Raw genomic sequence first — 72,089 nt, 5'->3', positions numbered from 1 at the left:
TATTTGTCCATTAAATAGCATGTAAATTATCAGATAAGGCACTAGTTTGTTGTCAGTTTTCTATGAATAAATTTTGGTGTGCACAAAGTACTCACTAGAGAAAATATTACTAGTTTCTATTAGCTTTGTTCTTTCATAATTACTCAAGGTTCCAACAACATTCTTCTATGATCTTTGTTCGTTATCAATTATACTTAAGTTTTTCATATTAAAATAAGTTAAAATCATATCATAAAGCATAGTTGCAGGAAATAGTTTGCCATTCCTGTAAACAACTAGATTCAATAATTTAAATTCACTATAAAGAAATCTCTTTATGCTTTGGAGATTTGGGTATAACCACCTAAGGTCTAGTGGAGCCTAAAGTGTAGAGGAATTTTGTCTTTGACCATTCCTATTTGTTGGCCAAGGCTGATTGGATTAGTTAGGGATTTGGCAAGTCTCTTTGATTTCCAATCTGTGGTTTTGGGAACCAGCAGTGACAATACAAGAAAGGCTTTGGAATAGATTATTGATAGCTATCAAAGCCTTAAGATATGGAGATTTTGTCAAATGCATCTCATAATTGTGGGACCGATTTCATGATCTTAGCCAACATCCTCCCTGTCTGTGCCAAATACAAGTTTTGCAACAAGTTGATGGTGTCCATCAAAGCATGACCATGGTGAGATTTTTATCAAATGTCATAGTTGTAGTTCCCTTATAAACATATATGGAAAGGATGAAAGCATCGATAGGTCCATGAGGTATTTAACAAAGCACATTAAAGAAATACAATCTCACAATGCAATGATTGTAAAGTTCGTACAAGATGCAACACATAGTGTTGAAAAGTCTTTAATAACTTTTAAGAAAATACAATTAGCCAACCTAAAGATCAATTGCCACCTTTGTAAATGCCTTGCATTGTTGTTTTAAGAAGAGAACAGTGAAACAAAAAAGTGGACATTCATCAATGAACAAAGGTATCATTTTCGTAAATCATGGTGAACATGTATGCAAAGTATTGAGTCAAAGAAAAGAAACACGAACTATTTGTCAGAATGCCTGCAAGAGATGGGGTTCCATGAGATGTTTGGATTTTTGTTATTATAAATGTGGAGGACACGGACAATGGGTTTGGCATAAATAATTTATTTCATAAAATACCTCAAAGGAATGTGATTAGTTAAAATTTCATAATATGAGAAAAGCATTTTAAGTTGCTTGATAAAGAACTTCAAGGAATGTAATTGAACAAAGTGCAAACAGGTTTGATGTGAAAAGGCAGATTGAAGATAGCAAACATTTGATTATTAGCACCATGATGAGGATAGGAAGAACTTTGTTGAAATGGACCAATATTATCATACCACAAATTTTGTGGAATGCCATTGTTGCATGAGAAATATTTTTGGTTGAGATAGGTTTGGTTCAAGGTCAAAAAATTTATTGAGCTATCATTTGGTTTCTATTAAATACATGGAAAAATATGGATTAGAGAATGCACTGCAAAAATATCATTTGAAATAGATCTAGAGGAATCCAACGAATTCAAATGATAAGAATTAGGTGAAGGAACTCCTTATAGAAAGAATGCTTGACATATAAAATTGGAGGAAACATCCTTAAAGGAAAGTTGCTATTGAAGGGTACCTTTGGTGACAATGATTCATGTATCAATGTATGATATTTTCATACTACTTGATCTTTTCATGCTTATGGAGACCCATGGAGTTTACTTTTCTTTTCAAATGGATATATATGTTTTGTGATCTCAAATGGCTAAATAGTAAGATGATGACAAGTAAAAATGAAGTAGATGAAGATGCAAAAGTACATCAACATAACTCATGACTTGGGTTTTCATCGAAGTTACAAATTTGAAGTTGTATTATTATAAAAGTGACTTGTAATTAAAAGTTAGCTTTTGGGATTAATTTTTGTAAAATTTAAGTAAATCCTAACTTATCTCCAAAAAGGTAGTTACTAGGAGTGGTTAACTTGGGTAGTTATCCTAACTGGCAAACCTAAGTGGTTATTCTAAGTAGTGAGAAAAAGTAGCTATGGATTGTTACCCTATAAATACAAGGCTTTTCCATTTTGAAGGGGACATTTTACAAAGGGGAAACTCTACTGAAATTCTAGGAGAAACTTGTAATGACATTTTGATTTGCACTATGTATGGAAAGGAATTTGGACTTGTATATTTCCAAAAGGATAATGAAGAATACATCTTAGTTTGTGTGTTCTAAATGTATTCATGTGTTATCATTGCTGATTTCTCGTATGTCAAATTGGTAGTCTTTTTATGCATATGTGATTTGTACAATTGATATGATGATACACAAGGAACCTTTGGTATCTTAGTTTGAATGTGTTGAAGTATCTTATCTCTGCATATGTTGATTTGTCATTCTTCTTTATCATTATTTCATGGCTAAGTATATTATGTTATAAACTCCCCTTGTAATTTGTTGCAAATGTTGAGAAATCTTAGTTGTTGTTCATATGTCTATTGTTGGTGTTTCTATCTTTTATTTCTTTTTAGTTTTATGTATTCTCCTTTACGCACTTTCAAGTTAAAAGTACACAAAAGTCCCAAAATACCCCCATCATACGAGGTAGATGCCCCTCTCAAATGCAAAGGAAGATTGTAGTTTGATTGGAATCTCTCCAACTATTGGAATGGTTGTCTCTTCTCTTTGGGAAAAAAAGGGTCAATTTTGAAGGAGAATTCATAGTGACAAATCAGTTTACCAACACTACTATGCTGATGAGGAAGGTGTAACTGATGATTCTGATGATGAACCATCAAAAGATTCAGCTAGTGGATCCGACAATGGAAAGGATTGGGTATTCTTAGCTATCAAGGAAGATGCTTTGGAACCTGTCATTCAAAATGAATAGAAGGCCCTTTCTACAAAAGTTGAAGATAAGGATGAATGGGTGATAGAAAGTGGATGTTCACATCATATGATTGGAGATAGAAGGAAGTTTATATCTTTGCAAGAATTTGATGGTGGTCTGGTCAGATTTGGAGATGACAAAGTATGCATGATCAGAGGAAGAGGAACTATATCATTGGATGGTAAGCATAACAATGATAATGTTTATTATGTAGAAGGATTAAGGCATAATCTTTTGAGTGTAGGATAGTTGGTGGATAAGGGATTTCAATTACAGTTCATGGATGGAATTTGCAAAATCATTAATAGATCTGGATTGGATATTGCAACTGGTAGTCAGACTAGAGATAACATCTTTCATTTTAACTCAAGTGATAAGAAATGTTTGACTGCACATATTGATGAGAGTTGGATATGGCATAAGAGGTTGTGTCATGAATTTTGATTGCATTGTAAAGATCAGTTCAACTGATAGGGAGGATCTCACAAGGAGTTGCAATTTGGTTTGTAGATTAGAAAAAGGAATCATTGTGGGCTTCCATGTTGTTTTATTCCCTTCTCTCCTCTTGAATCAATTCCAAGCTCTAAACTCCTTTGGAAAACTCTCTACCACCTAGATTTCTCCAGTTACTCCAGATCAAGGCTAAAACTCACTAGAGTAAGTTCAACCATTAATATGTCAAGTTATCTATCCTTCACTTTCAAGGGACTAGGATGAGTTTGAGATGGTTTAACAACTCCTACCATGTTCTTTTGTAGTTTGTTTCCCTTCATTTCTTCATCGCTTTCATAAGTTCCTATTTTCAAGGCCTAGTAGCCCTATGAGCTCCTTTTAGCCCTACCTTCATGATTTTTGCTCATTTGCTCAAAAAAATTCCAAAGGACCTCCTAAAATATTTTGTGATCTAGATTACCCATTTGGATATTATTTAAGATTTGGGATGTTAGATGGTCCGATACGTCCGTATAGGTATGGCCCCCAAAATGGCACTTTTTAAGGGTTTAAGGTTTATGAGCTTTCTCCAATAGGGTTTATTGATCTCCAAACTCTTTCACACCTCCATACTCACACTAAGACTCTTCTAGACAACCATCTTCTATGAAAATCACTTGGCTCAATCACATTTGATCATCCCTACAAGCAATAATGAAAATAGTAGGCATGTTCCCTAAACGGGCTATGGCAGAGCTCGCCTAGGACACAATAGTAAATTGCTCCAATGAAACTTCCAAGACACAAAGATGAGTATTTATACTATACGTAGACTCCATTTCTTTAATCCCAAGGGTCATAGATAAAACACAATGGGAATTCAAGTTGGAGCCATTTCTAGGGTCTTAAACCCTTTGCTCAGGCCGAGATAGTGCAATAAAGAAAGATTTCAACCACACCACTAAACCTGCAGAATGAAAGAGAAAGTATTTATAAAGCACCACAACAATGAATCCTAAACCACCATGAAAGAATAGTACTGAAATCAGTATATCTAGTACGGACTGCTATAAACAATTTAACATGTTTTTATGCAAAATCTAGTAATTGCCTCAAATTGTTATTCAAAATTTACTCTTTTGATCTTCCAACCCTTATACAATTATTTTAAAAGTCTTACATATTCCTACTCTCTCACAACCAACCACCCATCAGTTCTTTAACCACCAATTTGAGCATTTTTCAAAAATTGCTCATATTGTTGCAAAAAGTTGTCAAGCAAACATGACAACTTTTGCTCCACAATGCATTTTTGAAAATTGTTAATATGTGCACACTCTAAACCCCCTAGGATGGTCCCTAACATCAAACCAACATTTCCAAAAGCCTTATGAGGCCTTGCAAGGATTTTTACCCAATTTTGCTAAATGATGCCATTTTAGACTTACAAAGGTACATTGGCCAAAACTAAGAAAATAAGTTAGCACTAGAGTCAATAAAACTAGAAATAACCTTAAAACACACTTTTGGACCTACCAATAGTCCTTTATTCACTCATTGATCCAATTAAGGATCATTCACTCAAAAATTATGAAAATTTATCAAGAAATCTAGGTGCTCCAACACCATACTCCCCCAATGAGAAAGAAGTCAAGTGACTCCTTTAGGAAAAAAAGAGAGGACAATTACAAACTTTGGAAAGTCGGCTTCAGATACCCAAGTGGCCTCAGATTCTGGAAGATGCTTCCATTTAACCAAATGCTCCATATAGGCAGTATGCCTAGTCTTCTTGAGGATTCTTGAATCCAACACCTTCTCAGCTTGTAGCATGGTTGGAGGTGGAAAAGGAAGTTTTGAAAGTGATTGAGAGACATGTGAGACTCTACTTCATTCCTCTGGAAGTGTGCCTTTGTACTGCACCAAGTCTGCAACATTAAAAATAGGAGACAAAGCTATGTCCCAGGGTAGATCAATTTTGTAAGCATTTGGCCCATACTTAGCCAAGACCTTACAAGGTACAATCCTCCTCATTTGAAGCTTTCTAGGGACACCTTTTTTAAGCCTTTCTTTTTTCAAGTGAACCATTACCAAGTCACCAACAACAAATTATACATTCTTCCTCTTTTCATCCACTTTGTCCTTGATTCTTTGAGAGTTTTCTTGTAAAGCCTGCCTAACTTGCTCATGAATCTCCTTCATAGAATGAGCCATGTCAACAACATGTCCAATCCTTTTCTCCATACTTTCAATTTCTCTAAGCTCCAACACACCTCTTGGATGAATCCCATAAACTACTTCAAAAGGACTCTTACCGGTTGATCTATTCACACTATCATTATAAGCAAATTCAACTATATGGATGTTCTGATCCCAAGCTTGTCCATACTCCTTTGTCAAACATCTGAGAAGGTTCCCAAGTGTCCTATTTACCACCTCTATTTGGCCATCCATTTGGGGATGGTATTCTGAGATAAAAGACAAGTTAGTACCCAATCTCTGCCATAAAGTTTTCCAAAAATGACCAATGAATTTGGTATCTTTATCTTACACTATACTGATTGGCAAACCATGAATCCTAATGATTTCCATGAAAAAAAAATGAGAAATATAGATAGCATCATGAGTCACCTTACATGGAATTAAATGGGCCATTTAACTAAATCTATCTACCACAACATAGATACTATCAAATCCAATTTTGGTCTTGGGTAAACCAATAATAAAATCCATACTTACACACTCCCATGGCCCGTTTGGGATAGGTAATAGATGATAGAGTACAACATTAGAAGAGGTTCCTTTTTCCCTTTGACAAACAACACATTGTTCAACATACATTCTGATATCCCTTTGCATCTTTGGACAATAATAGAATATTTGAACAAGTTCCAAAGTCTTATTCAACCCAAAATGACAACTTAAGCAACCATGGTGCTTTTCTTGCATCAAGTTCTCTCTCATGGACCCTCTTGGCACAAAAAGTTGTCCTCATTTAAATAAAAGACCATATTGAAAAGTAAAATCTTCATATTCACTATGAAAATGATTCCTAAAATCTTGGCAAACCTTGTAGATGGCACCAAAATCTTTATCATCTTGATATAGCCCTTTGAAACTATCCACTCCAATGCTTTTGAGCTGCACTTCTTTAACTATTAGAAACCTTCTGCTTAATGCATCACTAACCTTATTACATTGAGCTTTATTATGTTTAATGGTAAAAGTATAAGATTGAAAATACTCTACCCATTTTATATGCCTATGATTCAACTTTTCTTGGGAGTTGAGGAAACTAAGAGTTTGGTTATCAATATAAACCACAAATTCTTTAGGTAATAAGTAATGCCTCCATTTCCTAAGTGATTGAACAAGTGCATATAACTCCAAATCATAGGAAGAATACCTTTTCTTGTCTTCGTTGAGCTTTTCACTGAAAAATGCTACCGGTCTATTGTCTTGACAGAGGACTGCTCCAATCGCTATGTTGCTTGCATCACATTCTATGGTGAAGAGTTTGTCAAAGCTTGGAAGAACAAGGATAGGTTGATTATCCACCTTTGTCTTCAAGATTTCAAATCCTTTTTGTTCCTCTTTTTTCCATTGAAACTTAGTTTTTACATCTCCTTTGATTGTATCAAGCATAGGCGCACATATCTCACTGAAGCCTCTGATGAACTTCCTGTAAAACTGTGCCAAACCATGAAAACTCCTCACTTCACTTGTTTTTTTAGGTGTAGGCTTACTGATTATTGCTTCCACCTTTGAAGTATCCATCTTCAAATCACCACTTGATATTACAAACCCAATATATACCAACTCCTGTTTCATGAACTCACATTTCTCCAAATTGATAGTTAGTTGCTCATCACATAATTGCTTCAATACAATCTCTATATGCCTAATAAGATGTTCTTCTTTAAAATTTCTAAAAATCAAGATGTCATCTAGATAAACAACAAAAAATTTACCAATTTAATCTTTGAGAACCTCATTCATGAGTCTCATGAATGTGCTAGGGGCATTTGTGAGTCCAAATGACATAACAAGCCATTCGTAAAGACCTTCTATGGTTTTGAATGTTGTCTTCCACTCATCTCCATCCTTGATTCTGATTTGGTGGTAGCCACTCTTGAGGTCTATCTTGGTAAAATACTTCGCACCCCCTAAACAATCCATCAAATCTTCAATTCTTGGTATAGGAAACCTATACCTGATTGTAATACGATTGATGGGTCTTGAGTCAGTACAAAGCCTCCAAGTACTTGCCTTTTTAGGTACCAAAATGGTGGGAACTACACATGGGCTGATGCTCTTCCTTATCAGACCATTATCGAAAAGTTCTTGGATTTCCTTAGCCACTTCTTTATTGTACTCCAATGTTATTTTGTAGGCTTCTTTATTAGGAAATGAGGCTCCGGGTATGAAATCAATTTGATGACTTATGGCTCATGGAGGAGGTAAGTAGCAGGTGTTCCATCACTTATGATCTCCTTGAACTGATTGAGTATTTGCTATACTTCAATAGGGATACAAACATTCTTGTCCATCTTTTCCTCTCTTTGTTTCACAACAAGTGCAAAACCCACTCCTTCACCTTCTTTGAGAGTGTTTATGAACTCCTTCTCACCAACTAGTAGCACATTTGAACCTTTAGATCTGCTCTCTTCTTCATCTCCTATGGACTGAATTTTATAGGTAACTTCATCTTTTTGAAAGGTATAGCAATTCTTTTCTCCATGGTGTATTGCTTTTCTATCAAATTGCCAAGGCCTACCGAGGAGTAGGTGGCATGCATCCATTGGCAAGACATCAAACAAAATATTGTCTTTGTAGCCTCCTATGGCGAACTCTACCCAAGTTTGCTCATTCACCAAAACATGTTGTCCCTTGTTGAGCCAAGTAACCCTATAAGGATCACCATGTGGGATTATTTGCAGTTTGAGTTTGCTTACTGCTTCTTCTGACACTATGTTATTAGTGGACCCTGAATCCACCACCACTCTACACACCTTGCCCATGATCTTGTACTTTATCCTAAACAAGGATCTTCTTTGATTAGGTTCCTCCTTTACTAGTTCTTTGATCAAAACTCTTCTTATCGTGAGATTCTCTCAAACCTCAGAATCTTAGCTTACTTCTGATGTCCTCACATTTGCTACAACTTCTTGAATATAACTTACTCTCCTTTCACCTCCTTAGGATGAAGAAGACTTCTCAAGGCATCTATAGGCTGGGTGTCCAAGTTGATGACAATTGTAGCACTTCATTATGGAGAAATAGGACCCTCTTCCTAATCCATTAGACCTTCCTCTACTAGAGTTGCTAGATCCCCTTCCTCTATAGCTACTCTTGCTATTGGAATCCCCACTTTTCTCTACCAACTTGGATTCCCCTTGGAATATTTGGTCTACACCTCTTCCACCATAGCTACCTCTATGACCTCTGACATCTCTTCCCCTACCTCTTCCTCTATTGCTTTGCTCTTGTTTCTTTTTACTCTTCTCTTCCACCTTGAGTGCCAATTGATAGCACTTTTGGACAATACTAGGACATAACAAGCTTAACCCTTCTTGGATATTCCACCGCAAACCATTCAAGTACCTGGCAACCTTAATGCTTTCATCTTCTACCACCTTGGATCTCAAACACAACTTGTGAAATTCTTCAGTGTAGCTCCTCACATCTAGTTCTCTTTGTCTCAAATTTTGTCTCCTCTTGTGTAATTGAATTTCATAGTTTTCAGGTATATAGGCTTCTCTCACCTTGGCTAACATTCCTTTCCAAGTGGCAATTGGGTTCTTCCCCTCCTTTTGTCTCTCCTCTTGGATGAACTTCTACCAAGTCAAGGATGCTCCTCTCAATCTATATTTGGCTACCTTTACCTTTTGTGCTTCACTAATTCCATCACAATCAAAGTGATTCTCTAACCCTTCAATCCACTCCATAACCAATTTTGGTTCCATTTTTCCACAAAAAAATGGCACTCCTTCTAGGGACTTACCTCCTAAGGCTTTGATGTCTCTAAGGAAAGGTTCTTCTAGAAAAATAGGATCTAATTTAGGGGTGCCATCCTCCTCTACCACTTCTTTACCCTTTTCTTCATTGACTTTGATAGTCACCTTCTCGGTTTTATCTTCTACTTCACCTAGTTTGTTTTCCAATCATTGCAATTTTTCCCCGAGGAGTCTATTCTCTTCCTCTTGGTCTTCTACCCTTTTTGATAACTCTGCATTAGTCACCATCCTGAGACTATTTTCACCCATTGACTCAGTCTCTGACATCAACTAGTTCCTTCCCAAATCTTAACTTGCTCTGATACCACTTTGATAGGGAGGATCTCACAAAAGAGTTGAAATTTGGTTTGTAGATTAGAAAAAAGAAGTATTGTGGGCTTCCATGTTGATTTATGCCCTGCTCTACTCTTGAATCAATTCCAACCTCTAAACTCCTTTGGAAAATTCTCTACCAACTAGATTCCTCCAGATACTCCAGATCAAGGCTAGAACTCACTAGAGTAAGTTCAACCATTAAGATGTCAAATTCTCTATCCTTCACTTGCAGGGGAGTAGGAGGAGTTTGAGATGGTTTAAAAACTCCTACCATGTTGTTTTGTAGTTTGTCTCCATTCATTTCTTCATCTCTTTCATAAGTTCCTATTTTCAAGGCCTAGTAGCCGTATGAGCCCCTTTTAGCCCTACCTTCATGGGTTTTTCTCATTTTCTCAAAAAAATTCCAAAGGACCTCCTAAAATATTTTGTAATCTGGATACCCATTTGGATATTATTTAATATTCAAGAGGTTAGATGGTCTGATATGTCCTTACATGTACGACCCACAAAATGACACTTTTCAAGGGTTTAAGGTTTATGAGCTTTCTCCAATAGGGTTTACTAGATCTCCACACTCTTTCACACCTCCATACTCACACTAAGACTCTTCTATACAACCATATTCCATTCCAATCACTTGGCTCAATCACATTTGATCATCCCTGCAAGCAATAATGAAAATAGTAGTCATATTCCCTAGCCGTGCTATGGCAGAGCGTGCCTAGGACACGATAGTAAATTGCTCCAATGCAACTTCTAGGACATAAAGATGAGTATTTACACTATACACATACTCCATTTCTTGAATCCCAAGGGCCATAGAGAAAACACAATGGGAATTCAAGTTGGAGCCAATTCTAGGGTCTTAAACCCTTTGCTCAAGCCGATTGCATTGCAATCAAGAAAGATTCCAACCACACCACTAAACATGCACAATGAAAGAGAAAAATTACTTCTAAATCACCACAACAATTAATCCTAAACCACCATGAAAGAACAATACCAAAATCAATCCATCTAGTACGAACTGCTATAAGCAATTTAACAAGTTTTTATTCAAAATATGGAAATTGCCTCAAATTGTTATTCAAAATTTACTCTTTTAATCTTCAAACCATTTTACAATGATTTTAAAATCCTGATATATTCCTACTCACTCACAACCAACCACCCATCGGTTGTCTAACCACCAATTTGAGCATTTTTAAAAAATTGCTCATATTGTTGCAAAAAGTTGTCAAGCAAACATGACAACTTTTGCTCCACAATACATTTTTGAAACTTGTGCATATCTACACACTCTAAACCCCCTAGGATGGTTCCCTAACATCAAACCAACATTTCCAAAATCTTTATGAGGCCTTGCAAGGAGTTTTACTGAATTTTGATGCCATTTTAGGCTTACAAAGGCACATTGGCCAAAACTGAGAAAATAAGTTAACACTAGAGACAATCAAACTAGAAATAACCTTAAAACACACTTTTGGACCTACCAATAGTCCTTTATTCACTCATTGATCCAATTAAGGATCATTCACTCAAAAATTGTGAAAATTCATCAAGAAATCTAGGTGCTCCTGCACCATATAGTTGTGTCATGTGAATTTTGATTGTATTGTAAAGATAAGTACAACTAAAGCAGTTAGAGATATACCTAATATTGTGAAGCCTCATAATCCGGTATGTAAGGAATGTCAAATGGATAAGCAAGTTAGAACTTATTTTAAGAGTATAGAAGACAAATCTAATGATATTATTGATCTTATTCATACCGATTTGTGTGGTCCTGCTAGAATAAGAAGCTTTCAGGGTGATAGATATATTTCATGCTAATCATTGATGACTATTCTAGAATGATGTGGGTTACTTTTCTAAGGGAGAAATCTGAAGCCTTTGAAAAGTTCAAGATCTTTAAAGCTATGGTTGAGACAGAGACATGGTTAAAACTCAAATGCTTAAGATCCGATCAGGGTGGTGAATTCACATCCGGTGAATTTATTAGTTTTTGTGAGAAACATGGTATAAGGAAACAATTGTTTGCACCCCAGACACCTCAACATAATGGTGTTGTGGAAAGAAAGAATAGAACAATCCTAGATGTAGCTAGATCTATGATGATGAAAACTAATTTGCCTCATATATATTGGAGAGAAGCTACGAGCACTGCGGTATACCCATTCAACAGAGTTCATATCAAAGGAGACACTGATAAGACACCTTATGCATTATGGTTTGGTCATACACCTATAGTTAAGTACTTTAGAATCTTTGGTAGTAAATGCTATATCAAAAGAGATGATTCCATTGGAAAGTTTGATCCTAGATGTGATGAAGGGATATTTCTTGGTTATTCAAATGAAAGCAAAGCATATAGATGTTATAACAAAAGATTGTAGAGAATTGTGGAGAGTGCTAATGTCAAGGTGGATGAGTAGTACAGAGGTCAAATCAGAACTTATGAAAGAGAACCAGAAGTGGAAATGATCATAACTAATCTGGTAGTGCCTGCACTAGAAAATAATGTTGAACCAGTTACCCTGACAGTATCAAAAAATTGAACAGTAACTGAAGATAAGAGATGAGAAACAGAAAGTTAGAAGACTCCTAGGTATGTAAGGTTGAATCATTTAGAAGATCATATCATTAGAGATAAGAGAAAAGGAGTGATGACAAGGAGAAGGTTGGCAGCTGGAGAGGTATGCTTAATTTCTCAAATTTAACCAATATTAGTAGTTGAAGCATGTAAGGATGAATGTCTGATGAAAGCTATGGAGGAGGAATTGGATCAGATATAAAAGAACAACACATGGACTTTAGTTCCCCAGCCCAAAAATAAGAATTTTATTGGAACTAAATGGGTTTTTAGGAATAAATTGAATGAAGATGGACAATTTGTGAGGAAGAAGGCTAGATTGGTCTGCAAAGGATATTTTCAGAAGGAAGGAATTTATTATGATAAAAATTTTGCTCCGATAGAAAGGATTGAATCTATTAGAATATTTCTTGCTTATGCTGCCCATAAGAGATACAAGGTTTATCAGATGGATGTTAAGTGTGCATTTATAAATGTAGATCTTGAAGGGGAAGTCTACATTGAGCACCCTGATGGATTTTCTCTTTTAGATGATAATAACATGGTTTGCAGATTGAGAAAAGCTTTATATGGATTGAAGCAAGCCCCTAGAGCTTGGTATGCTAGATTGGACAAATGTCTTTTGAATCTTGGTATCACTAAAGGTAATGCTGACAGTAACTTGTATTATAAGATCACTAATGATAACATATTGATTGTTGAGGTCTTTGCTGATGATATCATTTTTGGAGGTGAAGAAAATTTATGTATGGAATTCTTTGATAATATGAAGAATGAATTTGAGATGTCTATGATTGGAGAAATGATATTTTTCTTAGGTTTGCAAATTACTCAGACTGATAAAGGTATTTTCATCTATCAAACTAAGTATGCTAGAGAGTTGCTGAAGAAATTTGGTATGGAAAATTCTAAACTAGTTGGTACTCCTATGGTTACAAGTGATAAATTGACAAAGAAAGATGTATCAGCTCCAGTAAATCCTACAAGGTATAAATATATGATTGGAGGTCTATTATATTTGACTCAGACTAGACTGGATTTAATGAATGCAGTTTGTATTATATCAAGATATCAAAGTGGTCCAAGAGAGAATCATGAGTGTGCAGTAAAAAGGATTTTCAGATATTTACAAGGAACAACTGAACATGGTTTGTGGTATCCTAAAGATGATGACTTTACACAATGTGCATATACATATGTAGATTAGGCTGGAGATATAGATGACCGGAAAAGAACATTCAATGGAGCTTTCTTTCTTGGAAAGAAACTTGTTTCATGGATAAAAAAGAAACAATCATGTACTTCTTTATCTACTACAAAATATGAGTATGTTGTTGCTACTACTTGTTGTACACAAGTTATATGGATGAAGAAAATGTTAAAAGATATAAGTGTAGATTGTGATGAACTGGTAGTTATTCACTGTGATAACTGTGTTGCTATTGACATATCAAATAATTTGGTATTTCATTCTAAGAAAAAGCACATATCAATCAAGTATAACTTTTTAAAGGAAAAGGTAGAAGCAAATGAAGTCAGATTGGTTTATGTGAACACTAAAGAGAAAATTGCAGATATATTTACTAAACCTTTGCCTAAGGAATCATTTGAGTACTTTAGAGACAGATTGGGGGTCTCTTCCCCTTCAATAGAGACTTAAGTGATGCTGATTGATATCAGTCCGGTATGCATTATTAGAACTATCATTCAGTTCAAATTGATGAGTTGGTGCTACTACTCATGGGGAGTAGTTAGTTGTGTACTTCAGAGGATATATGGTTTTTCTTTGATGCTTATGTCAGATTTATACCATTGATGTCAAAGGGGGAGAGATATACATGTAAAAAATAAAGCTTAACAGAGATATCAGTGACAGGGGAGTTTGTCTATGGATGGTTAACTGGTTCAGATCTTCATTGATATATCATATGTTGGATGTCTTCCATTGGGAGAGACTTGTTTGGCATCTCTTGGCACTTGGATGTTTTTCACATTGAGTGTTGCCATCAACGCCAAAGGGAGAGATTGTTGGCAATCTGGAGGAATTGATTATGTATTGCATTGTTGTTTGTTATTGATTTCAACACTAGCTTGTTTGGTTGTCTACCGGGTTCCAGTAGAGTGGTTGGATTGTGATGATGATTAGGATATTATTCTCCGACATGTTAAGATTGGTGGAATTGGTTTGGTTTGGTCATTTAAATGTGTGTCACATTCAGTTGGTTTGGGATTTGGTGATCCAAAAGCTATCATATGTTCTAGTAAGCCTTTTGGTTACTGGTAAGGGTTTTATCGAAATAGCTTTGTTGAAGATCTTTTGATGGATTCGATAAGTGGTGTTACTGCGGTTTCTAGAAGGTTCTCAGGATGCTGATGGTTGTCATGTTCATGTTCTAGTTGATTGGTGGTGTTGCATTTGGCTTATGGTGACCTAATTTAGGTTTGATGCCATTCTGTGTTATTCTCCTAGGTTATGGAATGATTTATGTAACATGTTGGTGGATTCTCCCGATGCATTACCAGTTGGATTTATTGTTTGGTTAATGTTATTTTGGTCTTTGTTTGACTTATGTTATAATTGGTTTGCGGGTTTATATAATGAATTTATTGTATTATCTTTTAGGTGGCCGACCTAATTGTCTAGGTCTCGGGTTTGTATAAATATGATGTAAGATCTCTTTTGTAGATCGTGGTCATGGGTTATGGGATTATTTGTGTGCAAATAAATTTGTAATCATATGCAGAGGATTTGGTCGATAATAGGTGATCAAGTTGGGTTTGAGTAAGAGGTTTAAGACCATAGACATTGAGCTTAACCAGAACTGTACTCAGGCATAGGAGATGCTAATCTTGCTATTCATTCTTATTTTTGGATTGGTCCAAAGACCTTTTGTAGTCAGTGAGGCTCTTTTGTGTTGAGCAGTACGCTCTAGGCTATTGGCCTTCCTGCATGTGTAAGCCCCTTGTTGTAATCACATACTTACTACAAAAGTATCATATGACTATGGGTAGGCTTCCCACCATGGCTTTTCCCTTTATCGGGTTTTCCACATACAAATCTTGGTGTTATGTGTTGTGGATGTATGGTATTTGGTTTACGATTTATGTTTGTGCTTAATTGATATATCTATTATTTTGGTATTTGGTTTATACATTCTGGTAAAAGGTTTTGTGTGCTTAAAGTTTCATAATATGTTAACAACTGATTCACCCCCCCTCACAGTTGTTCACCTATTATCCTAACAACTATGAGTCAAACTTATAATCCGATTGGAGAAAATAAGGTGAATAATAGTTTTGATTATTGTCATATATGCAATGGGTATGGTCATCAAGATAATCAGTGCAGATCTAGAACACATTCAATAAATTCAATGTAGAAGAACATCAGTTGTTACAAGTGCAAGCAGTCTAGACATTATGCTAATCAATGTAAGAATGAAGTTGAGAAGTTTATAGAGAAGAATGCGATGAAGATATTGAATCAAAGAAAAAGGAAGTCTTAGTATGGATAAAGGAGGTTAACAATGAAAGCTTGCCTGGTATATCAGAATCCATTACCTGCACCTCTTCCTCTAATAACTAAGCATATTGCTTTGGATTAGGGGTAGTTATCAAAGAAAATATTTTGGTCCCCTCTTCTGATTTGGTTCATGTCATCGATCTAGCATGACTGTGTTAGAGATTATATTCGGTAATTCAAGGTTTGTGCTAACATCATCGACAAGATATATTTTGGTGGAAAAACCTTAGAAGGCTTTGGTAAGTTAAATTTGGGAATTCGAGAACATTTCCATCATTATGTGAATAATAATTATTGGAGGAGCAGGAGAAGAAATTAAAAGAAAACAAAATAGAGAAGCAAAGCAAGCATGTAATCAAAGATGATTATTGGAGAATCACGAAACAGAAGTTTTCAGTTGATGGAAAAGGTACGACTAGATGAATTTTACATAGAGAAGATTAGAAAAATGGAAAGGAGTCTTATTGAAGCAGATCTGTAGAAGGTCAATGAATTAAGTCACAAAGGAATGGATTTATGGAGTGAGTTTCCATGGTTTGACAGTAAAGACATGATCAGGTTAATTTAGAGTCACGTGCAAAATGAATGTATCATGTTGGATAAACCCTATCTGATCATGAAGGACATTATTCTGGTTATTACTGTTCTGTGCAACTATGGGATTGTACCAATTAAGAAGACGATAAAGAACAAGGAGGTTGAAACCCTAACCAGTCTAATAGGTGATTAGAGAGTGTTGTTGATTGACAAAATCATTAATCATGTTGTGAATTATGTAGCATATAGAATATCCTATAAGTTTTATTTTTAAAATAGATAAGGCTCAACTTAAGCTATTGTAGTGTATGTCACGCATAATATTTCTATGGAAGATGCTATGTTTGAATTGTGTGAATTGTTAAAGGATCAACTATTAGAGAATATCAAAATAAAAAAATATCAAGAATACCCCTTCCAGTTTGGATCATTGCTTGTCTGTTTGGCTATGTATTGTTTGGTATCCCTTCCAGCTAAGGAGAATGTGATATGGGAATCTAGAGTCCCGGTTGCTAGATAAATCTTTTGATATTTGAGTGGTTTGGATAAGAGAGAAGATGCATTTAGTGTTTACTTGAAATCATTTCTGGATATGTGGAGTATTTGTTTGTTATCCCTTGCTGTTGGTTCAACTAAGGAGGGTTCTTCCTCTGAAAAGAGAAAATTGAAAGAGATTGTGCCTAGTAGTTGTTTAAAATCTAAGAAGCAAAAGAAGGATGAGAAAGAGAAAGACATTGTTGTGATTGAAGATCCAGAATGCCCTATGGCTAAGGGAGACATGTTTGTTGCAGAGAAGAAAGAAAAGTATGAGTTTGATGACGATGAGTCTAATTTATTGGAAATTATTGGCAGAGGAGATGTAATAAAGAAGATTAGAGAAATGGTGCTTACTTATGTTTGTTGGATTGTTGGCTAGATTGTTGGATTTAGTTGTTGGATTGTTGCTGCTAGGATATGTTGTTGTCATTGATGTCAAAATATTCCTATAGTTTATTCCGATGAGTTTGGAAAGATCTTTTGATCCATTTTTGTAGTTTGGTTATGTTGATCACTGTTTTGCAGAATCCGGTATTTTATTCGGTATATTCCGGTGTGATCAGATCATGTGCTGAGGTTTGGGATATTGTTTGAGATGATCTTGTGTATCTTCATTTCAGATGGTTTGTGATTTGGTACCCCACAAGTTATCTTTCTTCGTGACAATTGCTGATTGACTATGTTCTTGAGCTTCCTGATGCTGATCGATGAAGATTTGATAAGTGGTGTTGGTGCAGCTGGCGATGATAATTCTAACGTACTTTTTGGTGTTTACTAGTTGTGTCCTATTTGTTTTGGTGATTTGTATTGATCGTTGTGCAAATTTTTGGTGGTTTTTGTCAATCGGTATTGATTTTGTGTTATGCAGTATTTCTGATGGTGTAGCATGTTGCGGTTGATCTTGGCATGATTTCCAGTGGATGTGATCATTTAGAAATTCAAATTAGGTCCATGCTATGTAATATAGATCATTATATTAGTCTAGTGATTGATCTTTGTATCATGTAATGTAATTTTTGTAATTGTGAGTTGAGGGTTGAGGGTTTATCCGACCTTGTTATCAAGGTTGATGAATTGTATATATAGGTGAGTTATTCACTTAGTTTTGGTGTCAGTATTGTGTCTGCATTATCAGAGAGAGGTGAATGTGTGAACAAGAGATTTATCATTCAGTGAAGTGTTGAGGTGAGCCTGGTGTTGCAGAGCAGACAACTGTGCTTAACCAGAACTGTCATCAAGCATTTGTACATGCTCTCATTGTAGTTCATTTCTTCCAAATTGTAGTCTGAATCATATTGTAAGTCAGTGAGAATTTCCTGAGGGTTGTAGCTCTAGGCAGTGTTCTTGAATGCATGTGCATTCCCCATTATAATATTTTCACATACTACTACAAAGTATCATCTTATTGTGGTTTATCAGTTTATGTCTTGAAGTTTAATTTTGAGATCCGATGAATACTGATTCACCCCCCTTTCAGTCTTCCTTCTTGATTTCTACTAACAATGTTGAGCCGAATAGAATTGATAATGTCCTGATAGATCATTTGCTCTGAAACAATATTAAAATTGAAGATGTGAGTGTTGTGCTAGCAGAATCTCTGCCTGAGTTAGTTAAAGAGAAATTGGTTGTGCAACCTGTTAGTATAGAAGATTCCAATCAAGAAGCTGATAACATGAAAAGTATGTTGGAAAAATGCAATGATGCATAGAGGGCTCTATCCGAATGCATAAATAAAATGAGAGATTGTACTGATAGTGCTAGCAAAATTTACAGGTATTGTCTTTCATGGCCGACTACTATGGTGAAACATAAAGCAAAGATTGAAGCCGTTGAAGAAGAACTGTGTTCTTTGGGTAAGTCATTTGATTTTCTGAGTGAAAAAGATGGAGAGAAAAGGAAAAAGGTAAATTCTCTTCAGGATGAGTTGTTGATTTTGCAAAGGCAAAGGGAATACTTTGTAAGTGTTTTCTAGAAGGTCAAGGAAATTGTTGAAGCTAAACTAGAGCATTTTTTAGTAGTGCTTGGTCATGTGGTTGAGTATGAGTAGAATTTGACTGCTCTAGATAGTTTATCTCATGATATTGATATGTTGGTAGAATGTAGGTGTTTATCTATTAGCATTAAATTGTTTGTGCATTCCTAGAAGGTTCTTCTTCTAGAATTGAAGAAGTACAAACAAATATTTTAGAAGAAGAGTAGTTAAGGAACTTTTTTTTGACATTTTTTTATGTTGCTAATGATTCAAGGCACCCTTTATCATTGTTATCAAAGGGAGAGATAAATAGAGTATGGTAGAGATATAGAGAAAGGCAAAGTAATGGAGATATCAATCATATGAGTAAGGGGGAGTTTCATGCATTACTCATTTTGAGATGTTTTGCCATCAATGAAAAAGAGAGAGATTGTTGGATTTGTTTGAATGTTGTCATTGATGTCAAACCTAATAATTAGGTTAGGACCGGATGTGGTATGTTGTCATTAATTTATTGGAAGTAGTTTTGGTATTGCAGGTTGAGCATCAATATATATGTGATATGTAGCAGTAAGGCATAAATGATGTACTAGAGTCATTTCTAGAAGATCCTCTTCTCTAGAATCCTATGTTGTACTTATCTTGGTTTGTATCTAGTTCCAGTATTAGTGGTATCAATTATAGAAGTCATGGTAGTTATATTAGTTGTATCTATTATATTTCTATCCAGATGATTATATTGCATGGTTTTATGTTCTAGAATATGTGGCATCTGTATCTTGAATTTTGGGAGTTATTATGCTTGTAATTTGTGCTTATGGATCCGTATATATGGGTCTGGTTGACTCTTATTTTTTCTTAGTTATTAAAGTGTATGTTTTGGTAAATGAAGTCTATGAAGGAAGTGTGTAAGAGGTTGGTGAAGGAAGTGTGTATGAGTAAAGGTATGTGAAGAAGAGTCAGAGTGTGGATAGTGCTACAGTAATCCTTTAATAGATCTATTTCAAGTGATTGGTTTGGTAGATTAGTGTAGTAATCCCTTACCGAACTTGTTGCAGGCGATTGTGGATAGTGTTACAGTGATCCCTTACTGGATCAGTTGTGTGTTTTGTGAGTTGTTATATGAGCTTAACTTGGAACTGAACTCATGTATTAGGAGATGCAATCTTTCTCAGTTCAATTATTTTCTATTGCAGTGAGTGTTTCGGTAGTGAGTCGCTTTTGTATCTAGTAGTGAGTCATTTAACAATGAGCCACCCCTTTTTGTAAACACAATATAACTAGTTATATTATCTTGAGAGCTAACACTCTCCGTGGTTTTTCCCATTTGGTATTCAATTTGTGGTTGTGTTATTTGTTTATTTTCAATTTTCTATTTGATGTTGATGAGCTTAATTGATAAAATTGATATCAGTAAAAGTTTTAGGAATTGTGGGAATACCAATTCACCAGCCTTCTCAGTATTTTGGTCCATTCAACCAATTCAACAACCATAAAAATCAACAATATTGGCACATTTTTCATTTATTTGCACTTTGAAATAAAGACCAAATTGAATTATTTTTTAAACACATTACAAACCGACATCAAAATCATTCATGAAAAACATATTCAAGCTAAAAACAACACTGCTCAAATTTTTTTTTCACTATTATGCTTCATAGAGAACTTATCCAGAGATGCATGACAAGAAAAACATCCATATATTGTTCCCTATTGGATTACATCTCCATATGGAGATAAGGACAGTCATCAAACTTTCAGACCTTTATAAATGTTCATTGTTTTCCATATCCTATATGCGTGTATCAATACCATTGAATTCATTATCACTCTCCAAAGTTTCTTCGTTAGATTCAACATCATTAAATAAAACCAAATCTGATATATCAAGTTCATTAGCATGACTATTTACATCACAAACTGATGCATTATCCATTTCATTTGAAATAATTCTTCCTCATTAAATAGATTTGAAAACACATGAAAATCACCTTCAAGCATACCTTGGCTAGACATTGTTTTATTTTCTTTAATCGTTTCATTATACAATGGGTTTGAAAAAAATTAAAAGCCATTTTCAAATGTAGGGACCATTTTGATTTACTATTCATAATACATACATTTAGATGCAACCTCCTCTTGAAACACATTCTCTCTTCTATTTGTACTGCATCATCATTTTTAGCAACAAAATTACAATTGGCACAATCATCTTTATAAGTAGATAGAGATTGAGTGGACTCAACACTTTCACTATTTTGATCAGCAAAACTATCAATATCACTCAAGTCTTCATCAGGTTCATTTATTGTAAACAACTCTAAATATGATTTATAAATTCTAATGTGGTCATTAGGATAATAAACAACTTGATTCAAATCATGAGATGAATTCACACAAGTGGAATCACAAATATTAGAGTTATTGTTCACAAAATTATCAGTGTTTGCATGCACATAACTAGCATTACTAGCTTCTTGTCCACTTACCAACAAATGCACTATCTTACCTACACTCAAACCTTTGGGTACTTCACCTGAATCATTCTCATCACAAGGCTACCTTTGAAATTTCATGAATGCATTGTCACCATAATCTGAAAATGCTCTAATCTTATTGTCAACCAAGGCTTGAGCACATACCGTAGAATAAAAAATGTTTGCATCTTGTTGATAAGAAACCTTGGGCTCAATATGATCTATGTTGATGAATGATGCTTGATTAATGACAATAGGTTCATATTCATACGCATTTCCATTTTTAGACATGTACACATTAGATAGTTACTCATATAGATAATTTTGGATAGGTATATGAGGCAATGCTATTTTTTGAAGCATATTCACTAAAACCATGTAAATTACATTATTTTTTGGCTGAATTTTTTCTTCAAGAAAAATATAACCAACATCATGGAATGAATCATAAAATGGGGTAGCGAATTGGTAATTATTTGAAATATCATTAGTATTCTTTGAATTGCATTGTTTTCTTGCATAATAGGCTTTTATTTCCAGCTTGAGTCTTCTGGACATTCCATACTTTAAAACCTTCTCAATATTCATTGCAATCTCAAAAGCTTCATGCAAATTTTCTGAAATCTCACTTCTCAATCTGTAACTCATCTTCTTATCAAAGGAACCCAAGTATACACATAAAGCCATTGCATCTTAAGGTCTAATATTTTCAACAATTTTATTCAATGCCTTTGTGAATAAGAGGTTAAAGGATGGAACCAATTCATCTTCTCCAATGTGAGTGTCCATGAAATCACTAAACTCTAAGAATTCAACAATCCTTTCACCAAATTGATAAAGGAAGATTGATCTGAATTCATTCCAAGAGCTGATAGAATAGAAGAACATATTTAAAAAATCATTCTGTTGCATCATCCTTCATGGTTTGCATAAAAATTCTAATGATCACATCCTCAAATTCAACTTCATAGTCATCAATTAGATCACCGAACTAGTGTAAATGTCTTTCTATTTATTTTAAACTTCCTCCACCATGCTTTGGAAAATGCTTTCTAATTTCACTTGGAATAGTATTTGGGTATCCATGAATACAACTGAAATTTAAAACCTTGTGTCTCCTACAACTTTGGCAATTAATTTCATTTGATTTCCAAATAAATACTAAAAATAATGAAGTACATGGTGTTGGTATTTTGAGTTTGTTGGTATTTTGCATAGAGATTGCATTAATGATATGTTGTCATTGATGTCAACTAAACTAGTAATGGTATTTATGTTATTGTTGATATTGTTGTTTTTGATATTGGCTAGTAACCGGTTAAGAGAGCTTTGTGGAAGATGTTTTAAACCTGTATGTTAAGTTTGTGAGATAAACCGGTGTAAAGGTGTAAAGGGTTAAACCTTTCTATGTAATGTAACTCGTAAACCCTATAAACTGTTAAACCCTAACTGAACAAGTTTGTTGGTTTATTATCTGATGAGCGGTAATGATGAAGACATGTGTGATCATTGAATGAGGATATGTTCAAATTGTTTTGGCACGTTTGTTCTTGTCTAGGGAAGGAGCAAAGTGGATTGCATTTGATGCACAACATGTGATGAGTTACAAAGTCCTATGAAGTGGTGATCATGGAGCGGGTGGAATTTTCTTGAAGAATGTGAAGAGATTGTCATGATTTCTAATGGTCAAGATTGTACTGACTTGTTTGTAATCTCGATGATGAGAATTAGGTTTTTGCTATGTTACTACCCTAATTGATTTCTATTTAAGGTTGATGAAGTTGTTTGTAAATGTTGTTGGCAAGATTGGTAGAAAACCTGTTGAGTGTGCAGGTGTCCAATCAGTGAATGGATCTGCACTTTGAGTGAAGGAAGATTGAAGCTTAGAAGGATCTGATGAAGCAAATATAGTGCTACTCAGATAGATCAAGAAAACCTGTTGTTTTCTAACAATTACAACAAAAGTAAAATCCCTTAACTGGGTAAGCTCTAACAAGCTTGGTTACTCATTAAATCCTCTAACAAGGTGGTCCATTAGCTTGGATTCTTAAATCCTCTAGTGAGGTTACTCCTAACAGGGTATTGTGCTTTTAATCAAGGCATATTTATAAATCCCTTAACTGGGTGATTGCTAACCAGAATTAGTTCTTAACAAGACTTATTGTAAAGCTTTAACAAGCTTGGTTCCTAACAGGGCAAACTTTAGAAGAGTTCAGATAGCTATCCTTGTGAGTCCCATCTCACCATGGTTTTTACCTATTTGGGTTTTCCACATATAAACATTTGTGTCAAGTGGTGAATGCTTTTGTGGATGTGATCTTATTTGTTGATATGGTTAATTTTTGATAAGGCATGTTAAGTAGAAGCATTGAGAGATGAATATGTTGAGTTATGATTAAGCATTGTTGATGTTTACAAGATTGAAGTCATTTACTATTAATGTTGTCATAACAATTAAACTGGTTGATGTCAAGTATTCTTATGAATATTGATCTTGACTGAGATTTGTTTACTTTGTTTGATTGAGTTTGAGTTTGGGAACTTATTATCAGTTTTTCAATATACTAACTCACCCCCCCTCTCAGTATTTTATCGAATACTTATTCTTTCATCATACCATCAATTGGTATCAGAGCGACTCAGGTCCTCTTAATCTAAAAGCCTAACAGCTTGAGGAAAAGATCTTGTAGATCATGATGAAGAAATAAGGTCTGAAGTTCAACAAAGATAACTATAGAATATGGAGTGACAGAATGAAGATTTACATTAAGAGTTTTGGTAGTCAGTAGTGTGATCATATAGAAAATAAGTATACTACACCTAGTCAGTAGTGTGATCAGAAGAAAGAACAACAAGAAAATCACCAGGCATTAGAAGCTACTATCAGTTACCTGTCTGATGTTGAATATGTAGATGTTCATGTTCTTGAAACTGCATATGAAGTATGGAAGAGATTAGAAGAGATTTATAGCGGTGATGAACATGTTAAGATTGCCAAAGAGGAGAGTTTAAGAGGAAAGTTTGACGACATGAGGGTGTCTGAAGGTTAGAATATCCAGCAATACAATCAAAGGATTTAAGAGATAGTTGGTGAGATAAAGAGTGCAGGAGGGAAAGTGGAAGATGTCATAGTAATCAGTAAGGTACTGAGAACCCTACTACCGGTCTATGCTATCCGAGTTGTAGCTATTCAGGAGCTGAAATCCATTGACAAGACAAAGGTAACTCTTGACTCTATTATTGGAAAACTTATTGCTTTTGAACTAAATGGCTATGATGGTAGTGTACAGAAATCAGAATCTACATTTAGAGCTTTTGTCTCTAACCCATCTTTGAGAAGAAGTAGAGATACCGACCATAACTATGAATCTAGATCCAGCAGAGATGCTGAAGATGAAGACAACTTAGTGGAACTTGAAGCATTGTTGACAAAACAATTGCCTAGAGCCACTGGTAAATATAGAGGTAAGCTACCTTTAAAATGTTTTGCATGCAACACGATTGGTCATTTAGCAACAAATTTCCCTAATGGTGAAAATGAATACAAGAGAGAAAAATTTAAGAAATACAAGGGTAAAGGCAAGAGAGATTGTCTTGTAGCTATTGATAGTGGTATTATTGATGAAGAATCTGATGATGATGCTAGTTAAGATATTGTGTTTGTAGCTATTAAGGAATAAATATCAAATCAGAAGGCACTAGTATCCAGAATGGATAAATCTGATGATTGGATCATTGATAGTGGTTGTTCACATCACATGACTGGGGATCGGAGGAAATTTCTTTCCTTGAAATAATTTGATGGCTTTGTTGTCAGATTTGGAAATGAGTCACCCTGTATGGTTAAAGGTAAGGGAGTTATCTATCTTAATGGGAAGAGCAGTGCTGACGATGTCTATTGGGTTGAAGACCTAAAGCACAATCTATTAAGTGTGGAACAACTTAATGACAGAGGATACCCATTGGAGTTCAGAAATAGAATGTGCAAAATCTTTGACAACAAAGGTGAATTGATTGCAACTAGGAAACAGACCAAAGGTAATCTATTTCATCTCAATCCTAAAGTTAGCAACTGTTTAATTGCTAAAATAGATGATAGTTGGCTTTGGCATAGAAGATTTTGTCATATAAGTTTTGACAATATTGTTAAAGTAAGCAAGTCTAAGATAGTAAGAGGTCTACCTTAGCTAGACAAACCGGTTAATGCTCTCTGTAAAGAATGTCAACTAGGAAAGATGACTTCTTCAACTTTTAAGAGAAATTCCTTCTCAACAAAACACTTGTTAGATTTGGTTCATATAGATCTATGTGGACCAATAAGAACAAGAAGCATTCAAGGTGACAGATACTTCATGATCTTCACTGATGATTATTCAAGGATGATGTGGGTCACATTCTTGAAGGATATGAATGAAGATTTTGGTAAATTAAAGGCATTCAAATCCTTAGATGAGAAAGAGAGTGACAAAAAGATAAAATGTCTAAGAACTAATCAAGGCGGTGAATTCACTTCTGTAGAGTTCACTAAATATTGTGATGATAATGGTATCAAGCGACAACTTTCTGCACTAAGGACACCACAATAGAATGTTATAGTAGAGAGAAACAACTAATCAGTGGTTGAAGAGGCTAGAACTATGTTGATACAAGGAGGTGTATCAAATTTTTTTTGGAAAGAAGCTATAAGTACAACTGTTTACACAATGAACCGAGTTCTGGTGAAAAGAGGTAAGGACAAGACCCCATATGAATACTGGTATGGGAGATCACCTAATGTTAGCTATTTTAAGATATTTGGATGCAAATGTTTTATTAAAAGAGGTGATTACATAAGCAAGTTTGAAGCTAAGAGTGATGAAGGCATATTTCTTGGCCATTCCACCAAGAGAGGCCTATAATTGCTTCAATAATCGAACACAAAAAATTGTTGAAAGTGCTGATGTTCATGTAGATGAATGTCCTAAAATTTCAGAAGGAACTAGTTCTGAGAAGAAGGATGAAGATCCGTGCATTTTGCTTTTGGAACCTAAAACTATTAAATCAGAAACCAGTAAAGAAAATCCTGATGTACTTGTTCAACCAAAACAAATAAATTCAGAGGAAGATGATAATGAAGAAGCTTAACCTGAAGAGAATGATCATGTTATTCCTAGGTATGTGAGACTGAATCACAATTCTGAATAGATAATTGGGGATAAGGATGCTAGAGTACTAACTAGAAGGAGAATAAGAGAGAACTCTTGCATGATATCCACCTTTGAACCTAAAAGTGCTAAAGGGGCATTTGGTGATGATCATTGGGTGAAAGCTATGGAGGAGGAGTTAGATCGAATTGAGAAGAACAACACTTGGACCCTGGTACCTTGACTGGTAAACAAGAATGTTATAGGTACTAAATGGGTGTTTAGAAACAAATTAAATGAATATGGTTTTGTAGTTTGCAATAAGGCAAGATTAGTATGCAAAGGATATGCGCAAGAAGAAGGAGAGGATTCTGGAGAAAATTTTGCACCAGTAGCAAGACTGGAAGGTGTCAGAACACTACTTGCATTTGCAGCTCATAAGAAGTTCAAGGTATACCAGATGGATGTCAAGTCTGCATTATTGAATGGGATACTAGAAGAAGAGGTTTATATAAAGAAGCATGATGGTTATGCATTGACAGAAAAGGAAGACAAGGTATGCAAATTGCATAAAGCCTTGTATGGATTAAAGCAGGCACCCAGAGAATGGTATGAATGACTTCATACTCATCTGATAAAAATAGGCTTTACTAGAGCCAGTGATGACAACAACATTTATCTCAAGTCTGAAGGAGATGATATACTGGTCAATGAAGTATTTGTAGATGACATTATATTTGGAGGTAATGATGACATGAGTAATTGCTTTGCAGATGAAATGAAGAATGAATTTGAGATGTCATTAGTAGGGGAAATAAAAAAATTCGTAGCCTTACAAATACAATAGATGAAGAATGGTATTTTCATTGCTCAATCCAAGTATGTGAAAGAGGTTTTGAAGACTTTCCGTATGAATGACTATAAACCCATTGGAACCCCAATGGTTACAGGTTGCAAATTTTCCAAGGAAGATGCATCTAAGTATATAGATGAAAAGGAATACAGGTCAATGATTGGTAAATTACACTATGTTGTTCATAGTCGACCGGATATTGCCCATATAGTTGGTATTGTTGCTAGATTTCAGAAGAATCCAAAGGAGGCACATCTGATGGCAACCAAGAGAATTTTAAGATATCTAAAAGGTATTGTTGACTATGGGTTATGGTATCCATATGGTGGAAATTTTGACTTGAAAGCATACACAGATGTTGATTGGGCAGGAAATATTGATGATTGGAAGAGTACTACCGATGGAGCATTCTTTCTAGGAGAAAGGCTAGTCTCTTGGAGTAGTAAAAAGAAGAGTTGCACTTCATAATCTACTGCTGAAGTTGAGTCTATAGCAAATTATATGAATTGAACACAAGCTATGTAGATGAGGCACATTTTGGAAGGTTTGAAGATGGAAATCTCAGAACCAATAAAGATTTTATGTGATAATACAATTGAAATAAACATTTCTAAAAATCCTGTTTTACATGCAAGGACTAAGCACATTGAATTGAAATATCACTTCTTGAGGGAAAAAGTTCAAAGTAAAGATGTTATCTTGGAGCATGTCTCTAGCAAGGAGCATCTTGCAGATATCTTTACCAAACCTCTACCTAAGACCACTTTTGAGTATATTAGAAATCAATTGGGGGTTGTCCCTCTTCATGAAGTTAGTTGAGCATGATGCTGATTGCATCAGTCCCTAAATTCCTTGTAGAATTTACATGGATTGATGAAGAAGTGGATGTATTCCACAAGGGGAGCATTAACATCACAGTGAGACAAAAAATGCATGTTTTACTTTCACTTTGGCATTGTTGTTAAAGGGGGAGAAGAATTATGTGATTGAGGAGAAGAATTATGTGTCTGATTAGGTGAACTAGCGGCAAGCTCGAGATAGATAGAGCAAGGTGAATACTTGGTAATGTAAACCGGGATTCCTATTCACCAATCTCACCAGTAATCAGAGGCGTTGATATTTGTATTGCCATCAATGCCAGAGGGGGAGATTGTTGGTATTTTGAGTATGCTGGTATTTTGCATAGAGATTGCATTAATGATATGTTGTCATTAATGTCAATTGAACCGGTAATGGTATTTATGTTATTGTTGATATTGTTGTTTTTGATATTGACTAGTAACCGGTTAAGAGAGATTTGTGGAAGATGTTGTAAACCTGTATGTTAAGTTTGCGAGATAAACCGGTGTAAAGGTGTAAACCTTTCTATGTAATGTAACCGGTAAACCCTATCAGCTGTTAAACCCTAACCAATCAAGTTTGTTGGTTTATTATCTAATGAGCGGTAATGATGAAGAGATGTATGATCATTGAATGAGGATATGTTCAAATTGTTTTGGCACATTTGTTCTTGTCTAGGGAAGGAGAAAAGTGGATTGCATTTAATGCACATCATGTGATGAGTTGCAAAGTCCTATGAAGCGGTGATCATGGAGAGGTCGGCATTTTCTTTCTAGATTGTGAAGAGATTTTCATTATTTCTAACGCTCAAGATTGTAACAACTTGTTTGTAATCTCGATTATGAGAATTAGGTTTTTGCTATGTTACAAACCTAACTAATTTCTATTTAAGGTCGATGAAGTTGTTGTTGGAAATTTGGCACTAAGTTGTCATTGATGTCAACCAACATGATGAATATTCACATAAGGGTGAACATAAAGAATGAAGGCCTACCGGTAGTCTCACACCACTGGAGGTGAATATGTGCTACCGGTATAGGGTGCTCTACCAGTTAATAGAAGAAGAAATCTCTATCGGAAAAGAGTTGTACCAGTATGTGTTTTCTGGACCAATTGTGTGTTGGTGGGCCATGTCTTGATTGTTGTTATGCCATGTGAAGTAGAGGTGGAAAATGTGTTGTGGTTGGTGAAGCCTCATCGACAGGGCCGATGAGATAGATAATCACCATTAATGGAGGAGCCACAAATCACAAGATTAAATCTAACTGATTGCGGCTTGATGAAGAAGGAGTGACAGAGGAAGATCAGAGAGTAGTTGGCACCTGAATCTATGCAAAGGAAATCCGATTCATGAAGTTCTCGAAAAAAAAACTTCTGAAGCGCTTTATGTGTTGACTGATTTCATGACAGAAGATCTGATTCAAGATTGCCATTTCCAGAAAATGTGGATTGGATAATGGAAATTGCGTTTAGGTGTATCCTTCAAAGATAGGTGATCAAACCAAGATAGGGCGGATTGGATCTCATGAAGATTGTGTCGAAAAGAGAAAACCCTGACTACTCAAGTTTTTGAATTGCGTTCTGGCAAGAAATTGTCATATAAGAAATGAGAGCTCAAAACAGAAAAGATTTGATGCTGTGAAAGTGTAGAAGGGTAGAGAGATTAAGTGAGGAAAAGGAGTTGTGAGCCTTAGAAATAATTCTAAGAAAGTTGTAGTGTGGGTGAGCAAGCATACTAGTGAGAGGATTCTACCGACAGTTCTATAGTCTTGTAGTTGAGCCTAACTGATAAGGCGTGGTAGAGAAGGCAACATCCTAGTGTGATCTAGTGTGTTGAGAGATTACGCGTGAGAGGGAGAGAAAGATAACAGAGGTTGAGAAATAGAGACGGTAATTCCACAACTGATAGTTTGAGTTTCAGTGGAGGAGAAAAGACTGTCAACTGACAAAGTGTTATTTGATCAAAGAGTTGCAGAATTCATTTGCAACAATAAGCCAAAATTGTATTCAAATAGTATTTCAATATACATCGGCAAGTTGAAGCTTGGTGCAGGGGTTGGTGCTCCTCGAGTTGGTGCCCAAAATATTTGTAAGTCAGTGTTTTATCTATGAGGCTGGATTGGAGTAGTGGATCTAATAACTTTTCTCACTGAGGTTTTTCCTATATTGGGTTTTCCTCGTATATCTAGAGTTGTGAATCACTTGTGTGTGAATGATCTCTTTGGTTCTCTTTCTTGTATTACTGGTATGTGTGCTTAAAATTGAGGCAAGTAATTGATATTTTGAGATTAGTTTAGAAAAGTAAAAAAGCCAGATACCACTGACTCACCCCCCCTCTCAGTGGTATTCAGTGTTCAACAATTGGTATGAGATCCAAGTTCCCGATTATAGTTAAACCTTGGGTTGATTCTGGACTTTGGACACAATGGCAAGAAGTGAGCCTGTTTCCTCAAATGCCCCCATATTTGATGAATCCAACTATGCCTTCTGGAGCAGAAGAATGGAGACCTATATTTCATCTCTTGGGTTTGATGCGTGGATGTTTGTCAAGAATGGGTTTGTTGTTCCTAATACTCATCCCACTAATCTAGATGCAAAAAGGGAGTATGAGAATAATGCAAACACAAAACATGCTATCTTGAGTGGATTGTCTGATAATGAATTTGTCAAAGTCATGTGCTATGTTTTAGCAAAGGAGACATAGGATAAAATGCAAAGGTTGTTTGAGGGAGATGTAAAAGTCAAAGAAGCCAAGCTGCAAACACTAAGAGGCCAACTTGAAAGCATCAAAATGAAAGATGATGAAAAGATTGTAGACTATCTTCACAGATTCGATGAGACTGTGAATACCATTAGAGGACTTGGAGAAGAGATTGCAGATGAGATTCTTGTCAAGAAGATACTTAGATTTGTTACTCCCAAATATGATACTAAGGTGTCAGCCATAGAAGAAGCCAAGGATCTGAAGACTTTTACAATGGATGAGCTATTTGGCTCTCTGATAGCCTATGAGATGAGAACAACCAGTGATACTTCCTCAAGGAAAGATGCAGCATTCAACATCACCAAAAAGGGCAAAGAAGCTTTTACTCATAAAGAATCTACTAAAGATTCTGATGCAAAAGTAGAAAAATTTGTCAGGAAGCTCAAAAGAGGATTTGGCGGGTACAAAGGAAAGATACCACTTAAGTGCTTCAACTGTGGAAAGGTAGGACACTTTGCTGCAAACTGTCCTCACACAGAAACCAGTGGAGATGAGTCAAGAGAGTTCATAAGATCTACCAACAAAGATAGTGAAAGGAATGACTACTGACAGAGAAGGAGAGGCTACCAGAACCAGAACAACTTATATACCTTCGAGGATGACACAATAGATGATGAAAATGCATCAGAAGATGATGACCATGAGAACAACAGAAAAGTCAATCTCTTTATGGCACTTGACAGACTAGTTGATGAAGATGAGGAAGAAGAGGATATTGAGGCTAAAGTGGATTTGGAGAGAGAACTTATCAGTGCTCTTGAAGAATTTAGTAAAACAAGAAGATAACTCAAGAGGGTCAAGCTTGTTGCAGTAGATGAACATGATCTTTTGAAACAATCTCTAGAAGAGTCCGGTCAAGTCATATCTAACTTGAAGCTGCAGCTGGAAGAAACTAAGAGGATTTGTGAAGCTACAACCTTTGATCTGACAAAGAAAGAAAAGGAGCATCAAGAGCTGGAAGCAGAAATAATAAAGTTTAGAAAGGAGCTTGAAGAAATCAAGGAAGAAATAAAAATAAGGAGAAAGTATGAAGGCAACACTGAGGCCTTAGATAAGATGTTGAGCAAACAAAAGCAATCCAAAGACACTAGTGGCTTAGGCTTTGAAGAAGGTCAAAGTTCAACCCACAAAGATAAATCTGACAAAGAAATAATGTTCACCTCCTCAATCAAAGGTGAAGGAAAGAAGACATTTAGTGTAAGCAAGGATACCGACAAAAAGACATATGCAGATGCTGCTAGAAATTGTCAATTAAACTGGTATGCAGAAATGAACCAGAGGCCACACTTCTTGCACCAAAATGCAGACCCAAGGAGAAATGCCAGAATTGACCATGAAGGATTCGCTAGATTTTAACAACATGAAGGGAAGACCCTCCATGAGGCAGTTCCATTCAGGACCAAGACAACCTAACTGGTATGTTTCAAACTTCCATGGTTATTGTTACCAGTGTAATAAATTTGGACACAAAATAGCTGACTATAGATTAAACAATAAGTCTTCTATGAAGTATGAAAGTAGAAACCCATTTAATACACTCTGGGATATGAATGTTGTTTGCTATCAGTGCAATGGATATGGTCATAAGAGTTTTGATTGTATGAAGAATAAACTTGCACCCTACAATAATTTTAAGGACGTTCCCTTTAATGAAAATGTAAAATGCTATAACTATCAAGAATTTGGACACATAGAAAATTTATGCAAAAATAAGAAGATCAAGGGCTGGTAATTGAACTTGATCTGAATATAGCAGCAGATAAGAAGAAGGAAATCAAACTGGTTTGGGTTGAGAAAGAAAAGGAACAGACATAATCAAGTCTCTTAGTACAGATGACCTTGCATACTGAAAGGAAAAATCTATGGGTGGTAGATAGTGGTTGTTCAAACCATATTACCTGGTGACAAAAAGAAATTCATCAAACTTGAAGATTGAAATGGTGGATCAGTAAGGTTTGGAGACAATTCCTCCATCAAAATAAATGGAAAAGGAACTCTAAGCATTGATAGAAAACTGAAGGCACATGATGTATATTATGTGGAAGACCTCAAGCATAATCTGCTGAGTGTGAGTCAGATGTGTGACAAAGGTTACAAATTCACCTTTGACTCAACTGGTTGCCAAATAAAGAAAGACAGTACCGGTAAAGTTGTGGTAGAAGGAAAGAGAACTGATGGAAATATTTATAATATGAAGGAATGCTATGAGTCCTAATGTATGTAGGACAAGCAGATGAAAGTTGGCTATGGCACAAAAGATTAGGCCACATAAAGTTTGATAACTTAGTTGCAGTAAGCAAAAAGGCATGTTTGAGGAATATTCCGCCCATCATCAAACTGGTAAACACATTTTGTGATGAATGTGTAAAAGGTAAGCAAGCAAAAGTGAGTTTTAGGACAAAGGAGCACAACACATCAAGACCACTTGAAATTATGCATACAGATTTGTGTGGTCTAACTCAAACAAGAGCTCTTGCCGATGAAAGATACTTTATGCTCTTCATTGATGACTACTCAAGAATGACATGGGTCACCTTTTTGGAAGATAAATCACAAGCATTTGAAAGATTCAAGATCTTTCAGAAAATGGTGGAAAAGGAAAGTGGGTACAGATTAAAATGCTTAAGATTAGACAAGGGTGGAGAGTTCACATCAAATGAATTTGAAGATTATTGTGAAAAACATGGAATTAGAAGGCAATACTCTGCTCCTAGAACACCACAGCAAAATGGTGTGGTAGAAAGGAAGAATAGGACAATCAAGGAGATGGCCATAACCATGTTAAATGAGGCCAGTCTATCAGAAACATACTGGAAAAAAGTTATTCATACTGCTGCATACACTTTGAATCGGGTTCAATTAAGAACAAACAACAAAATGACACCTTATGAGTTATGGTATGACCGGAAGCCATCAATCAAATACTTCAAAGTATTTGGAAGCAAGTGCTTCATCAAGAAAGATATGGATGGTTTAGAAAGTTTTGACTCTAGGAGTGATGAAGGAATCTTCCTTGGTTACTCATCTAACAACAAAGCCTACAAATGCTACAATAAAAGACTAAGAAGGGTCATTGAGAGTGTCCATGTAAAAGTTGATGAAGACATGCACAAAAGATGTCAACCACAGGTTAACCCATATGATGACTCCGGTGATGAATATTGTGAAGTGCAGATAGATATGGAACTAGAGGTAGCATCCAAGAAGGTCCCCAACCGGTATGTACAGCTGAATCACCCGAAAGAGAAAATTTTGGGAAATATAAGTGATGGTGTACATAATAGAAGAAGACTTGCCCAGAATGATGAACAAGTCAACCTATGCCTCATGACTGAAGTTGAACCCAAAATGTTCATTGAGGCCAGTAAGAGACAAGAATGGATGGATGCTATGGAAGAAGAACTGCACTAGATTGAGAAGAACAAGACTTCAAGAATATCATTGGCACAAAATGGGTCTACAGTAACAAGATGAATGAAGAAGGTAAGATTGTAAGGCACAAATCTAGACTATTATGCAAAGGATACTCTCAAGTAGAGGGGATTGACTTTGAAGAAACATTTGCACTCATGGCTAGATTAGAAGCAATTAGAATGTTTCTAGCTTACTCTGCTTACAAGGGCTATAAAGTATACCAAATGGATGGAAAATCTGCTTTTCTAAATGGAAATTTGGAAGAAGAAGTATACATGGAGAAACCGGAAGGGTTTCTTCTACATGATGATGAGACATTTGTGTGTCAGTTAAAGAAGGCTGTGTATGGTCTAAAGCAAGCTCCTAGAGCATGGTACTCAATATTAGATCAGTATCTGAAGGAGGAGGGATTCAAAAAGGGAAGTGCTGACAACAATTTGTACATAAAGAAAGATGGGAATCACATGATTATTATGGTTATGTATGTAGATGACATCATCTTTTGAGGCAACAAGGATACCCTGTACATAGAGTTTGTTGATCAGATGCAGTCAAAATCTGAGATGTCAATGCTTGGTGAATTGACTTACTTCCTTGGTTTGTAGATATTACAGCAAGATAAAGGAATCTTTATCTCTCAAATCAAGTATGCAAAGGAGATGTTGAAGAAATTCCAACTGGAAGATTGTAAACCAGTAAGTACCCCCATGGTGACTGGTAGCAAATTGAGAAAGAATGATGAATCACCGGTGGTGGATCAGACTCTGTACAGATCCATGATAGGTAGTCTACTGTATCTAACCACTTCAAGACCGGATATAGTTTAGGCAGTGTGCATGGTGGCCAGATTCCAAGCTGCCCCAAATCAATCACACATGAATGTTGTTAGCAAAATTTTTAGGTACCTACAAGGAACACTCAACTATGTTTTGTGGTATCCTAAACAAGGATATTTTATCTTGGAAGCATACACTGATGCTGATTGGGTAGGATGCATTGATGATAGAAAGAGAACAAGTGGTGGTGCATTCTTTCTTGGTGACCAGTTGGTCTCTTGGCATAGCAAGAAGTAGGACTCAGTCTCTCTATCTACTGCTGAAGCTGAGTACATTTCTGCTGCTACATGATGCTCTCAGGTGCTTTGGATGAAGCAGACTCTCAAAGATATACAAGTGGACATCACTGATCCTATGCTCATTTGGTGTGACAATTCAAGTGCAATCAACACAGCAAAGAATCATGTCATGCATTCCAGAACAAAGCACATTGCTATCAAATATCTTTTTCTTAGAGAGAAGGTTGAAGGATAGGAGGTAAGGATGGATTATGTTCCTACTGGTGAACAAGTAGAAGACATTTTCACCAAACCATTACCGGTAAGAACTTTTGAGTACCTCTGACACAAGTTGGGAGTTGTGTCATCTGCCTAGGTAGGTTTTATGTGGCTTAGGGGGAGATGATAGTGTTCAAAGGGGGAGTTTGGTTTGAATCAAAGGGGGAGTGCACAGTACCCTTTGTCATTGTCTCAAAGGAGGAGAAATGTACCAGTATGCAGTATCTCACTAGAAGTTTACATCAATGCCAAAAGGGGAGATTGTTGGCAATTTGGCACTAAGTTGTCATTGATGTCAACTGGCATGATGAATATTCACATAAGGGTGAACATAAAGAATGAAGGCCTACCAGTAGTCTCACACCACTGGAGGTGAATATGTGCTACCAGTATAGGGTGCTCTACTAGTTAATAGAAGAAGAAAGTTCTACCGATAAAGAGTTGTACCAGTATGTGTTTTTCGGATCAACTGTGGGTTGGTGGGCCATGTCTTGATTGTTGTGACACCATGTGAAGTAGAGGTGGAAAATGTGTTGTGGTTGGTGAAGCCTCATCGATAGGGCCGATGAAACAAATAATCACCATTAATGGAGGAGCCACAAATCAAGGGATTGTATTTGACTGATTGTAGCTCGAGGAAGAAGGAATGACAGAGGAAGATTAGAGAGTAGTTGGCGTCTGAATCTATGCAAAGGAAATCCGATTCAGGAAGTCCTCAAAAAGAAAACTTCTAAAGCGCTTTATGTGCCGACTGATTTCCTGATAGAAGATCCGATTCGAGATTGCCATTTCCAGAAAATATGGATAGGATAATGGAAACCGTGTGCAGGTGCATCCTTCAAGGAAAGGTGATCAATTCGAGATAGGGAGGATTGGATCTCATGAAGATTGTGTTGAAAAGAGGAAATCCTAACCGCTCAAGTTTTTGAATTGCATTCTGGCTGGAAATCACCATATAAGAAATGAGAGCTCAAAACAGAAAAGATTTGATGTTGTGAAAGTGTAGAAGGGTAGATAAATTAAGTGAGGAAAAGGAGTTGTGAGCCTTAGAAAGAATTCTAAGAAAGTTGCAGTGTGGGTGAGCAAGCATACCGGTGAGAGGATTGTACCGATAGTTCTATAGTCTTATAGTTGAGGCTGACTGGTAAGGCATGGCAGAGTAGGGAACATCCTAGTGTGATCCAGTGTGTTGAGAGATTGTGTGTGAGAGGGAGAGAAAGATAACAAATATTGAGAAATAAAGACAATAATTCCACAACCGACAGTGTGATTTTTAGTGGAGGAGAAAAGACTGTTAATCGACAGAGTGTTATTTGATCAAAGAGTTGCAAAATTCATTCACAATAAGAAGCCTTAATTGTATTCAAATAGTATTTCAATATACATCGCCATGTTTAATATTGGTGCAAGGGTTGGTGCTCCTTGGGTTGGTGCCCAAAATCTTTGTAAGTCAGTATTTTACATGTGAGGTTGGATTGGAACAGTAGACTCCAACAACTTTTCTTGCCAAGGTTTTTTCCATATTGGGTTTTCCTCGTATATCTGGAGTTGTGAATCACTTGTGTGTGAATGATCTCTTTGGTTCTCTTTCTTGTATTACCAGTATGACTGCTTAAAAGTTAAGTGAGTAATTGATATTTTGAGATTAGTTTAGAAAAGTGAAAAAGCTAGATACCACTGATTCATCCCCCCTCTTAGTGGTATTCAGTGTTCAACAGTTGTTTGTAAATGTTGTTGGCAAGATTGGTAGAAAACCTATTGAGTGTGCAGGTACCCAACTAGTGAATGGATCTGCACTTTGAGTGAAGGCATATTGAATCTTAGAAGGATCTGATCAATCAAATGTAGTGCTACTCAGACAGATCAAGAAAACCTATTGTTTTCTAACAATTACAACAGAAGTAAAATCCCTTAACTGGGTAAGCTCTAACAAGCTTGGTTACTCGTTAAATCCTCTAACAAGGTGGTCCATTAGCTTGGATTCTTAAATCCTCCAGCGAGGTTACTCCTAACAGGGTATTGTGCTTTCAATCAAGGCATATTTGTAAATCTCTTAACCGGGTGATTCCTAACCGGAATTAGTTCTTAACAGGAATTATTGTAAAGCTTTAACAGGCTTGGCTCCTAACAGGGTGAACTTCAAAAGAGTTCAGATAGCTATCCTTGTTAGTCCCATCTCACCATGGTTTTTACCTATTTGGGTTTTCCACGTATAAACATTTGTGTCAAGTGGTGAATGCTTTTGTGGATGTGATCTTATTTGTTGATATGGTTAATTTCTGATAAGGCATGTGAAGTAGAAGCATTGAGAGATGAATATATTGAGTTATGATTAAGCATTGTTGATGTTTACAAGATTGAATTTGTTTACTGTTAAAGTTGTCATAACAGTTAAACCGGTTGATGTCAAGTATTCTTATGAATATTGATCTTGACTGAGATATGTTTACTTTGTTTGATTGAGTTTGAGTTTGGGAACTTATTATCAGTTTTTCAATATACCGATTCACCCCCCCCTCTTAGTATTTTACCGGATACTTATTCTTTCATCATACCATCACATGGAAGTATATTGCAACCACAAATAATTTTTAGAGTAACCACCTCATGATGAGGAAAAACACCAAACCGCCTTCTGGTTTTACTCCAATAGAGCTACCTTCTACAATATTTAAACAAGTTGTAATAAACTCCAAATCAAACCACAAAACTCTTTGTGTCTTCCCAATTGGATTTATAGCTTGTCTCCCCAGTAGAGTTGCTAATATGTTGATTCCCAAATCACCAAATAATACAACTCTAAAGATATGCCAAGTCTTATTATTAGGCTAGATAATGGATTTAGCCAACAAACAAGAATCAATCTTAAAAATGATTGACTTCTCCCGCACTTTTGATTTTGATATATCGAGGCGGGTGAACCTTCATCATCATGTAATAACTCTCCAATATTCAACAATAATGTTAAAGAAGATAAAACTTCACACAAGCTCTGAGGTTTGCTTAAAATATTCATTCAATATCCCCTTTATTTTTTATTATTCACTGGCATGAGGTGAAAAATGAAAATTAAAACAAAGTATACTCCTACAACTGAAAATAAAATATATTTTGATTTATATTGGTTTTGTACAAGATTTTGATTAGTGCCTTATCTATTGGGCTACAAAGTCAAATCACAAAATTGGTACATGTTCCTTTAATGACTATAACTCAAATTGTCTAGCATTGAATTGTTTATGCCTTGCATAAACATGCAAACAATTTCATCACAAAGCCCTTCTCAAAACTGATTTTTCCAAACCACAACAATTTTTTTAACAAAAATTAACTTCTACTTAAGAAGACCCATTAAAACAACTACACAAAAGCATTAACGTGCAATGACAAATCAAATGCATACTTAATACACTGATTCATATGATAAAAAAAACACAAATTGGAGATGGTTGAATCATATCTCTTCATTAATATTAACAAACAATTGAGAAAATCATCTGTACAACATGTTAATGAACATTCTCTTTTGTAGTCTCAAAAAATATGTAGAGTACTACTTTTCCCCAGACCGCTCTAGCTCTATTACATAGTCTTGATTTCTCTTCTATAAAAATAAGAGAGAGCTTCAAACCATTCACATCCCTTAGTAACAAAAACCAATTTAACTACCCACCTCAAAATACAAAAAATAATTAATTATTTTATCAATAAACCTTTGGTCCTCCCATGAAATAAATTTCACAAATTAAAAAAATACTTTATTGCAACAATTTAAGCTTTTTTGAAAAATTACTTCTCCTTTCATAAAGTACTTTGTTCTTTGCACACTAAAATTTTCCAAGTAGTTTTATTTTGTGAAAATAAAAATCAAAGGTATGGTGCCCCCTTTCATAGATTAAATTTTCATATGTGATACTTATATGCAACTTCACCCAATTAAAAAATTTAGTGAACTCATCTTTACATCTGCGTAAAAGCCTTTTTTTGGTGAAGGAAGTCAGAATTCCCCTTTCTTTATTGTCTACCATAAAATGGTAGAAGAGACTCCCATAATGTCTCTTCTACGCTTAAATGTCTTCTAGATATCAAAATGTCTCTTAGATGAAGTTTGTAGAAGAGACTTAAAAAATGTCTCTTAGATGAAGTTTGTATAAGATACTTAAAAAACGTCTCATAGATATCACAATGTCTTTTATATGAAGTTTGTATAAGAGACTTAAAAAATATATCTTAGGTAAGATTGTAGAAGAGAGTTAAAAAATGCCTCTTAGATATCAAAATATCTCTTAGATGAAGTTTGTAGAAGAGACTTAAAGAATGTCTCTGAGATGAAGTTTGTAGAAGAGACTTAAAAAATGTCTCTTAGATGAAGTTTTTAGAAGAGACTCCAAAAATGTCTCTTAGATGAACTTTGTAGAAGAAGGAAAGTTTGGTACTAGAGTAGATGAAGGAATATTCTTTGGATTTGCATTAAAAAACAAAGCCTACCGGTGTTACAATAAGATATTGAAAAAGATAATGGAGAGAACATATGTGAAAGTATGTGAATCATGGGATTGGGCTGCCCTTGAACCCATATAGGAGACTGAACTTGAGATTATTTGTGTTGCAGCAAAATAAAATATAGATTCAGAAGACAATAATGAGAAAGAGACAAATAAAACCGATGAGAAAGAAGAAGAACTTGAACAAGTGTTTAACACCCCAACAAAATATGTGCAAAAGAATAATTCAGAATATTAGATAATTGGAGACAAAAACAAGACAAGAAGTGTTATAGAGGTAAATGAGAAATAAAACTATTGTTTTCTTTCATTAGTGGAACTTACATTATATGAGGAAGCAATCAAAGAAGAAAGATGGGTAAAAGAAATGGAAGAGAAACTAAATTAGATACAAAACAATTAGACCTGGGAGTTGGTAGCTAGACTAGTGGACAAGAATGTGACACTAATTAAGTGGGTGTTCTAGGACAAGTTAAATGAACAAGGAAAGGTTACAAGGAACAAAGCGATATTGGTATGTAAAGGCTACTCACAACTTGAAGGTATTGATTTTGATGAAACTTTTGCTCCAATAGCTACAATGGAAGCTATAAGAATGTTTCTTTCTCTTACTACTTAAAAGAATTTCAAGGTATATCAAATGGATGTTAAGTCAACATTTTTGAATGGATAACTAGAAGAAGAGGTATATATTGAGCAACTAGATGGATTCAGATTGTTAGAAGATCTAGATATGGTTTATGGGTTAAAGAAGGAATTGTATGAAATCAAACAAGAACCTAGAGATTGGTATGCTAGACTGGATAGATATTTGTTACAACAAAAATTCTAGAAAGATACTACAGACATCAATATTTATTTCAAGGTTGAAGATAACACATTGTTTATCATTTTTGGAGGAAATGTTTTATGTAAAGAGTTTACAAAATAGATGCAAAAGGAATTTGAAATGTCAATGATTGTTAAGATGTCATTCTTTCTTGGTCTAGAAGTTACTTAGTTGGAAGATGGAATCTTTATTTCTCAAGCTATATATGTCAAAGAGATGTTAAATAAGTTTGATAAGGAAAATTGTAAATCAATTACTACCTGTTTAATAGTTGGTTGTAAATTAGGCAAATATGATACTTCTTCAGACATTGATAAGAAGAAGTACATATCTATGATTGGAGGAGTATTATATCGAACTATATCTAGATTGGATATTATGCAAGCTATATGTTTAGTTGCGATATTTTAGGCTAATCCAAAGCAATCAGATGAAAAAATAGTGAAGAGGATCTTCAGGTACTTGAAAGGGACTCATGATTTTGGTCTTTAGTACAAGAAAATGGATATTTCAAGATGAAAGAATATATAGATGGTGATTGGGATGGAAGCATTGATGATAGGAAAAGTACTAATGGAGGTGCATTCTTTTTGGGAGACATATTGGTTTCATGGTTAAGTAAGAGGCAAGAATCAATGCCATCATCTACCATCGAAGCAAAATATATTGCAACAACATCATGTTCTACTCAAGTTATATGATGAAGCTATTCCTATCATGTTTGATAATACCAATGCTATAAACATTTAAAAGAATTCAGTAATGTATTCAAGAATACAATATATCTCAATCCATTATCATTTCTTAAGGGAGAAGGTTGTAGAGAAAGAAGTCAGATTGGAATACATTTCTACAAAACAATAGGTTGTGGACATTTTCACTAAGATATTGGTGAAGGATGCTTTTGAGTATCTCATGCATAAACTAGGGGTTAGTGCCCCTCCTTTTTATAACTAGATGCATTATAGTGGTGCATCTTTCTAGGCGAAGATTCAATACTTATTCTTTATCTCCTAGATTGATGTTGTTATTTCTCTTAGTGGGAGCAGTGGTGTCTGTTGGTTAGTATGTCTTGTAGTGCCCTCTCTCTTTTGATGTCAAAGGAGGACAAAGAGTTGTTTTGAGACTGGTAGAGAGAGTTTTTGTGAGATTTATGCAGGTAGTGTGACATTGTTCAAGTTTTGCCATGAATGAAAAAGGGGAGATTGTTGGAAATATGAGCTTGTATGGTTGTCATTGATATCAAACCTGGTTATCCAAATGGATTTTGGTCTGGATACATTCCCCATTCCTACAATTATGATTTATGTTGCAGAATGAGTTTGATATTTTTGGTGTTGGTTGTGGAATTTTGATTCGTAAGATTAATTTTGTTCTCTGGTAGTAAGTGTGTCAATTAGACTGGTATGAACAATGTCAATTATTTTGATTCGGAAGAAATTCATGTGTTCTAGATTTTCAACAATTTCTATCAGAGCATTGGTTACTCTTTGGAAAGCTTAACCACTTGAGGTAAATCTAGAATGGTGGGGGAACTTTATCTTAAAGCACCAATGTTTCATGGAACAAATTATCCTTTTTGGAAGGATAGAATGGAATCTGACTTGGAGACTTTGTGAAATGGATTTTAGGATATTATCCAGACTGGTTATACACCTCCTTTGAATGGACCTACAACTTAAGATGAACTTAAGGATTAAAAGATAGAATAGCACTTGTCGTGCCTGTGAAGTATGGTGCCTGCAACTGCAACACAAACACTCAATAGATCATTACAAGCATGCTTAGAAAATTAAAAGCAAATGAAAGATAAACCATAACAAAGTGATCTATCACATCCTAAGAGATGTGAGTATGGATTTTCTCTTAGATCTAAATAAGCAATCCCAGTGACTTGACTACACCTAGACAGAGGATTTGAAATGATGATGATATGCAAGCTAGATGAGATTGATTATGCTATATTGATCCAAGATTATAATTAAGCTAATGATATGCATGATTTAGCTATAATGATTATTCAATTAAGCTAGAAAAGAGATTGATTAAGCTACATGATTCAACAATTATGTTAGAAAATGATCAAATTAAACTAGATCGAAGATGCAATTGCCTATAATAACAATGCCCAAATGATATGATAGAATGGATATGCCTATAGTAACAATACCTAAATTGATATGATAGAATGGATATCAAGGGTGAAAATGGAGAAGGTTGGAGAAGAGGTTGGAGGAAGGGAAACTTGTCATCTCTGTGGTAACAAGTGTCAAGGAGCCTTGCTCATAAGAGGGAAAGTGTCCAAGAGAGGAGACATGTGGCCAAAGTGCTATGTGTCTCAAGGGGAGAATATGCACACCATAGGAGGTTAGGATAAGGAGGTTAGGATGTGCAAGATAGGATAGGCAAGATAGGATAGGGTTAGTTAAACCCAAGGTTAGGTGGAATGTGTTAGGTTAGAGGGATGGTTAGGTTAGGTGGTTAGAAGTTAGGAGGCATGTGGGTAATTTGAATTTAAAAATTCAAGTAATAGGAAAAGACTAATTAATTTTCAACAACTCATAAATTGATTTGTTTTAATTAATTAGGGGATTAGAAGAATTGATTAAATGGGGGGAGGATTAATTAATTTGAATTATTTAATCAAAGGGAACTATTGAAATGAACCTATTAAATAAATCCTTAGATTTATTAATAAGTAGATGAATGGGAGAATTTAATCAAATTGCTAATGAATTCAATTAAATTAGGAAGGGGGATTAATTAAATAATTGCTTATTTAATTAATTATCTTCAGACCATTTTTTAGGTGTATACAGTACTTATCAGTAGTCTAAGTGATGAAGTATTTGATAAAGTTGAAGGTTTGAAAGAATCTAAGGAGATTTCAAACAAGTTGTGTTATGCATATGAATATGATCCTAATACAAAGAAAGCTAAGTTGATGAATTTGAAACAAAATTATAAATGTTTGAGAGTGAGATATGATGAAAGCATTAAGAATTACATACATAGAGTGAATGATACTACTAAGGCTATCTGAGCCATCGACGAAACTTAAGAAGGAGATGTCATAAGAAAGATCTTGTTCACACTAACTAAACCCTACAAACTGAAGAAGTGTGATTGAAGAATATCATGATATGAATAAATACTTTATTGATCAACTCATTAGACCATTATCTACTTTTGAGATTGGAGAGATGGATGATATAAAAACCTATCAAAAAGAAGTTGCATTTAACATTTCAAAATTAAAATATCAGAAGATGAACCGAAAACAAGTGAAAACCTGGATGAGATTGAAGCAAACTTAGCAAGAATATTGAAGAGAGGAACTAGAAAGTACAAAGGTAAGTTATGCTTGAAATTATTTAATTATTGTAGAATTGGTCATTATTCTTCTAAATGCATGTATAAGGAAGATTACAAAAACCTTCATGATGATGCAATGAAAGGTAGATATAGAAGACATGATTTTGAGAAAAGGAAGATAGAGATAAGGGGAAAAGAAGTTTTTGTTCCATGGAGGTAAATTAATATGAGGATGAAGATGGAAAGGAATCAAATTAATAATATTTATTTTTGGCTATAGAAGAGAAGAACCAGGATAGGTCCGCAAGATAGGAAGATGTTGAAAATAACAAAAAGATAGCAAGAGAAAAGACTGCACTGGATACTTAGGTGGAATTGAGAACATGGATCATTGATTAGAAAAGTTCAAAACACACAATCAGAGATAAAGATGAGTTCATTAATCTCAAGAAGTATTGTGGTGGATCAATGATATTTGTAGTAGAGAAAGTTGCACCTATTTGTGGAATAAGAGTAAGCATAAGACTAATAATGTTTATTATGTTCAAGGTTTGAGACATATTCTTATTGAATGTTTTCAGATGTTCAATAAAGGTTATAAAGTTTTACTCAGTAAGACCATATGTGTGATTGGAAAAGGAAAAACTAGAAGAATAGTAGAAGAAGATATTAGAATAAATGGAAATGTTTATTTCATTAAGGACAAGAGTGGAAGAAGATGTCTTCTGACATAGAGCAATGAATGTTGGTTATGACATAAAAGGATGGGACATGTTAACTTTGGAAACATGATAAATTTCAGTAATACCAAAGTTGTGAGATATTTACCAAATATTATCAAGCCTATTGATGTAGGAGCATCCCTGGTTCATGGCAATCTTGCATCAACCAAAAATATTTCCTTTATGTTTTGCTTTCTATCTGCAGTTTTAGCATTTCTTTCCATATTTCCTGGATTTGGCTCACCAGAACCTGTAGAGTTGGATTTTGCTTGAAGACTTGATCATCTTCCTTATTACCAAACCATGGGGCTTTTGGATCATTTTCTAGCAAGTTATCGCTACCAGTTTCTGAGATAGTTTTATGTTATCGGTTGCCTAGACCTATTTGCATTGGTGATCTACCATAACCTTTCCGTAGCTTGCGGAGCCCTGAGCATTGATTCCAATGTTCCTTGGCATGTGGCCAACCTTTCCCTATGATCTACACTTTATCCTTTGGATTTTTTGGAGGAATTTCTTTGGCAGAGGTTGGCCTTGTTGGTTTTACATGTTAGGTCTTGTTCTTCAGGTTTTGATTGTTAGTATTTTGGTATGGTTTTGTCATTGATGTCAACACCTACTTTGAAGATCCAACAACATTCACCGGCCAGCAAGTAAACTATGCAACAGTTATTGGTACATGGTTCATCGGCAGGATATATTGTTCACCGGTACCTGGAATGATATAGAAGACACTTGGTAATGTCGAAGACATCGTGTGGACACTTTGTTTTGAAGAATTAATCATTGGTATATTCATATTTGCATATTGGCAAATAGGTCCAGGTTATCTAGGGTTACACCGGTAGGTTTATCTTTTCCAGATCAGTATGGCATGCTATGGAAATGATTTATTATTGTTGTAAATGCATTAAGCTGACATGTTCAATCGGTTATTGCATCGGATATTATATTGTTTGTAAGATGTTTATTGTAATATCTTGTAGAGCCGACCTACTAAAATTGGTCTTAGGGTATGGTATAAATGTAAGATCTTATTTGTAAGATCAAGTGTGGAATACAAAAAAGAATTAAGTGAGGGTATATGCGAGATCAAGCAGGGATATACACGAAGACATCATTTGAAGGTGAAGTTAGGTTTTTGTAGAAGCATATCAGCATTACACCAGTACTGAATCCAGCATATGAAGATGCTATTTTGTGTAGTACATTCTTATTGGATTTAACCATCCAACTGTAGTTAGTGTGACTCCCATTTTGTGATTGAGCAGTGAGCTCTAGGCTGTTGGCCTTTCTGCATGTGCAAACCCCATTTATGTACACTTACTATCTGCAGTAGTATCATCTGATTGTGGGTAAGGTTTCCCACCATTGTTTTTGCCCTTACAGGGTTTCCACATACAAATATTGGTGTCATGTGTTGTGGGTGATTTTATGTTTATGTTTCATGCATTAATCCTTATCGGTATAGCAATTTACTATTAACACTATCTACTGACATACTTAACTGGTTTACCGGTATTAAGCATTAAGTTGGTTAATTGGTTTTTGGTTTGAATTTATTTGACAACTGATTCACACCCCCCCCTCTCAATTAAGCTGACATGTTCAATCGGTTATTGCATCAGATATTATATTGTTTGTAAAATATTTTTATTGTAATATCTTGTAGAGCTGACCTACTAAAATTGGTCTTAGGTTATGGTATAAATGTAAGATCTTATTTGTAAGATCGAATGTGGAATGCAAAAAAGAATTGTGTGAAGGTATATGCGAGATTAAGGAAAGGTATACATGAAGACATCATTTGAAGGTGAAGCTAGATTTTTGTAGAAGCATATCAGCATTACACCAGTACTGAATCCAGCATATGAAGATGCTATTTTGTGCAGTACATTCTTATTGGATTTAACCATCCAACTGTAGTTAGTGTGACTCCCATTTTGTGATTGAGCAGTGAGCTCTAGGTTGTTGGCCTTTCTGCATGTGCAGACCCCATTTATGTACACTTACTATCTACAGTAGTATCATCTAATTATGGGTAAGGTTTCCCACCATGGTTTTTCCCCTTACAAGGATTCCACATACAAATATTGGTGTTATGTGTTGTGGATGACTCTATGTTTATGTTTCATGCATTAATCTCTACTGGTACACTTAACTGGTTTACCGGTATTAAGCATTAAGTTGATTAATTGGTTTTTGGTTTAAATTTATTAGACAACTGATTCACCCCCCCCCCCCCCCCTCTCAGTTGTCTCCGGGACCTAACAATTGGTATCAGAGCTTAGTCCTCTTTTGCAGAAGTTTAACAACTTGAGGAGATCCAATGCCTACTAACTATTTCAGGAAGGACAGTCCTAAACTTGATGGAACCAACTATGGGATATGGAAGATCAGAATGGAGACACATCTAAATTGCATTGGTAAAGACATCTGGAAAGTTACTAAGAATGGTTATACTACTATTGTAGCTAGTCAGACTGCTCCAACTACCCTAGCTAAAGATGAAGAAAATGATTGCAAAGCAAGAGAAGCACTTTTGAGCGCATTATCAGATCAACAAATCATGGGATTATCAGATAGGTCTACTACTAAAGCTATTTGGGATCATTTGGAAACACTGAATGAAGGAGATTACATAGTCAAAATTGCAAAACTTGAAAGCTTCCGAGTCAGATATGAACATTTGAAAATGGAAGATGAAAGGATTTCTGCTGTTATGGAAAGAGTAAATGAAATTGTTTTGGGTATCAAATGTTGTGGAGGTGTTGTTCACCAAAAGTGATAACCCAAGTATACCTGCAATCCTTCTATGAAATGGCCAATTTCAATCTATGAAACATATCAGGGCTTGGACAACATAACATAGGACCCTAATTGATCCTCCCGCACTTCAGGTTCTGCTAGACCTGGGGGGGGATACCCTTTTGATGCATTGAATCAAACTTATTCACTCACCATGACAACATCAATGAAGCAGATAGAGCATTCCACAAACTCATCCAATTTAGAAACACACTACAGATTGGCTAGATCTGTATAAACCACAAATGAAAAAGAGCTTGGAATGAAAGAACACAACCCCTAAACATAAAGGGAAATAGATTTTCTTTTAAAATTGTTGTTCTGAGACCATTCCCAAATCTGTCAAAGACCAGTGCCTTGTTCATTGGGTAGCAGAGTCACACACAGAACTACAAATATAAATCATAGATGCAAGTTGTTTTTCCTTACAACATATCCCTGCACTAATACCTTGTACTAATGCATTACTCAATCCATTCATAAAATTATCAAATATGGGACACATTCCATTGTTTATGACTGATTATAGAATTTAAACTCTTCATTGAAGAATGCCTACAAACAATCATACAATCTCCTTGAGATGACAAATTATAAGCCTCCTTGAGGATTTAATTCATAACAATTAAATGCATACACAGAGACAATATCATAGGAAGTTACTCATGCCTGACACAAGCAAGACCTGCAACTAAGATCACATTTACAACAATGCATTACAATCCTCTGTACCCTGAAACAAACCAAAAGCATTTACAAATTTGGGTCCTGACATTCAGAAAGTGGAAGCCATCAAATCTGGAGCATTTTCCAAATTTCTAGAACCCTTACAACTGAGAAGAATTGGGAATAAAAGGGAGAGGGAACCAAATCAAATCTTCAACTGAATTACCAAGTGTCTCCTCTCTAACTGAATTTTGTTCCCATGGAAACTACCTCAAAAATATCCCACATTTGTCAAAATTAACCTCATAATCAGATTCCTCACTCCGAGAGCTTTCCGGCGATATATAATACTTTATATTTTGGCCAAAATTTAGACCCTAGGCGAATTAATTCCCATTTGTACTTAGTCATTTAAATATTTCGAATTTTAATATAGTCAGAACTATATCATTTATTCATTTTAATTTTGATTTTTTGCCTCCATTTGTGCTTTGACGCCTTGCCATGTGGTGGCCTCTGATTGGTCGATGGGGTTGACCGGACGCCACCTGGGATGACACCTCATCTTTTGCCACCTGTCGGCCATGTCACCGCCACTGGGCTGCTTGCTTGTATGCCACTTCATCACCATGTCATCTTCAGAACTGACATGACCATCTATCACGACACGTGGACGGCTCTCGTTCACTTTCGCTATTTTGCAGGGTGTAACTTGCGTGCATCTTCCTTTCGCGAAATAGCATGCACTGTTGATCCATCTCGAACTTGCTCACTCGTTAAGCCGGCCTTCCTCTGCAAAATTTTGCCAATCTACCTCGGGAAGCGTGCCTATGTGGGGTCCACCCGGTTGTCGCTCAGTCATCTCCTCCATCGCCTCAAGATGCGTGCTCACGCGTGGGCCCACCTTGGGCACCTATAGGCACCATCTGTCAAAAGCCTTTAAGGCTTTGACATTATATTACTGTGGAGCATTGCATATAAATATTAAAAAAGAGCATTTCCCAGCCAATGTGGGATTAAGGCTTATGCCTGGAGCTGCGTTTTTGGAGATTTGCCTGAGACTTTCATGGCGCTTGATTGATTTGCTTGGAATTTCTTTTGTTTTCCTCTTCACTCACCATGTCCTTTGTTCCCTTTCGAGATCACATGAAGGGAGAATGTTGCTTGAATGGTTTCAATTGCTGCCAATTTGAAGTTTATTGACTTCCATACAACCATGTGATTAGCTACAGCAAAGAGGGAAAATTGCCATGGTTGCCAATTTTGATTTGCTTGCTGGTTTAGACAGCCACGTGAGGAATTGCTTGAGGTTTTGAACTGCTGTAGATGCTAACAGAAGACTCACATGGAAACATCCCAGCTCTGTGAAGGAAAAAAAATATTGCTATTGTTTGCTGAATGCTCTAATTGCTGTTAATTCTCCATTATCTTGTGCTTTCAATGCCTCTTTTCAAAGGTTTCATGTGAGGGGTGCTGTGGAAATTGGTTATACACCTTTTGCATTTTATAAAATTCAATGTGCCCAATCCATGCTACTGCTGCACATTGCATTTGTTTGAAAATTTTAGATGACCCCCTTTATTGCTATGCTGCCACTCCATATGCTTTGCCAATATTTGGTTCTCAATGCTGCCTCTGTGCATTTGCTTGAAAATTTTAATTGCTGCTCACACATGGGAGGGAGAGTGCTGGTGTTTTTTTCTGTCATTTAATATGCTGCCCCCTTTTGCATACCACATCCAGCTTCTGTTTGCTTTTGCTTTGCATTGGCATTTTAACATAACTTCTTCAATGCAATGTTCTTCTTTCCAGTTTGTTTGCCGCACAAGGAATGATGGTTTGCAGTTGCTAACACATTTGCATTGACTTTTAATTGCCTTCACTACATTTGCTACTCTGATTTTATCCGCAAATGGTAAAAAGAAAGTTCCAAATGCATCGCTGGTGCTATGCTCCAACCTGGTGTTCCTCATCAAATTTATTTAATAGCTCTAGCCTCAAGTGTATTCTCATTCTTTCATTACTCTCTCCTGGAAAACTTGCAAGTAATCTAATCCAACTATGGATGTCAATATCATTGTGGAATTGCTTAAAGGGCCAAGTCGCCAATAAAATAATAAAGCACAGGCATGATCCAGGTCGGGCCCCAAAGTGGGTCTGACTAAAAAATTTTTGATTTCATGCAAATGACCTTTGGAATGCTTCAGGAACCTCAAACACACCTCGGGAATCGATCGGCACCATTTTCGGATCATAAAATTGCATTTTACATCCTTCAGGCAATTACGCCACAATTTTCGCATTTAATCGCGAAGACGTAATTTTCAAACCTATCAAAACACCTTTCTGGAGCTCACCATCTGACAGGCATGTACTTTGATATATAAGGATGACATCTACCAAACGGTTTCTCAAGAAGAGTCTCGAGCGAAGAGATATTAATTTCTGAAAACGACCAACTAGCCTTGTTGACACTGCGGACCTGATGAAGTCAATGTTCTGGCAACACATGATGCCTTTCTAAAAAATATCAAACAACCTCTGTGGGTCCTCAAATTTGAAACATAGGTACCTTAAAGTACATATTAAATCTTTGAATTCTCAATTCGATCACCAGACTGACAGGATGCAAACAGCGCGCTCACCAAAACGGCTACATTAACTGATATAACACTGGAGTGTGGATAACTGAATTTGATGGCAAAATGAGCTCTTTTGAAAACCAATCAAATGGATTGGTAGAGCCTTGAAATTTGAAACGTAGCTCACCATTTATAAAAAAATTAGCCTGGAACAAACATTCTGACATGACGCTCAGTAGGACATTTTTACACTTGTGCAAACATCACAAACTACAAACGGATTGAGCTTTGAAAACTGAGCAAACGGATTCATAAGGACTTGAAATTTTGCATGTTGACTCACATTTATGCATAAAATTCAATCCATTTTGAAATTATTCATGATAATACACATGGCAAAATATATAAACACCCAAAGTAGGCTACTTAATAAAATTTGCACTTGTGCCTAGAATGCACTTTCAGCTCACCCCTCGAAATGGGTACCTAGTAAACTTATCCAAACTGAATTCTGAAAGTTGCACATCACTGCATAGGCCAAATGGAAGGTGTGGGACATGAATCCCGAGCCTTACCCTCTGAAAATCAACTGGCTCCATTTTACCCCCTTGCTAACTAGGCCATTCAAACTGACTTATTTTAATCATTCGGAAATGCAGGGCAAAATTTTGAAATGGGCCTATAAACTTGACTCAGTTTTAATCAGTCCCAACAGGAGGAACCTTGAGTGAGGATGAAATTGTTTCAAAAATCTTAAGAGGTTTACCACTGGCATATAAAATGAAGGTTACTGCTATAAATAAGTTGAGAACAATGCCTAATACATCAGTAACTAGAGATACATTAATTGGAAAACTTTCAGCCTTTGAAATTGAGGAATTTGGTAATGTTGCTACTATAAAAACTGACTTAGCATTTAAAGCATCAACATCATCTACTCCATCATTTGACAAATTAGACTGGAGAGCCTTTTATGCAAGAGAACTTGAAGAATCCAGAAAGGAGAATGAAGAGCTTGAAGAACTTAAAGCACTGTTTGCAAGGAAAATGCCAAAAGGTCCAATTGGAAGTAAGTATGAAGGTAAAGCACCCTTTAAATGTTTTAACTATAATAAGATTGGTCATATGGCTTCAAGATGCCCTGATAGACATGCTAGACTAAGAGAAGAAGCTAGAAGAACATACAAGCCTAATCCTGAATATCAGAGATACAGATTTAAGAAGAACAAAGACAAATCTTGTTACATTGCTGATGAAGGTGTGATTGATGATTCTGATGAGGATCCAACAGACAATGGATGGGTTTTTGTTGCTATAACAGAAGATCAACCGACACCTACTGCTCAACCGGTAGAACAAGCCCTAGCAGCTAAAGTTGAAGCAAAGGATGAATGGATTATTGACTCAGGATGCTCACATCATATGACTGGAGACAAAGGTAAATTCTTGAACTTTCAAGAATACAATGGAGGTTTAGTAAGATTTGGAGATGACAAAGACTATTCCATCAAAGGTAAAGGTTTAATATCTCTTGATGGTAAGCATAACACTGAACATGTATACTATGTTGAAGGATTAAAGTATAATCTTTTAAGTGTTGGTCAATTGGTTGAGAAGGGATTTCAGTTACAATTTAAAAATGGAAAATGTAAAATCATGAATAGAACTGGTTTGGAAATTGCAACCAGCAACCAGACTAGAGGCAATATCTTTCATTTGAATAATAGTGAAAAGGCATGCTTAATTGTACATATAGATGAAAGTTGGTTATGGCATAAGAGACTATGTCATGTAAACTTTGATTGCATGATAAAAATCAGTACTTCTAAGGCAGTCAGAGATCTACCTAAAATTGTGAAACCTCAGAATACAATTTATAAGGAATGTCAATTTGGAAAACAAGTTAGAGCTAGTCTCAAAAGTATTCCAGAAAAATCCAATAATGCTCTTGATTTAATTCACACTAATTTATGTGGTCCAGCTAGAACTAGAAGCTTACAAGGTGATAGATATTTCATGCTAATTATTGATGATTATTCTAGAATGTGTTGGGTTACTTTTCTCAAAGAGAAATCAGAAGCACTTGGAAATTTCAAACTATTCAAAGCAATGGTTGAAAATGAAACCGGTAAGAAAATCAAATGTTTAAGATCAGATCAAGGAGGAGAATTCACATCTAAGGATTTTAATAATTTCTGTGAAGTGAATGGAATCAAAAGATAGTTATCAACACCTTGGACACCACAACAGAATGGAGTTGTTGAAAGGAAAAATAGAACTATCTTGGATGTAGCTAGAAGTATGTTATCTGAAGCAAATCTACCACATGTGTATTGGAGAGAGGCAGTTAGCACTGCTGTCTATACATTCAACAAAGTTCACATCAAAGGTGAAATTGGTAAGACCCCTCATGAACTATGGTTTGGTAATACTCCTACTCTTAAGTATTTCAGAATTTTTGGAAGTAAATGTTATATTAGAAGAGATGAGTATATTTGCAAATTTGATCCTAGAAGTGATGAAGGAATATTTCTTGGTTATTCATCTAAGAGAAAGGCATATAGATGTTTTAATAAAAGATTGCAAAAAATTGTTGAGAGTACAAATGTAAAGATTGATGAACAATACAGAGGAAATTCAAGATATATAGATTTTGAACCGGCAATAGAAATTGTGACAAATGAACCTATACTGAATCCACTAGTACAGAATGAAGATCCAGTTACCCCGGTATCATTAGAGGATTCCACAGTAATTGAAGAACAACAACAAACTAAGACACCCCGGTATGTAAGATTGAATCATTTTGAAGATCAGATAATTGGAAACAAATTTAAAGGAGTTATGACAAGAGGAAGATTGGCAAATGAAGAGGTATGTCTTATTTCTCAAATTGAACCATCATCTATCAATGAGGCATGTGAAGATAAATTTTGGATTAAAGCTATGGAAGAAAAATTAGGACAAATTGAGAAAAATAATACTTGGACATTAGTTCCCCGACCCAAAGATAAAAATGTAATTGGAACTAAATGGGTATTTAGAAACAAACTTAATGAAGATGGTAAGGTTGTCAGAAACAATGCAAGACTAGTGTGTAAGGGATATTCTCAGAAAGAAGGAGTTGATTACAATGAAACCTTTGCACTGGTAGCCAGAATTGAGGCAGTTAGATTATTCTTGGCTTTTGTAGCTCACAAGGACTACAAAGTTTATCAAATGGATATTAAATGTGCATTTTTGAATGGAGATCTTGAAGAAGAAGTATATATTGAACAACCTGATGGATTTTCTTTGACAGATGACAATGATATGGTTTGCAGGTTAAGAAAAGCTCTGTATGGATTGAAACAAGCCCCAAGAGCTTGGTATGCAAGGTTGGATAAGTATCTTTTGAAGATTGGTTTTACTAAAGGAAATGCAGATAGCAATTTATATTACAAAGTAACTAATGATGACATCTTGATTATTGAAATATTTGTTGATGATATAATCTTTGGAGGAGAAGATGGATTATGTAAGGAATTTTCTCTTGAAATGCAGCAAGAATTTGAAATGTCTATGATTGGAGAAATTAAATTCTTTTTAGGTTTGCAGATTTCTCAGACAGATAATGGTATATTTTTGAGTCAATCCAAGTACTTGAAAGAATTACTAAAGAAATTTGGGATGGAGAACTCTAAACTGGTAAGCACACCTATGACTACAAATGACAAATTATCTCAAAGGGATGAATCTACACCTATTAATCCAACTAGATACAAATCTATGATAGGAGGTTGACTGTATTTGACACAAACCAGGCTTGATATTATGAATGCAGTATATTGTTTCTAGATTTCAGAGTAATCCTAGGGAAAATCATGAATCAGCAGTAAAAAAGATTTTTCGGTACTTACAAGGCATAGGAAATCTTGGATTATGGTATCCTAAAGATGAAAATTTTGATCTATGTGCATAAATAGATGCAAATTGGGCAGGAGATATAGATGATAGAAAGAGCACCACTGGAGGAGCATTCTTTCTTGGAAAGAGATTAGTCTCTTGGTTGAGTAAGAAACAAAGTTGTACATCTTTATCAATAGCAGAACCAGAATATGTTGCAGCAGCAACTAACTGTACACAGGTATTATGGCTTAAGCAAATGTTGAAAGACATAGAGGTAAAATGCAAGGAACCTATTACTATATACTGTGATAACACTACAACAATTGATATATCTAAGAATCTGGTATTACATTCTAAAACAAAACATGTTTCTATCAAACTGAATTTTCTAAAGGAAAAAGTTGAAGAAAAGGAAATAAAACTAGTTTATGTGAATACTAAAGAACAACTTGCAGATATTTTCACAAAACCTTTGCCTAAGGAGACTTTTGAGTATCTCAGAGATCAGCTTGGAGTCATACCACCATCGGTAGAGACTTAGACAGTTGATGATTGTCATCAACTGAAAAAATTAAAAAGACAAATCTTTTATTCCAGTATTTGATGAGGAAGCTACTTCTCAGGGGGAGTAGTTGGTATATTGAATTGGTTGGTATTTTGTATGAACTTGACTTTTTGTGACTTTGTCATTTGATGTCAAATGGGGAGAGATATCTATGGAAAAACACATTATCTTTTTGGGGAGAGATTTTGGGGAGAGATTTTGTAAAACACATTTAAGGAGAGATTGGTATTGAAAATAATCTTTGGATAAACACATGTTACTCCCAAGGGGAGAAATGGAGATTGTTGGTTTTTGTATTTAGCATTTCTGTTTTGGTACTTTGATGGTTTTTCCATCTTGTGTTGCCATCAATGCCAAAGGGAGAGATTGTTGGTATTTTGGTATGGTTTTGTCATTGATGTCAACACCTACTTTGAAGATCTAGCAACATTCACCGGCAAGCAAGTAAACTGTGCAACAGTTACTGGTACATGGTTCACCAGCAGGATATATTGTTCACCGGTACCTGGAATGATATGGAAGACACTTGGTAATGTCGAAGACATCATGTAGACACTTTGTTTTGAAGAATTAATCATTGGTATATTCATATTTGCATATTTACCGACAAATAGGTCCAGGTTATCTAGGGTTACACCGGCAGGTTTATCTTTTCCAAATCATTATTGTTGTAAATGCATTAAGCCAACATATTCAATCAGTTATTGCATCGGATATTATATTGTTTGTAAAATGTTTATTGTAATATCTTGTAGAGCCGACCTACTAAAATCGGTCTTAGGGTATGGTATAAATGTAAGATCTTATTTGTAAGATCAAGTGTGGAATGCGAAAAAGAATTAAGTGAAGGTATATGCGAGATCAAGAAGGGATATACACAAAGACATCATTTGAAGGTGAAGTTAGGTTTTTGTAGAAGCATATCAGCATTACACCAATACTGAATCCAGCATATGAAGATGCTATTTTGTGCAGTACATTCTTATTGGATTTAACCATCGAACTGTAGTCAGTGTGACTCCCATTTTGTGATTGAGCAGTGAGCTCTAGGCTGTTGGTCTTTCTGCATGTGCAGACCCCATTTATGTACACTTACTATTTGTAGTAGTATCATCTGATTGTGGGTAAGGTTTCCCACCGTGGTTTTTCCCCTTACAGGGTTTCCACGTACAAATATTGGTGTCATGTGTTGTGGATGATTTTATATTTATGTTTCATGCATTAATCCTTACCGGTATAGCAATTTACTGTTAACACTGTCTACCGACATACTTAACTGGTTTACCGGTATTAAGCATTAAGTTGGTTAATTGGTTTTTGGTTTGAATTTATTTGACAACTGATTCACCCCCCCCCCCTTCAGTTGTCTCCAGGACCTAACATTGATCCCTTCTTGGGCTGATTTGATCCCCTTGGATGGTATAAATCATTGTAATAGATTATTAGAATATAATCAACAAAGTTAGATAGAGCATAGAAGATATATCTTAAGATTTGAGGTCCCGGTTATGACTTGTTCAGTATTTTTGAGCATGTTTTAGCAGGCCTATGAGCCGGTTACTATAACTCGGTTGTTACCAGTTGATTGCAATTAGTTTTCATGATATAATTCAATCTGTTCTGCATTGCCTCCATCACGTCCTTGTGTTTCCATTGTGTTTACTCTTTCTGACCAAATTAGACTGATCTCTTTGAGGTTCCTCCTAGCCGGTGACTACTTCAAGTGGTATTAGAGAGAGATTTCATTCTGGATATTGCATTGTCCTGAGAATTGTTTTTTGTAGTCTGGCAGACTGTGGATCTGACCTGCAACTGCAGAGGACTGGCATAAAGATGGCGCAAAGAGGAACTAGGAATGGTGGAGCATGTGGGAATAGAGACCCTACTATGATGGAAATGTTGTGAGGAATAGCAGCTCAGTTGGAAGTCGTGGAGAAAACCCAAAGAAGAGGCCGACACATTGAAGATGTAAGTGAAGATGAAGGAGAAGAAGCCCCAATAAAACAAGTAAACCCATCGGCAGTTGATCCAGATGAGGAAAGACTTTTGAGGGTTTTGAGTAGGGCGAATACTAAACCTCAATTTACCCCACCATAATATGATGGAAAGTTGGATTCAGATGAATTGATGGATTGGATCTCAAAGATGGAGAAATATTTTGACTTTGAAAACACTATAGAAGAAAGGAAGGTGAAATATTCTTGTACTTGGTTGAAAGGTCATGCATCTCTTTGGTGGGAGCATTTGTAGGTTGATAGACAAAGAAGAGGTAAAGAGAAGATCAAGATATGGGATCAGATGGTTGCTAAGTTGAAATCAAAATTTGTGCCAACTAATTATCAAGTAAATCTGTTGCGGAAGTTACAAAATTTGAGACAAAAGGAATCTAGTAAGAAGGAGGACACCAAAGCATTTTACAAGTTTAATATCAGATCCAGACATGTTGATAATGAAGTTGAACAAGTTGTGAGATATTTGGATGGATTGTGGATGTCTATACAAGATGAACTCGGTTTGATCAAATTGAAGAGTGTTGAAGAAGCTTACCAGTATGCCTTGAAAGCAAGAGAGAAGCTAAACAAAAGACATGAGCAGAGGTGGAAGGCTTTTTGGAGGAATATTTCAAGGAGAAAGAGGATATAGCAGAGGTAGAGGAACCTATACGGATCAGAACAAGAACAAAGAAGTGAGCAAAGAAGGTAAATCATACTAGAAAGATGATAGAAATTTCTATCGGAGGAGAGAACTAGATAGATATTAGAATGAGAATTTTGGAAGAGATGACAGAAGAAAAGACAAGAGAGTGTTTAGAGGAACTTGCTATAAGTGTGGAGGTGAAGAACATCGCGCTTTCGAGTGTAAGAAGAAAAAGAATACTAGAAGAACAATAGTGGTGGAAGAAAACCCCATCAGATTAGCTAACAAACCAGAAGATGGAGAACTGTTGATGATGAGGAGAGATTTGTGTCATAATGGGAGAGATGAAGAGCCCTTGCAGAAGAAGAATTTGTTCAAGACTAGATGTAAGGTATCTGGTAAGAGTTGTAAAGTTGTCATTGATAGTGGTAGTTCAGATAATCTTTTTTAAGAAGAGATGGTGAATAAGTTAAATTTGGGAAGATTGAAACACCCTAAGCCTTATCAGATAGCATGGATTCAAGATGATCATAAGTTGTTAGTAAGTGAGAAATGTTTGGTGAAATTGAAAACTGGGAATTATCATGATGAAGTCTTGTGTGATATTATGCCTATGGATGTCTGTCACCTTTTGTTGGGTAGACCTTGGGAGTTTGATAGATAGGAAATACATGATGGGAGGAAGAATACATACACTATTGTGGCTAATGGGATGAAGAAAACCTTGTTTCCCTTAGATGAACCATTGAAGAGTGAAGTCTATATGAATTCTAGAAACTATTTTGTGGATGGAAGGAAATTCCTGGATGGATTGAGACATGAGAATGTGTGTTTTTCCTTAGTTCCTAAAAAGAATGAGAATCCACAGCATGAAGAAGAAAAATCAGAAGAGATAAAAGATTTGCTAACAGAATATGTTTAGACATCACTTCAGATAATGTGCCTGATAGATTACCACCTGTGAAGTATCAGTCATTGCAAGGACTAGGTTCCCGGAGCTAGTTTGCCTAACAAAGATGTACACTGGATGACATCAACAGAGAATTAAGATTTGAATAGACAATTGCATGAGTTGTTGAAGAAATGTTTGATTAGAGAAAGTCTGAGCCCTTGTGCAGTACCAATAGTATTAGCACCTAAGAAGAATGGAGAATGGAGGATGTGTACCGATTCCAGAGAAATAAACAAGATCATAGTAAAATATAGGTTTCCTTTGCCTAGGATGGATGACATAATGGACTGTTTGAGTGGAGCCAAGTAATTTACAAAGTTAGACTTGAAGAGTGGATATCATCAGACCAGGATTAGAGAAGGAGATGAGTGGAAGACAACATTCAAGACAAACGAAGGACTGTATGAATGGTTGGTGATGCCTTTTGGGTTAATTAATGCACTGAGTAATTTCATGAGGCTGATGAATGAGGTATTGAAGAAATTATTGGGTAAGTTTTTTATTGTATATTTAGATGATATTCCGATTTTCAATAACACAAAAGAGGAGCATTTGTTGCATTTGAGATAAGTTTTTCAAAGGTTGAGAGAAGAAAACTTGATGATAAATCTTAAGAAGTGTACTTTCATGAATGAAGAATTAGTCTATTTGGGATTTGTGATATCTGAGGTTGGTTGGAAGATGGACCCTGATAATGTAAAAGCAATTGTTGAGTGGCCTACACTAGAAATAATTGGAGAGGTAAGATCATTTCATGGATTGGCTAGTTTCTACTGAAAGCTCATAGAAAATTTCAGTTTAGTTTGTAACCCTATGACTAAGACAATGAGGGGAGATTGGAAGGAATTCAAGTGGACCACTGGAGCAAACAAAAGTTTTGAGTTGTTGAAGTGGAAAGTGATTGAGCAACCTATTAGCTTTACTGGATTTCAATAAAGTATTTCAAGTGGATTGCGATGCAAGTGGAATAACTATAGGAGCAATATTGAGTTAGGAAGGGAGAGCAGTAGCTTATTTCAGTGAGAAATTGAATGATGCCTAGAGGAGATATTCAGTGTATGATCAAGAATTTTATGCCATAGTTCAAGCCTTGAAAAAGTGGAGACATTACCTATTGCCTAAGGAGTTTGTGTTGTATAAAAATCATCAAGATTTGCAATATTTGAATAGTCAGAGTAAGTTGAATCAGAGACATATGAGATGGGTAAAATTTTTGCAGAGTTACACCTTTGTGTTGAAGCATAGAAGTGGGAAATCTAACAAAGTTGTTGATGCATTGAGTAGGAGAAGGAATTTCCTGACATAGATGAGAGTAACAGTATTAGGATTTGAGGAATTGAAGACCTTGTATGATGATGACCCAGATTTTGCAGAACCTTGGAGAGCATGTAGAGAACCAATTACAGTATAGAAGCAAGTGGTTGGATCACTTCATTTAGGATGGGATGTTATTCAAAGGAATACAATTATGCATACCTAAGAGTTCTATGAGGGAGAATTTGATAAAGGAGAAACATATTGGAGGATTAGCTAGACATTTTGGTGTTGACAAAACAGTAGCATTAGTGAGTAAGCATTACTTTTGGCCCTAGATTCATAAGGATGTTAGGAAATAAGTACAAACTTGTAGAGTTTTTCAAGTTGCAAAGGGTAGTAGACAGAATGTGGGATTGTATAAACCTTTGACAATATTAGTAAGACATTGGAAGGATATAAGCATGGATTTCATACTTGGATTGCCTAAAACGCAAAGAGGGAGTGATTCTATATTTGTGGTAGTGGATAGATTCTTGAAGATGGATCATTTTATACCTTGTAAGAAAACATCAGATTCATTACATATAGCAGACCTGTTTTTCAAGGAAGTAGTGAGAATGCATGGATTACCTAAGAGCATAGTTTTAGAAAGAGACACTAAGTTTGTTGGTTATTTTTGGAGAACACTTTATAAGAAGATGAAGATGGATTTGAAGTTAAATTCTACTTTTCACCCAAAGACTGGTGGATAGACAAAAGTAGTTAACTGGAGCTTGGGAAATTTGTTGAGATGTTTAGTTGGAGAAAAAAATTGAAGTTGGGATTTAATTCTTGCACAAGTAGAGTTTGCCTACAATAATTTAGTAAACATGAGTACCAGAAGGACACCTTTTGAGATTTTTACCAGAGCACACCCTAGAGGTATATCATAATTAAGAGATATTAGCAGTGAAGATTAGAGAAGTTTAGAAGCAGAAGAATTTGCAGATCACATTAAGGACTTACATGTTCAAGTTAAGAAACATTTGGAGGACATGAACAACAAGTATAAAGAGAATGTAGATGAGAAGAGAAGACATAATAAATTTGAAGTTGGTGATGAAGTGATGGTGTATCTAAGAAAAGAAAGATTCCTAGTTGGAACTTATAACAAGTTGTAGATGAGAAAGTTTGGACCTTGCAATATTTTGAGAAAGTTTAGTTCTAGAAATGCATATGAAGTGGAGTTACTAGATAGTCCAAGTATTTCACTTGTGTTTAATATTGTAGATCTTCATCAGTATCATGAACTAGAATTTAGTGAGGATAGTATTGCACACTTGGAGAAATAGTTGCCCTAGAAGGAACCAGATCAGATTGAAGACATTTTGGATAGTAGGATTGGGAGTAGTACTTGGAGAAGACAATATAAGGAGTATCTTGTGAAGTGGAAGGATAGACCAGTTGAAGATTCATCTTGGATTTCTCAGGAAGAGGTAGACTGCCTTGATTTTCCTTTGACTCTAGCAAAGTGAGAGACTCGCTTTTTCAACAACCTCGGATATCTAATGCATGAGCATCCTTGTTTCATGGCAATCTTGCATCAACCAAAAATATTTCCTTTCTATTTTTCTTTCTGTTTGTAGTTTCAACATTTATTTATGTGTTTCTTAGATTTGGCTCACCGGAAATTGTGGAGTTGGATTTTTCTTTAAGACTTTATCATCTTCCTTATTTCCAAACCGTGGAGCATTTGGATCATTTTTCGACAAGTTATCGCTACCGGTTTCTGAGACAGTTTTCTGTTACCGGTTGCCTGGACCTATTTGCATTGGTGATCTATAGGACCCTTTTCGTAGCTTGCAGAGCCCTGAGCATTGATTTTGATGTTCCTTGGTGTGTGGCCGACCTTTCCCCATGATCTACACTTCATCCTTTGGATTTTTCGGAGGAATTTCTTTGGCGGAGGCTGACCTTGTTGGTTTTACACATTAGGTCTTATTCTTCAAGTTTTGATCCCTTTTTGGGCTTGGATCCCCTTGGATCATATAAATAATTGTAATAGAGCATTAGAATGTAATTGAAAAAGTTAGACAAAGCATACAAGATAGATCTTAAGATTTGAGGTCTCGATTGTGACCTATTCAATATTTTTGAGCATGTTTTAGCAAGTGTGTGAGCCAGTTACTGTATCACGGTTGTTACTAGTTGGAATTCAATCTATTTTGCATTGCCTCCATCATCTCCTTGTTTTTCTATTGTGTTTACTCTTGCTGACCGGTCTGGACTAATCTCTTTGAGGTCCCTCCTAGTCAGTGTCTGCTTCACCTACTAATACTATGTGTAGGGAATGTCATTAGGGAAACAAACAAAGAGGAGTTTCAAGAACAAGGAGTATTCCATTTCAAGACCCTTGGAGATGCATCATACAAACCTTTGCAGGTCTAAAAGGACAAAAAGACCTAATGGAGAAAGGTATTTCATGTTACTCATTAATGATTATTCTAGGATGATAGGGGTTACATTTTTGAAAGAGAAATATGAAGCTTTTGAAAGATTTAAAGTGTTCAAATTAATGGTAGATAATCAAGTTGATGCTAAAATCAAGTGTTTAAGATCTTATAGAGGCAAATTATTTACTTCAAATGAATTTAAGAATTTTTAAGAGAAATATAGTATTAGAAGACACTTTTGTGTTTCAAGAACTTGTCAATAGAATGGTGTGGTGGAAATGAAGAATACAGAAATAGTAACATAAAACACAATGACAATTCAACCAGAATTGCAATGAAATTAAACTTGACTGAGAACACCATTACATAAGATCCTAATATAGGCAATCTTTTTTTAAAACAACCAAAGCATAAATTATTTGCAAATAAAGATTTTCCAGATAATAAGAAAATACAACTATTTAATACAAATAAATCCATCTTGTCATTTGTCCAATAAAGTTAAATAAATTCACATATGAATTAATCTCCTAATGTTCTCAAGCATAAATCTAAATCTAGACTTTACAAGCTTATCTGAAAACACCCAAACTATAATTTAATTATATTCATAAAATATAATTGTAACTATAGTTTAAATTATATTCATATAATATATTTAAATGTTTACCTATATAATTTACTTTTAATTATATTACAGAATATATGTTTATCACTTCAAAATTTAATTTCCACAGTATTATAAAAAATAATACCAAGCTGCATAAAATTAACTTATATAATTGTATATATATATATATATATATTTAAAAAGTCAATTTAATAAAATAATAATTTGTAAAAACAAACCCTGCATGGGTATCGAAAACACTATTTTCAGACTATACCACATGATTTTAGAAAGGCGCATTAAACCCCCCTGCCACCGTGCATGGTAGCCCATGCCACCACACAGTAGCAAGTACTACCGTCTGGTAGCACTGTTACCATAGGTAACAGGTGCTACCGTTCGGTAGCACTGTGTACTACCGCTGGTAGCAGATGCTACCGTAGGTAGCTCCCTACCTAACTACCATTTATAAAATATATATTTTTTAAAACAAAACCTTTTTACAATAATTTCAATAAAAACAATACTTTTCCAATAATTTCATTTTTAATCCTTCACAATATATATATTTTCTTAAATTATTTTTCTAAGATTTAATTAACCCAAATAAATATAAGGTATAATTAAATTTTCTTAAGGTAATAAACTATTTCGTAGAGATTCCGTTAATAAACAAAACTGTCATAGCCAAAACAAAAAAAAAAAATCAAACGAGAGAAGATAATTTCTCAGGTAAATACCCTTTCTTACAAATCCTGCAATTCACCATGCATCATGAAACCTTGCTAAATTTTCTATAATAATTTTTCCTAATTTTCCCAAAATTACATTTTTCCCATAAACTAGAAATAATCATCAGGCGTGAATTTTAAATCAAAACCTGAATTAACCAAAAGAGGGTTTTGGAATTGACAATAATTTACACACACATCATTCAGAGAAAAATAGAAACATTTTCTAATAACCCAAAATCAAAGAAGCCATCCAACCTGGTATAGCTTTCCTGGAAGAAATCTGTAGAAGAGCCCTAATCTTTTCAATAAGCTTCCAATAAATTTCTTCACCTAAATTCCTGACCTGTTTCCTGTGTAACTAAAATAAAGACCTATTCCCCTATTTAAACTAAAATTCTAGGTTCAATAGCTTTTTCTCAAAAAACCTAAATTTAGAATAAAAGTAATTTTATTTTCTTTTCTAATTTTATAACAAAAGATAAGCTAACATGCAATAATTAAAAATCATTATTCTTTCTTTTCTTTTCTCATGCAAATTAATTAATTTTTTAAATAAAGAATTAAAACAATATTTTAATTCTAATTAATTCTTTTATTTATTTATTCTTTTATTCTTTTATTTATTTATAATTCTACGAAATAATAAATACAATTAATCTAATTTATTTTTTCATAAAAATATATTTCTAATATCATGCAGCTTGCAACTTAATTTAATAATTTCTTTTAATTAACTAAATTTATAATCTCAATGCATAAACAATACAACTATGAGATAATTCCATAAACTTAATTAATTAATTAATTAATTAAATCCACTATAAACACTCAAATTAAACAAATCTCAAGCAATTACCCATAAAAAGATCAAACGACAAAATACGAAGGCCGAACAGACTAACAAGACGACCAACTAACGACACTCATACGAGTGTAACAGAGTAAAATAGGGTCAACTACTATCTCCTCCACTTCCATCAAAAAATATAAGGCACGTTCAAACCTATGAAGCCAGGTAGAGATGATACCCCATACCTACCTGGTACTTGTACCTACAATAATCTGCATCACCGAACCACACATGCATATATATACAATATAGAAAACATGACATACACACCGATGAAGGAGAATCGCGACGTTCCCTGTCTCACTGAAATGAGTGAAGGAAAATCATCCCCTTGCATCCAATACACTCACAAACACACAACATATAATTACACATTGCATAGATAAAGTAAAATGTCAGTACATAGCAATAATCCATAAAATGCCATAAATCACAATTACTCAAATACTGCAAATAAATTATACGTCTCATCTCCAGATAAAGTATAATGTCATACAAATATGAATAACATATCATGGTAATATATTCACTGAAAACAAACAAAAAAAAAATATGAGTCTAATGAGTTCAAACAAGTAGGGGTACTACATTCTCCCCCTCAAAACTAGGCTTACTCCTGGAAGCCTAAAATAAATAAGAATACAACTCTCTCATCTTTGCTACATCCTCCCAAGTCGCTGAGGTCTCATCATTTGGGTCCCATAGGACCCTTACCTGGTTGATGGTATGACCCCTGAGGATCAAATCCCGATGTTGAAGAATGCACATGGGCTCCATGGAAAGCTGCCCGTTCTCAACCTGCAAAGAGTTCCAATCAAGAACATGTGTCACATCCTGATGATAAGGTTGAAGAACTGAAACATGAAAGACATCGTGGATGTGGGATAGAATCGGTGGCAATGCTAGATGGTAAGCAACAAGTCCTATCCTCTCAAGGATCTCAAAAGGTCCAACAAACTGAGGCGCCAACTTAGAACCCTTTCCATAATGGATCAGACTCTTCCACGGACGCACTCTCAAGAACACACGATCGCCAATAGAAAACTGATGATCTATCCTATGAGCATCTACATACTTTTTTTTTCTATCCTGTGTTGCTACTAAATGCTCACAAATCCTATCTACCTGCTGCTCCATCTCCCGAAGAATATCCGGTCCTATAAGCACTCTGCCCTCTAACCGATCCCAACTCAAAGGAGTGTGGCAAGGATGACCATATAATGCTTGAAAGGGGGACATACCTATGGAGCTATGATAACCATTTTTATAAGAAAACTCTACTAGATAGACATAGTCCTCCCAGCGTGACTGTTGGTCCATCACATACATGCGAAGCATGTCCTCTAATACCCGATTCACTCTCTCTGTCTGACCATCTATCTCTGGATGATAAGCTGAACTAAAATTCAACTAAGTCTCCAAAGCATGCTAAAGTGAAGTCCACAATGCTGAGGTAAAGATAGGATCTCTATCAGATATGATCCACCTTGGAATCCCATGTAATCACACTACATCTTCCAAGAATACTCGTGCTACCACCGCTGCTATGTAGGAAGCTCGAATAGGAACAAAATGAGCAACCTTAGTCAATCTGTCAACTATGACCATGATGGCATCATGACGATGCAAAGAGACAGGAAAACCAACAACGAAATCCATGGAAATGATATCAGATTTCCAATCCGGTACTAGATTAGGCTGTAAAAGCCCTGCTGGGTGCTGATGCTCTGCCTTCACTCATTGACACTCTAAACACTTCGACACAAAATCAGCAATATCACGTTTCATACCCACCCAATGATAAATCTGTCTAAGATCTGCATGCATCTTCTTGACACTTGGATGTGCCGAATAAGGTCCATGATGGGCCTCGGTCATGATCAAAACACGAAGACCCTCCAAAGGAGGTACATAGATCTGTCCATGGTGACGAAGAAGTCCGTCTGCCTCAAGGTTATATCTAGAGAATCTACCCTCTAAAGGCCTTCCGGAATCTATCACTGCTCTAACATCCTGATACCAAGTATCCTAAGGAAGAACTGCAAGAATCCTCTCTCTTAAGTCTACTCCAAGGGACATTGTTGAAACTTCATGCCGCCTACGACTCAAAGAATCCACCACTATGTTCTCTTTCCCCTGAATATAACAAACATCAAAATCATATTCGCAAAATAATTCCATCCATCTCCACTGTCGAGCATTCAAATTTGCCTGTGTGAATATATACTGCAAACTGTGGTGATCACTATGCAGCTCAAACTGACGCCCTAATAGGAAATGCCGCCATCTAACCAAAGCATGAACTACAGCTGCCAACTCTAAATCATGATCTGGATAGTTCAACTCATGGTTCTTAAGTTTGTGAGACTCATAAGCAACCACACATCCATCTTGCATAAGTACTGCACCTATACCTTCCAAAGAGGCATCTGTGCATACCATAAAATCTCTAGATGGATTAGGAACTGCCAAATCGAAGCACTGACAAGGAGTTCGTTCAAGGTTCTAAAAGCTGCTTCACACTGTTCTGACCAAACAAACTTCTTCCCTTTTCTTTGAAGAGAAGTAATGGTGTCCTATCCGGGAAAAGCCTTCAACAAAGCGATGGTAATATCTGGCCAAACCCATAAAACTCCTAACTTCTGAAACATTGGTCGGCACTGGCCAATCAACAATGGCTTGGATCTTTGCAGGATCCACGAATATACCTTCTCCCAAAACCACATGACCAAGATAGTTCACCTCAGTTTGGAAGAAGTCACACTTTGCCAAATTGGCATAAAGTTGATTCTCCCTCAAGCACTGCAAAACCTGGCGCAAGTGACCCTCATGCTCCTCCATAGACCTAGAATAAATCAGAATGTCATCCAAGAATACAATGATGGAACAATCAAGGTAGGTGTGAAAAACCCATTCATTAAGCTCATGAAAACTGAAGGCGCATTTGACAACCTGAATGACACCACTATGAACTCATAGTGACCATAATGAGTACGAAATGCTATCTTCTGAATGTCTCCATCCTGAATGCGCAACTGATGGTATCCAGACTTCAAGTCAATCTTAGAGAACACCTTGGCTCTCATAACCTGATAAAAAAGGTCATCTATATGAGGTAATGGATATCCATTTCAGATGGTTACCTTATTCAATTGTCAATAATCAATACATAATCGAAGAGAACCATCTTTCTTCTTAACGAAGATAACAGGTGCACCCCAAGGGGAAACACTAGGACGAATGAATCCCTTGGCCAATAATTCTTCTATTTGCAACTTCAATTCACTCAACTCCTGAGTAGTCATCCGATATGGAGCTCTCGAAATAGGTTCTGCACCAGGAACCAAATCGACATGAAAGTCTATGTCTCGCTTTGGAGGCATACCAGGAATATCCAATGGAAACATGTCAACATACTCTCTAAGAATAGGGTGACTATCAAGAGTGATTTCTCGCCTCTCTGACTCATCCAATTCCTCAAGAGTAACTGCAAAAAGCTAACATCCTCTACGCATGCACCGCTTAAGTTGCATAGCAGAGATCATACGTAGGGATATCAGCCTCTGAACTCCCACAATCTCCACTTCTCTGCCAAGGTCATATAAACACTCCACTGTCTTCTTGCGACAATCTACATGAGCACTATGAGATGATAGCCAATCCATCCCCAATACAACTCCATAAGAACCCAAAGGAATAACCGAAAGGTCAACTGAAGTAACTATGGTTCCTAGTCTCAACTCACAACTGGGAACAAAGGCATCTACAGAAACACGGACACCTGTAGCCAACTCTACTTGCCACCTATTCGCCTGCTTAGCCAGTGTAAGTCCACATCGCTCCATAATGGATGAAGAAATAAAAGAATCTAAAGCACCAGAATCAAAAAGTACAAGGATAGGGGTTTCATGCAACATACCTGCTGCCTCAATGACTGTATCTTGATGATCAGCTTGGCGGTCATCTACCGCTACAAATACTCTATGGGATCTCCCTACATCTCCCACTGTAGGTTCAGATGTTGCTGGCCTCTAACTACCTATGTTGTGGAAATTTTGAGGGCACTACGCAGCTCTGTGACCAAACTGCCCACATGAGAAGCAAGCTCCTCTATTACCTATCGGTCCACTAGATTGCTAGAAACTTCCCTGGCTAGGGGAGTGAGATGCACTCTGTGAGGTCTGCCCTCTAGGGCCTTGTTTGACCCTTTGCCAGTTCCTGCTCTTCTTATTCTAAGAATTTCCACCTTGTTGGCCCTGGAACTATTTTGGTTTTGACTGTTGCTGTTGTTGTTGCCCACCCTTAGCAGGTGCTTGAGGAGTCCTAAATGGTGCAGCTGACTGGGACTGATTTCCCCGAGCTTTATTTCCACTGGTAGGTGCACTCCCTATTTGCACACTTGTCTGACCAACAAGTGCACAGATAAGGTTTAGCTCAACCAATCTGGCTTTCACCACTGCTATCTCTACTGAAGGTGGCTCAAACACCCTCACTCCTCCACTGATACGGTCGTTCAAACCTCTCAAGAAATGTTGGACAAGCATAGCCTCGTCATTACCAATTCTGGCGTATTATTTGAGCTCATAGAACCTGTGCTCATATTGGTCTACTGTCATCCCATACTGACACAAGGCATAAAATTCATCTGCTCGAGTCTGCCTCCACTAGGGTGAGAGAAATCGTGCGTTGAATCTCTCCAGAAATAGTTCCCATGTAATGGTGTTAATGCATACACCAATTTTCTCCTCTAATCTCCACCAGATTGCCTTTGAACCTATAAAAGAAACTAAATTTGAGATTATTCTTGTTGCACCAGAAGAAAAGACAGATCCAGAAGATATGTTGTTACCAAGACTGCACCCATGATGCTTAAGCTAAAATCTCAACAATCTTGTGAAACATGGGATGATTTCCAAGCTTGCGGGTTTCCTATTATGGAAATCAACCTCCAGAGTGAGATGGTTTTCTTTAATGAAAACTCCTACAAACTTAATTTCTTGATGGGAAAAGGAATAGGAAGAAACTTTGAATTGGAACCCATCCTACAAGTGATGCACCAAATGATTGACCGAGACCTACAACCTACTTAACTCACAAAACCTTTCAACAAAATAGACTTGAATCTCTCACAACCTAGCTAAACAATCAAAAGCATAAGTATTTCTTAGAAATGACTGAATCCAAAGCTTGCTTTATGGAAAACAATATGTTTTCAAAGCTACAAACAACTAAAAATAGCTAGCACAACCTAAGACCTGAACCTATCATGTATCTTCCTACACCAACCATATTTGAATGAGACATATTTAAAGGATTAAGCATAAATCACAATAAAACATCAAATCATTCATCCATTATAGGAAATAAAAAGTATTGAGAAGGAATATTGCTGCTATTTTATTGAAAAATAAAGGAATACTGCTATTACAAAACTCAGAAATTGAGTCACAATGCTTCATGCCCAACTGAAAAGAAAAGGGCAGAGAGAAAATAACTAACTAAAAGAAGATAGAAGAGAAGATTTTACAGAAAAGGAGCTCTTTCTTTGACTAAAAGATAGAACTAAAATTGAACTCCACATCTTCATCTTTTATCTCATTTGAAGCTAATTATATTCACCTTGGAATCTTCTTCAACTTTGCATGAATAATCTGATTGGGGTTGAATTTGAGGTAAAAGCCTTGAAAAAAGAAAACTGACCCTAATTGGCTAATAAAAAACTTAAAACTCACTCTAACTGATTTTTGACCCATGTGAAGTCTTAAAAAGCCCATAACTACTTGAAAACTACCTCAAACCTCCTCTTTTCTAAGCCCAAACAACTTGATGAAGAAAATCTCATCTTTTTCTATTATGATTACTCCTTGAACTGATGTTCAACTTGGGTGAATGAGAAGTGATCAAATTATTGAAACTATACTTTCTCCTTAGGCACGGGTTGGAGTTATTCTTATATCCTCATGACTATATTCTCATAAGCATAGACTACTCTATTCATCATATCAAGGCTACTCTTATCTACATCCTTTATGAAGTCTTTCTCTGTCATGAGGCCACAATATTGATGATAGTGATATGATAAGAATCTTTGTCTTGAATTTTGATAGATTTGAGACACATTTCCATTTTTCTTGAAGTGATCATCATGATAATTGTCAGTTGGAATTTGATATTGATCTACTCATGGCTCTTGACAGTCAATGTTAACTTCTTGAAACTGAGGTTTGTCATGAAAGTTTCTCTTTGTCATTCCAAACTCTTACACTATCAATATTTATGTGATGCAAAGGTGGATAGATATTTAAACTAAACTTACAAGAAGGTTTACAAATCACCAAAACTGATACACATTTAGGGAAATGTAGTGTCCACCCTTGACTTGACTTGTTTTGATTAGAGCTGACTTTTATTTCATGCATGATAGACTTATCTCGACTATTTATGATGATTTGGATGATGATTGTTCATGTGTTTTAGTTATGCATTGTGATGATAGACATTATTGTGCATATGCTATTTTGGATGATTTGATCATGTGATTCGATGTATACTATATGCTTACTATGTGATAGATTATCAAAAAATTATATTGATCATGGATTTGATGTTGATTTTGATTACACTAACCTTATTTCATGATTACATTTGATGAGATGCTTATGTGATGTGTTTGACTATCTTCGTGATAGAGATGATTCTACATCACTCATTGCGAGCGGGGTGTGTCGTTGCGACTCTCTATCACTTGCTTGTTATGATATATATATATATATATATATATGTTGTATTATCATTTTGTGGTTGCAGGACCTTGGAGTACCAGACATCGACTCCACCTGGCTTCACAGGTCTAAGCGTTTCTTTAATTCCAATGGCTTATGGGGTTCGAAGATGACATGAGTTACCTTCACATACTCTAGGTCTAAGATGTGTACCAAGTGTCGTAGCGTCTTTACGTAATTCGCCACGTCAGTTTGTGAGTTTGATCATTTTAGTATTGTGAGTATGTTTAGAGATGGTTGATTTATTTGATTATGTGATTCTTGATGTGTGATTTTATAATTAATAATGCTTATTTTAATGCATCTAATTTATTGGCCTTGAGCATTTAATTATTT

This window comes from Cryptomeria japonica, chromosome 8 (genome assembly GCF_030272615.1).
Source record: "Cryptomeria japonica chromosome 8, Sugi_1.0, whole genome shotgun sequence".
Lineage (NCBI taxonomy): Eukaryota > Viridiplantae > Streptophyta > Pinopsida > Cupressales > Cupressaceae > Cryptomeria > Cryptomeria japonica.
The sequence above is the reverse complement of the archived record's forward strand: the minus strand, read 5'-3'. Positions refer to the sequence as shown.